This window comes from Coregonus clupeaformis, chromosome 30 (genome assembly GCF_020615455.1).
Source record: "Coregonus clupeaformis isolate EN_2021a chromosome 30, ASM2061545v1, whole genome shotgun sequence".
In the NCBI taxonomy this organism is placed as follows: domain Eukaryota; kingdom Metazoa; phylum Chordata; class Actinopteri; order Salmoniformes; family Salmonidae; genus Coregonus; species Coregonus clupeaformis.
The window spans coordinates 49,003,678-49,075,766 of NC_059221.1; the positions used below are offsets into that span (position 1 = coordinate 49,003,678).

Below are 72,089 nucleotides of genomic sequence, written 5' to 3' on the forward strand. Positions count from 1 at the left end.
AATATTGTGTTGTAGTGTAGGTAGTAATGATGTTACAAATGCTGTCATTACTTCCATTAATAGTAAACTTTTTTCTACAAGATGCTTTTTAATGAGAGAATGAATGCAGTTTATCAAGTTAATGCGAGATTTTTAGTTGAGAGTATGTGTGGTTTTATAAGTGTATTTAAAAGTGTAATAAACACAAAATGGGAATTTCATTAAGACATTGAACTCTCTTTAGTATAAAATTGGATTCACCCTGTTCTGCATACACCCAACAGAGCTTTGTAACCAATATACACTAAAAATATATAAACACATAATAAGTTATTACACTAACAAACACCTACTGATGATGACTTTTGATATCATAGCTGACTTATTTTTACCACAACATATATGTACATGATGGGTTTACACAATGAAGTAATTTTAACTACAGTATAGGACTCAAATTTAGTGGGGATGGGTAAAGACCGGATATTGAAAAAAAAAAATAAGAAGAATGGCCACTGATGAAGTTAGATAGGGTAAATGTGCAAGCTTATGTAATGGGAACAGCTAACAAGTAGCCTTGGTATGTTCAGTACATCAAGGACGTTATTTGGTGATGCTTAAACTTTACCCTTGAACAAATTTTTCTAAATGTTCGCAAGTATGGCCCCCACATGTTGAAAGTCTGTTTATTATACGGAGATGAAATGTCGAGGGGAGGGACAAACAGCAATGTGCCACACACATCATTCAAGGGTAGGTGTGTCAAACTTTTGGTTGGTAGTGTACACCCCTCAGTATGTAATTTTCTTTTTAATTGTAGAATAATAGTGAAGAATAAAATAGAAAAAAAAGGAATAGAGTAACCAGAAAAGTGTTAAACAAATAAAATATATGAGATTTTCAAATAGCCACTCTTTTGCCTTGATGACAGCTTTGCACACTTGGAATTCTCTCAACCAGCTTCATGAGGTAGTACCTGGAATGCATTTCAATTAACAGGGGTGCTTGTTAAAAGTTAATTTGTGGAATTTATTTTTTTAATGCGTTGAGCCAATCATTTGTGTAGTGACAAGGTAGGGGGGTTATACAGAAGATACCCTATTTGGTAAAAGACCAAGTCATATTATGGCAAGAACAGCTCAAATAAGCAAAGAGAACAATGACAATCCATCATTACTTTAAGACAAGTGAGTCAGTAAACGGAAAATCTCAAGAAAGTTTCTTCAAGTGCAGTCAAAAAACATCAAAGCGTATGATGAAACTGGCTCTCATGAGGAGCCACAGGAATGGAAGACCAGAGTTAACTCTGCTGCAGAGGATAAGTTCATTAGAGTTACCAGCCTCAGAAACTGTTGCAGCCCAAATAAATGTTAAAGAGTATGTACAGACACATCTCAACATCAACTGTTAGAGGGGACTGTGTGAATCAGGCCTTCATGGCTCTAATTGCTGCAAAGAAACCACCAATAAAGGACACCAATAAGAAGAAGAGACCTGCTTGGGCCAAGAAACAAGAGCAATGGACATTAGAGTCCAAATTGGCGATATCTCGGATGTGTAGTTTCACTCATAAAGCATGGAGGAGGGAGGTGTTATGGTGTGGGGGGTGCGTTGTTTGGTGAACTGGTGAATTAACTTAACCAGCATGGCTACCACAGATTCTACAGATAATATGGTTTGGGCTTAGGGATATCATTTGTTTTTTTCAACAGGACAACGATCCAACACACCTCCAGGCGTGTGTAAGGGCTATTTGACCAAGAAGGAGAGTGATGGAGTGCTGCATCAGATAACCTGGCCTCCACAACTCCCCCCGACCTCAAACCAATTGAGATGGTTGGGGATGATTCGGACGGCAGAGTAAAGGAAAAGCAGCCAACAAGTGCTAGCATATGTGGGAACTCCTTCAAGACTGTTGGAAAATTATTCCAGGTGAAGCTGGTTGAGAGAATGCCAAGAGTGTGCAAAGCGTAAGGAAAGGGTGGAATTAAAGAATGTCAAATATAAAATATATTTTGATTGTTTAAACTTTTTTGGTTGTAATGATTGGATATTCATAGTTGTGATGTCTTCACTATTATTCTAAAATGTAAAAAAAATAAAGAAAAACCAATGAGTAGGTGTGGAGGGTATCTGTATCACCGTCACTTCCAGGAGGAGGATGATCCAGAGGTGCTGCTGGTGAAGGAGGAGGGGTGTGAGGAGGGTTGGGGGAACCCTGAGGGGACCATGGTTATGGGAGGACAACCAGAATACACCTCCCCCTGAACCCACAGAGGAACCATGAGCAACACAGGACCACACACAGAATGAGGTGAGCCCACTGTGAACTATGTCTGAATGGTATTAGGTAGGCGCATCCACAAAGGCTAAGCAGGAGTGCAATTTTGGTATAAGAATAAGACTATGTAGACAGGTGGGGACCAGGGGCCCGAGTTATCTGAACAGCCCGAAAATCCGTGTGAAGGTCCTACTTTTTACGCATAGGAGTAACAGCATGTTATCAACACTTCCTATGACATAAAAGTATAGATCTCAAGTGTATTTATGAGTAAGAGAACTTACGAGTTGCCAGAAGATGGCTGCATTGAGACAATGGAGAGACGCATATTTAGGGAGAGGAGGGATTTTTACAAACATTGGTAATGACATTTTAATCAAAAGATAAGATAGGGATGGTATATTGGTGATACTTGTCGTGATGCTATTTCTCCATCTACGGATGATAATGTGCTTTCAGCAGAGATCAAAGTTATCGCCACTTTACACCTTGGCAACAGGAAAAATGAATGTAACAGTGATTTGGGTATAACAGACATCAACAGAGAAAGACAGTCAAACCCAGATGGCATTTACAGCACCTTAAATATCCAAAGGTATTGATTTTCACACTCAACGCCAGATTATTAAAAATAAATGCCCATCCAAATGCATTGATTGTGCCCACATCAAAACCATTGCCCCACACGGATGAGGACATTCATCAATCGAAAGTTGTACCACAGTATTAAAACCCAATTTTTTTTGAATGCAGACTATATGATTCTTGATGTTGTAGCCAACTGGCCTGGGTCTACACATGACCTCCAGAGTGCTCAGTGAGAGTGGCCTCAACATGCTGTTTGAGCACAATGTTGTTCCTCTGGATGTCACCTGCTTGGTGACAAGGGGTACCCCCAGATAAGGTGGGCTGCTGACCCCCCTCCTACAACTGGTACTCAATTATAACAGGTGAGGCAATAGGCAAACATTGATTATGGGGCAATATAGTGGATTTTATTTGAACATAATTACAATATTTTATCCACATAAAATGACATGTAAACATTTGTATCTGGAAGGTCACAAGATCACAAAGAGCGTGGTAGGAAAGGAATAGGCCAGTGGAAGAGGAGATTTATGTGCTCCATGGAGAGGGTACGTCACAGCCAAGCAAGGATGGTCCGCCGTATAATAATGGCTTGTGGAATATTGCACGACATCTACAAACTACGGCGATCTCACCCAGATGGAAACGAGGAAATGACGATGAACGGATGGAAAATGAAGAGCAGTGCCATAGGTGAACAGGGAACACTTTTTCCGCCAGCACGTTGCCAACCTTCCCTTTAGGTAGGCTCGCATAGCAATCTCCACACTTTGTTTTGGCGCTGTGTAGTCTCGTAGAACCCAATATCTAGCTACAGAACATCAAACATTAAGGAGTTGGAGAAAGAGATATCGAGATATGCAAGGATAAATTTAGATATAAGTGCATTCGGAAAGATTCAGACCGCTGACTTTTTTCCACATTTTGTTACGTTGCAGCCTTATTCTAAAATTGATTAAATACATTCCTCATCAATCTACACAGAATATTCCCATAATGACAAAGCAAAAACAGGTAGTAATTTTGGAAATGTATTAAAATGAAAAAAAATATTACATTTACATAAGATTAGGAACTTTACTCAGTATTTTGTTGAAGCACCTTTGACAGCGATTACAGCCTTGAGTCTTCTTGGGTATGACGCTAATTGGCACACCTGTATTTGGGGAGTTTTCCATCTCTTCCCTGCAGATCCTCTCAAGCTCTGTCAGGTTGGATGGGGAGCGTTGCTGCACATATTTGCAGGTTCTCAGAGATGTTAATGGCTGGGCCACTCAAGGACATTGAGACTTGTCCCCTAAGCTACTCCTGCGTTGTCCTGTTGGAAGGTGAACCTTCGCCCCGAGTCTGAGGTCCTGAGCAGATTTTCACTCAGATTGACATTGTGATCTCCTCGATCTTGACTAGCTCCCCAGACTTCGAAAAACAACAGCAGATGCTGCCACCACCATGCTTCACGTAGGGATGTGCAGGTTTCCTCCAGACGTGAGGAATTCAGGGAAAGAGTTAATCTTGGCTTCATCAGACCAGAGAATCTTGTTTCTGATGGTCTGAGAGTCTCAGGTGCCTTTGGCAAACTCCAAGCGGGAAGCTGTCATGTGCCTTTTTCTGAGGAGTGGCTTCGCATGGCCTCCCTTCTACCATAAAGGCCTGATTGGTAGAGTATGCAGGAGATGAGTTGTCTTTGGAAGGTTTCATCCACAGAGGAACTCTGGAGCTCAGTGACCATTGGGTTCTTGGTCATCTCCCTGACCATGGCCCCCCCCCGATTGCTCAGGTTGGCCGGGCAGGGGGCCTATGAAGAGTGGGGGACCTTCAACGCTGCAAAAATGTTTGTACCTTCCCCAGATCGTGCCCGACACAATCCGGAGCCTAGAAATCCTCGACCCTCATGGCTTGGTTTTTGAATGATGCAACTGGGGACAAATATAGACAGGTGTGTGTTCCAAATCAGTCAATCAATTGAATTTACCACAGGTGGATCAACTCAAGTTGCAGAAACCAAGGATGATCAATGGAAACAGGATGCACCTGAGAATCGATATAGAAAAGGGTTGAATATTATGTAAATAAGTATGTGTTTTTTGTTTACATTTGCATACATTTCTAAAAATGTTTTCGCTTTTGTCATTATGGGGTATTGGGAGTAGATTGATGAGTAAAAAATGTACTTTAATCCATTTTAGAATAAGGCTGTTAAATCCTAACAAAATGTGGAATAAGGGAAGGGGTTAATATCCGAATGCACTGTAGGCTAGATTACTGTGAACAATTAAACACACCATATTATGTCTTAAGCTTTATTGTAAATAAGTAATATTCCTCTGCAAACGCAAAATCGTGATAATTTTTTATTCCGGGGAGTGAGGATGGATGGCAGTCTGCAGCAACAGCGAGGTGAAGGTGAGGAAAAAGATGGAGGAAGTGGATGTGAGTTGAACAAGCAGCGGGTTGAGCAAAGTGGGAAGACGAATGTTTGAATAGACAACAGTAGTATCGAAAACTGGAACAAAAAGGAAATTGTTAAAATTGGGAGGGAGGATATGTGTATGAATGAAAATGAACATCTGGGATGCGTTTGTTGAGTAAGGATGGAAATGTGGGAGACCCATGGAGGAGTCAAATTGTGAATAGTCGGGAAAAGGGAGTTGTAGAGTGACCAGGAGTGGTTTTACTTTGATTAATTGTATTTCTGAAGAACAGAGGAAGATTGCAGTGAACCTCAAAAGAATCCGAAAACAGAAGTTTTTGTGTTTTGAAGAGAGCACCAAAGAGTATCTCAGGGGTGACGACGGATGTTAGGTTGAATACTGAAGAAAATCCCGGTGTGGTGGTGCCGCATCTGACCCGCTGGGCGAATGGAGAAAAATAAGAAAGTCTGTAGTCCTGTTGTTTTTTTATAAAGAGTAAATATTATATGTGAAGCTTGGTTATGTAAGATACGCTGTAAGAGCTTTGTCTCAAACCATTGCAGTGTAAGAATTGTAAAGGATTTGGCCATGTGTAATGTGTGCAGACGGGACAGAGGTATTGAAGAACGGTGTGTAGAAGGAAGAAGGGTTGAAATTGTGGTGGAGATATGATCTGAGTTCCTGGAGTGCCCTGTAAGGTGAAGGAGATTGAGGGAAAAGTTAGTGTTAATCAAATCTTTTATGAGGATGTGATTAAAATAATTGAGAAAACAAGTGATGCTTAGTGAAGATAGGGTAGTGGACGCACCACAGCCTGTTGTACATTTTTGCAGTCAGTCAAAATGTACCCTGTGTGTGGTAAAAAAGGTGGATTTGGGGCTCATTGCAAGATAGTAAACAGTAGGCACAGGTTAAAGAAGTTAAGAAACTAGACATTATTGTGGTGCGGCAGTGAAAGGTTTTGGGGACTTAAAGATTTTACATCTGAAGACTTGCAAAGGGTATGAAGACCCGCTTCCCAGGTTCCCCCTTGAGCCTGTGTAGGGATAGAACAGTGATTCTTTACAGAAAAGTGTGATTTTTTGCGTATTTTTTTTAGTTGGTTTTTTTGGGGGGGGGCGGGGGTATTTGTTCATTTTGGGGAATCTGTTTCATCCTGCACAGTAGGTGGGGATGCACATTAAATTGTGATGCAATATAAAAAGAAAGGAGGATACTTGTCAGGTGTAGAACTGAATGCATTCAACTGAAATGTGTCTTCCGCATTTAACCCAACCCCCTGAATCAGAGAGGTGCGTGGCGCTGCCTTAATCGACATCTAGTATTCGGCGCCCTGGGAACAGTGGATTAACTGCCGCCCCAATATACAATAGAAGAGGTGGAGGTCTAGACGCTGGAGCAAGAGATGCGCTGCAACAAGATAATTATTTTTCAGTTTAGCGTAATGTCAATAAAAATTATAATTTGTTATTAAAATATATGTGAATAAAAGTGTTCAACAGTAAGCTTAAATCCTGGTTATTGTGCTGCTCGGTGACCCTCAACAGCGCAGCGTTTGGACCTCTCCAATGCCTGAGATGGTCAAATTTGAGCGCCACAGGTAGTTAAACACATTCAACTATGGCACTGAGGGGGTTACGGGAGGAAATGCAGAGAATACCCATAGACAACAAAACAGTTACATAACATAGCAACTGAATTTAAGCCTACCCGTTTTTTTCGTTTCCCTGCAGAAGCGCTGGCAATCTCCAACCGAATTTTGATAGAGATGGGTACGTGTGTTCACATCTCTTCAGGAGTTTTTATAGAAAAATGACGTGTGCGCTTTTATTGTTTCGGAGATGGCCCTCCACGCGTCCTAGGTTGGCTGGTCAATGTAGGACGAAATTAGCTCTTGATAATACTTTTTGTATTTTCAACTTACTCAATAAAATATTTCCTCCTCCCCATTTGGTTTTATTTTTATTTTCATGATCGCATGCCGCATAATGACATGTGGGGTTTAAAAGGGAAGAAACCGAAAAAGGATTTGTATAGTAAAGAGGGGAATGTGAGCAGTGTTATAATGTTTCTCAAACTAATTGGGTGAGTTAGGATTAGCTTTCATGCGCCGGTGTGCGGGGAGTATTATTTAACATAAATTGGCCTCAATATCCAACGTTACACATGGCGACACCATTATGATTATATTTTTATGATGATTACGTTTGAATATAACAAAAACAAGATATCTAATAGCTATAAAAGAAACATAACGTTATGTTGCTAGGCCTATTATTGGTTTGATATTTGTTGGTTAAATGTATGTTTGGTTTTTGGAAATGTGGAATCACTCTACCTTTTCTAATAATAATTTTTAAAAATGTATCACTTTCACTTAAGGTTCTAATGTGGTAAAAACGTGCTGAGATCAACTCATTAGACTAACCCCCCTCATCGCTGAGAGTAGGGAGAGACGCTTAATAACTACCTTTTAGGTATTTGAGCAGTGAGTAAAATAGGTCACAGTGTACTTTAGGCGATTTTATGAGGAATTAGAGACGTTGATAACCGGGTTGATCTCGATTAGCACTCTACTCGACACTCTGGGCCATCACAAAAAAAAGAAGGAATCCTGTTAACCTAGAAAAAGAAGGTTTAGGATGATGTTAAAACACATCAGACAAACTCTGAGCCAGGAGTAAAATAACTCAGAAAAAGTTTTCAGCTGGTAATCATGACAGTTTGAGGTACTGCAAAGGAAAGATATTGATGACGCTCATTGATTGACATGTTGAAATGATGGGGAATAACCAACCGGATGAGGATCGCAGTTTGGAACTCTATAGCAGCTTCATACAACCAGGTGAATGTGACTGTAATCAAATGTTGGAGTGGTAAAAAGTTTGATATAATTTTCGACTGAGACAATCACTTTGCTTAATCTTAATTATTGGCTAATATGTTGGCATGCATAACAAAAAAAATCTGATATTTGTAGTAATGTGATAGACATATTAACTGAATCATGCAGTATAATGGTTGTTAAAAGCAGAATTTGTGATATTAAAATCACACACTGCACTCCCGCTTAACAACTCTACATCGCTTGGACAGTAGGATCAAGTTATTGCCGATAATGTTGCATAAAAATGTTGAAAGGTAATTTTACGAACACAATTCAAGTTAACATGTGACGCTTTCAATTGCTCAATATATAGCTATAACCAATTTTAGCATCTTTTTTTTAAAGGTTATTAGTTGAAATAACATGAACTAGTAGGTTAATGAAATAATGAATTAAAAAATATATGGAGTGTACAAAACATTAAGAACAACTTCCCTAATATTGAGTTTTGCCTTCAGAACAGCCTCAATTGTCAGGGCATGGACTCTACAAAGTGTGAAACATTCCACAGGGATGCTGGCCCATGTTGATTCAATGCTCCCTCAGATGTGTCAAGTGGTGGATGTTTTGGGTGGTGGACCATTCTTGATACACACAGGAAACTTTTTGAGGGAAAAACCAGCAGCATTGCAGTATTGACAAAATGTGGCTGCACCTACGAACATACCCCTTCAAAGGCACTAAATCTTTTGTTTGCCCATTCACCCTCTGAATGGCACACATACACAAACCATGTTCAATCTGTCTCCAGGCTTAAAAAAGGGCCTTCATCTACACTGATTGAAGTGGATTTAACAAGTGAATCAATAAGGGATCATAGCCACCTGGATTCACCTGGTAGTCTGTCATGGAAAGAACAAGTGTTCATAATGTTTTGTACACCTCAGTGTAGGATTATTTATTAGCCTAGTGGTTGTAGGTATTTAGGGGCATTATCATGTGAATTAGGCCTCGTGAAATCATTGTCAAAAGCGCAAGAGATATATTGCATGTAGTTAGATATTATTTATGGGTTGATCATATAGAAATATAGAAACATTCTTCAACAACTCCAAAGCAATTGCCTGTGATGGTGCAGGAGAACCACTGACTCGCTGCATTTTCCCTATCATCAAGACACCTGCTGGTAACTCTAACTGGTAAGGACAGGCATGAGGTAAATATATGCTCGACTAGGTGGGATTATGACTAAAGAGGTTCATGCATAGCTTTTATTTTACCATAAGAGTAGGAGTAAAATGAGCTTCTCAGCACTAATGACCAATTTTCTACCTCTGAGACTTGGTGGATATGGCCCCCAGGTCTTGATACATTTGTTTAAGTGGGATCATGTTTGAATTATCAAACATTAAAGAGTGTAGGTAGTAAATCAATTAACATGTTTGCATAGTACAAGAATCCCATTGCCAATCAGAAGATGCTCCGTAGTAGGGTGTCATATCAGATGTCTTGATCCAACATCCTCTCACTCTGTATCTCTTACAGTCAGTAGACATGGAGGATGGGAAGCCTGATCTGGCTGCTGGTCAAAGAGGAGACAAGAGAAGATGGACCAGAGAGCATTGACTCCTGCTGAGTGGACTAAAGATGTAGGGAGCAAGGTAAAGGGAGACATACATATAGCCTACATACAGTAATAGATCTAATGGGAATGGTGATGCACCTGGCATAATTTTATGTAAATGAAATCAATACAACTTATGTTTTACATACAAACACACACATATAATGTATGAACTTCACCAAACAAAGAAGAAGAAAGAAAACCATATGTAGACTTCTCTGCCAGTGTTTGTAAAGTTAGTTTGTAACCTCTTCCTGCAGGTGGTTTGCTGGAGGTAACAGAGGAGACTGGGTGGCAATTTGGAGCAGACCGGTGCACTAAGGGCCCAGGGGAAACATCACTGAGCAGGCCAGGACCAGAGGCGAATAGTGGAGGTAGTGGATGGGAGAGCGTGCTAACTCTGGGCTGGGGAACAACAAAAGTTAAACAACCAGAAACAACAGTCGAACACAAAACAACAACCGAACTTAGTCTCATGACAACAGACTAGCTGAGACCAGGGCGAGGTGTAGATTTGGTTTGCAGGGACGGGAGTTGTCATATGCGGCAGGAGAGAACAGACACAGACGCAGATGCATATGGGATTCAGAGAGACTGATGGCGCCTCAGGTTAACCCCCCCTAACAGATGCTGCCTTCAGCCTGCCCTCTATAGGATCTATCAACTGGAACATGGAAAAACAAGACCCTGGATCCTCCTCACAGTTTATGTTAAACCAGACCTCAGAAATGCCAGTGCCTAACACTAAATAGCTACACAAGCCCATGGGCAAATGACAGTAGTAGTAACGCTTATCAGCAGATCTAGGTTGTAAAGAGAAGCGCTTCCCGAAATGTTTGCTCTGTGGGAAAGCTTCAGTTTCCCCAAACAGGTGGAGATCCACCAGAGGATGCACACGGGGGAGAAACCGTTCGGCTGCAATCTTTGCCGGGCCAGTTTCTCCCAGTTGTCCAACCTGAAGAGGCACCAGAGGGTCCACACAGGGGAGAAACCTTACAGCTGCCCCCAGTGTGAGAAGAGGTTCTCCCACCAGCATCATCTGAAGATACACCTGAAGGTCCACACGGGGGAAAGGCCTGTACGCACTGCGGGAAGCGGTTCTCGGAGAGGAGCTACCTCAGGATACACCAGCAGAAAATGCACACGGCCCATGTATAGTGTATAGTGAGTGATAAGTAATAATAATAATATTTTTTAAATGTTACTTTTCATACAGAATCTGTCACTTTTTTTTTAAAACTGACTCAAACAAATAAAGTCTGTCTTCTCCTTCAGGATCTCGTCTGGTGACTGGGTTCATAGAAGGCCTGGGTCTAGCCTTCCTCAGTTACCTCAGGGTTACCCCACCAATACAGACAGGGTCAGGATGGGCGTTCACCACGAGAGGTACCTAGCCTATAACACAGTACACAATCCCAACAACACCCAAACAATGGCTAGAGGTCAAGGAGGGAGCTCAAAGACTAAACCACCTGAGGGTGGTGGCTCCTGCTTCTACCCCTCTGGTGTCATTTGGGTCACAACATGGGAGGCCGAGCATTGAGGACGGACGCCAATTAGGCAGTAAGCATGCCACGCTGTGGGAAGCGTTGCTAAGACAAAATATATGAAGCAGCACCAGACCGTTCACACCAAGGAGAGGCACTCCAAGTGCAAACTATGTTACAAGAGCTTCTCCTTCCTGACTTAACCTTACCAGACATAGGAGTGTCCACAATGGGGAAAAGATCGTAGCAGTGTGGCTTGGAGATGTACACAGAGAATATCTGGGAACCATTCTTCAGCTGACATATTATAGTTATCATGTGAAGTGACTTGGGGGTAAGAGGGTAATTAACCACATACCATTACATTAACCCTTTATTAACTTGTCATTTAAAATAGATTTGTGGACCTGTTTTTAGAGAGGCTAGAATAAGGACAGTTGAATATTTACCTTACTGAGGTGATGTAGATGGAATAAAGTAATTCTATACTTTTCTACTCTATTCTTGCTAACACACTGTTCTTTCTAAACAAATCTGCTCTGAGCTTGAAAGATGGTGATCATGAATAGGAGATTTGATGTGTAATGTAGTAAGCAGTACCTTATTTCAAAGAACAGCATGCATACCTTTTTCATTTAACCACACCCTTTGGACCTATGACGCCAACCAATAAGATACTCTCTTCAGTTTAAACGGAAGTGGGTGTGGCTTGGCGACATGATGGAAGCGGATGTTGAATTTGAATCAGATGGTGGTGGAAAAAAATGAGTTTGTCAGAAGAATGTCTCTGTTTGTATTTGTGCCAATTATGGATCCCCACTAGCTGCTGCCAAGGCATCACCTACTCTTCCTGTATGGGAAAGGGAGCAAAATTGCTGTGGGAAAATATTCGTCTAGTTCTGATCATAACCCATCGTATCTGGTAGGACTGCGGTTTTTTGAAAAACAATGTATGCCAGACTTTGTGAATCCGCTTTGAAGCATCTAAAATGGTGGAGAAAGCTTTGGGTAAAGTGAAATATGTGAAGATCACAAGAATTGGGCTTGTTTTCATTTTGTGTGTTTCTGCGATCAGAAAAGGCGTGTTGGGTCCACCAAATTGATGATTTTATTGTGTCTTGCTTTGATCTGCCACCTGTCAAAGGAGTCATTTCTGGAGTCTTGGAAGAAGTCAACATTGCTCTACTGAAGAATGTTCCTGGAGTGGTCGATGCACCGAAGGATGAATCGCGTGGTAAATGGCATGAAGGAGAAGAGTTTGTCTGTTCTTGTGTTATTTGATGTGGAGTGTCTCCCTACCTAAGTGCAGCTGGATATGTGTACTATCTTGTGAGAGCCTTTATATACAGACTTATCAATAAACTGAAAAGGAGAAATTGCTTTTAAATTCAAATCACTTCCTGAATTGCATTAGGCGGTGCGTGGGTAAAATCACTGGGGAAGCCAAGCCAGGGATAAAAGCCATATTACAACCTATGTGTTGTGATAATTGTGTTGTTTGCTCTATAACTTGTTAGTTCATATGCCTTGACACCGTGATATATAGGCTAAGGCCGAGACAAGAAGACACAGTGGCAGAATAAATTCAACCACACCTTTGTTTCATCACAAAACCGAGAGGAACATCTGTCTGGTAAAAGTCAACAAAACATACATCCCCTACAGCAGGGGTACTCAACTCTTACCCTTCAAGGTCCGGAGCCTGCTGGTTTTCTGTTCTACCTGATCATTAATTGCACATTCCTGGTGTCACAGGTCTAAATCAGTTCCTGATTAGAGGGATCAATGAAAACATGCTGTGGAACTAGCTTCAAGGTCCAGAGTTGAGTTTGAGGGACCTACAGCATGGTCAAGCAAGTAAATGTTTCTGACATTATCGGACTATAAACAACTCTTGATTTAGAACCAACGGAGTTACTTCAAGTCGCAAAGAAAACAGGTGCTGCCTCCACTATTCCAGCATCATTGAAACTTACATTTTAAACTTCAACATCATCTAATCACCTATGCTTAGTCTTATACAGAGCCAACTAAAAGATACCAAAAACTATTTAGTCCAATCAACGTAAGCTAAATATGATGTAGCTGTCCATGGTACTGATTTCTATGTGTGCGTGCAAGTAGAAAAAACATGTTGACTCACCCTACTTGTAGAGAAACACCAATGCCATCCTCCTCTTTCATGTTGCCTAAACAGTCTATGACTCTGTCATACAGTACAAGGTTTTAGTTTTTGTTGTCCTAGGCTACCTGGCTAAAAATGCTTGCTAACTAGCCTAACTTCCCTTTCATGGGAGACGATTCACTAGGCCAGCTAGTTAACATTAGCCTACTACATCTAGCTACAGTTGAAGTCGGAAGTTTACATACACTTAGGTTGGAGTCATTAAAAACTCGTTTTTCAACCACTCCACAAATTTCTTGTTAACAAACTATAGTTTTGGCAAGTCGGTTTGGACATCTACTTTGTGAATGACACAAGTAATTTTTCCAACAATTGTTTACAGACAGATTATTTCACTTATAATTCACTGTATCACAATTCCAGTGGGTCAGAAGTTTACATACACTAAGTTGACTGTGACTTTAAACAGCTTGGAAAATTCCAGAAAATGTTATGGCTTTAGAAGCTTCTGATAGGCTAATTGACATAATTTGAGTCAATTGGAGGTGTACCTGTGGATGTATTTCAAGGCCTACCCCTTCAAACTCAGTGCCTCTTTGCTTGACATCATGGGAAAAATCAAAACAAATCAGCCAAGACCTCAGAAAAAAAAATTGTAGACCTCCACAAGTTCATCTGTAGACCTCCACTGGTTCATCCTTGAGAGCAATTTCCAAACGCCTGAAGGTACCACGTTCATCTGTACAAACAATAGAATGCAAGTATAAACACCATGGGACCACGCAGCCATCATACCGCTCAGGAAGGAGACGCTGTTCTGTCTCCTTGAGATGAACGTACTTTGCAAATCAATCCCAGAACAACAGCAAAAGACCTTGTGAAGATGCTGGAGGAAATAGGTACAAAAGTATCTATATCCACAGTAAAAACGAGTCCCATATCAACATAACCTGAAAGGCCGCTCAGCAAGGAAGAAGCCACTGCTCCAAAACTGCCATAAAAAAAGCCAGACTATGGTTTGCAACTGCACATGGGGACAAAGATCTTACTTTTTGGAGAAATGTCCTCTGGTCTGATGAAACAAAAATAGAACTATTTGGCCATAATGACCATCGTTATGTTTGGAGGGAAAAGGGGTGGCTTGCAAGCCGAAGAACACCATCCCAACCGTGAAGCACGGGGGTGGCAGCATCATGCTGTGGGGTTGCTTTGCTGCAGGAGGGACTGGTGCATTTCACAAAATAGATGGCATCATGAGGAAGGAAAATTATGTGGATATATTGGAAGCAACATCTCAAGACATCAGTCAGGGAAGTTAAAGCTTGGTCGCAAATGGGTCTTCCAAATGGACAATGACCCCAAGCATAATTCCAAAGTTGTGGCAAAATGGCTTTAGTACAACAGAGTCAAGGTATTGGAGTGGCCATCACAAAGCCCTGACCTCAATCCTATAGAAAATGTGTGGGCAGAACTGAAAAAGCGTGTGCGAGCAAGGAGGCCTACAAACCTGACTCAGTTACACCAGCTCTGTCAGGAGGAACGGGCCAACATTCACCCAACTTATTGTGGGAAGCTTGTGGAAGGCTACCCGAAACGTTTGACCCAAGTTAAACAATTTAAAGGCAATGCTACCAAATACTAATTGAGTGTATGTAAACTTCTGACCCACTGGGAATGTGATGAAAGAAATAAAAGCTGAAATAAATCATTCTCTCTACTATTATTCTGACATTTCACATTCTTAAAATAGGGTGGTGATCCTAACTGACCTAAAACAGGGAATTTTTACTAGGATTAAATGTCAGGAATTGTGAAAAACTGAGTTTAAAAGTATTTGGCTAAGGTATACGTAAACTTCCGACTTCAACTGTACATGTTGAACTTCCATCCAAACGTAGTTGGAAGAGAGCAGAGTTGGAGAGACTTAAAATGTCTCTTGAGGTACGTTTTATAGCATAACTTTTAGGAGTGGGACGGATTTCAAACGGAGACATATGGGTAATCAATATTAATTTCTAGGCAATGTAGTAAACTATAGCCTAATCATATTTAGGAAGTACATTTCCTTAGAAAGATAGCTGCTCCGCCAATAGGCTATAGACCTCTCTATTTAATTACATGCACACCTGATCTCGCATGTATGGCTACTGAACTTCAAGCAGCAGCAAGAATGATGACAGCGGACACTTGCACTTTCTCTGAGCTAGGTTTTGCATATAGGTTATAGCCTACCTTTTAGGAGGACGATTTGCAGGCAGAGACAAATAAATGGGCAGCCTAATAAATATTTATTGAAAACTAAAAGGTGCAACACTCACTCACCATGGTAGCCTGTGCTCGTGTTGCGTCTTTTCCTTTTCAATTAAGATGACGTTTTTTGATTGCACCTCGACTCACGTTGGTTGAACGCCCTCCACTTATTTCCCATTATCAATATTTATTTACAGACACCGTAGTAAACTATAGTCTAATCATATTTAAGTTAATTTCCTTGGAAAGATGACTGCCACATAATTCCCCTGCCCATGCATAGGCAGCCTACTCTATTTCAATGAGACTACATCTATACTGAACAAAAACGCAACAATTTCAAAGATTTTACGGTTCATAGAAGGAAATCAGTCAATTGAAATAAATAAATTAGGCCTTAATCTATGGATTTCACATTATTGGGCAGGGGCGCAGCCATGGGCGGGCCTGGGAGGGCATAGGCCCACCCACTGGGGAGCCAGGCCCAACCAATCAGAATTTGTTTTTCCGCACGAAAGGGCTTTATTACAGACAGAAATACTCCTAACCCCCGGCTGGCACAGTTACACGTGGTCTGGGGTTGAGGCACATTGGACATACTGCCAAATTCTCTAAAATGATGTTGGATGCGGCTTATGGTAGAGAAAGGATCATTCGATTCTCTGGCAACAGCTCTGTTGGACATTCCAGCAGTCAGCATGCCAATTGCACGCTCCCTCAAAACTTGAGACATCTGTGGCATTGTGTTGCATGACAACTGCACATTTTAGAGTGGCCTTTTTATTGTCCCCAGCACAAGGTGCACCTGTGTAATGATCATGCTGTTTAATCAGTTTCTTGGTATGCCACACCTGTCAGGTGGATGGATTATATTGGCAAAGGAGAAATGCTCACTAACAGGGATGTAAACAAATTTGTGCACAATATTTGAGAAAAATAAGCTTTTTGTGCATATGGAATATTTGGGACAACACATTACATTTTGTATTTATATTTTTGTTCAGTATACTAGGCACACCTTATCTCGCACGCCCAACTAGGACAGGTAGGCTATTGAACTTGAAGCAGCGAATTCCGAGTGTGAATAATGCGACACAGATGGTGCTTTTAATACAATAGGTAGGACTAGGCTAACGCATTGCAAAGCAGAAAGACGACTGTTCACAAAATAATCTGCGGGACAAAAACATTTTTCCATCCCAAAGTTGATTTATGACCACCGGCTCCCACCCGCAGCATGAAAAATGCCGACCGCGCCACAATGATCTCTGTCGGGACCCGCAGGCAGGCGCTCTCTCTACCCTGATGCACACACACAATATATTTCAGTTTGGAAACAGCCAAACCGATGTTAGCAAAGCTGCACTGCTAGCCGCAACTTCTTCTAACACTTCAAAATAAGTTTGGTAGCGTCAATACTTGAAGGTAGTTATTTTTTGCAATAAAAATTCTAATTGTGGAATGCTCTGATACTTCCTATGTTTACCGGTCAGTTTTGCTGACATCTGGAAAGCAATGCGCGCCGTAATGCCTGCCGAATGTGGATGACGTCATCACTGGAAAATAGAGATGCTGTGGCCAGATAAGGAAATAGCTCCAGTTCTAACAATTCCAGCAGTATGCACGTAAAACAAAAATCCCTGCTAACTCCACCAACTACCGAATTTAGTTTGAAGTGTTTTCGTGAAGCTTTGCTAACATTGGTTCGGCTGTTTCCACTCATGAAAACTGACGATGCTGGTGTCCAATCAAAAACGCATATTTTGACCAATTGTGTAGATTCTCCTCTAAGAAAACCTAACGTCTCTATCGTAATCCGTTTAAAAGTTATTGGAGTTTTTACCTTGTAGGATGGCCAAGATTAGGGTGACTAAATCAAGAGGCCAGAGAAAAAAAAGTGCTAAAAAGATATTGGAAATAGCATTGTGTGAGCGAGGCTGGATGCAGTGCAAGAATTAAGACAAAATGACAGGCTCTCCTGTTGAACTCATCTTTCTTTTTCGAATCCGGAGGACATAAAACAATAGAGGTGAAGGCGATTTTCAGACATCACATTTTCATATTTTAGTATAAGCCTTTCATATGAATGCGAAATTCCTGTTATTCTTCCGTAGATTGCTCAGAAAAACCAGCGTATCTCTGTGAAATGTCAACGGAGCACACCGCAACCATTTTATTTTCAAAAGCCTTTTACATTCAATTCTGCTCGTGTCATGTTAATTTAGCTTTTTACGACCGGCAGAAACAACTTTGCAGAAGATGTAAAATCCTCAAAAGTCACTGCAAGAAGGGGCACTGCTCTGTCAACAGAGCGCGCTGCGTATTATCGGATGTATTAGGTTACGAAATCTGACTTTTTGGATATATGTTAATGATATGTTAGAGACCCCACTGAGCGAGTTAGAATATGAAGAATCATATTTGTCTTGGTAAAACGTATTTTATAACATAAGGACTATAACTCCAGGCTGTAGCCATATGTTAATAATGGATTATTGTTGACTCTGTCACCATGGGCCTTCAGACAACTCAAGGTATTTAAGGGTAATGTGACCCAAATATAGATTTGGCATTTACTATCCCTTTAAAATCTCCCAGTTTTGACCCCACCCAGTAGGTGGCGGCTTTTTGGTGTAGTCCGTCGATAAAACCTCAAAGAAGAAGACGTAAACAGAAGTGAACCGTGACCAAAAACTATTTCCACGTTTGCGTTTTTATTGTTGTCATTTAGACGTTTATTAACACCCTGGAACTCAAAATATGACTAATTTAACGACACAGCATCACACACTTACCCCAGGTATTCTTTAATTCGCGTTGGAGACTTGGTTGATAAATGTTATCAAGGTAATGCTAGCTAGCTAGCTGCTAAAGTTACCTAACAATGGACATGGTTTTTCACACTCAAATAGCCTCCATTATGGAGGTATTAGCGAATGCAGCCGTGGCAGAGATTTGTAAACTCGTAGACGACGACTATGCAGTGTTTCGTTTGGAAATTTCTCAAAGCAAGAAAGAAAACTGGGCATTGCGGAGGAAACTACAGCTACTGGAACTGAAGAAGGTGGCACGGGAGCGCGCAGAGAGGACAATGCGAGAGCGCGCCATCGCCAGTCGTCCCAGTAGTGTCAAGATCCTCGACCGATACAGAGGAATGGCAAGAGGTACATTTGCAGAAGGCTGCGGGGCCTGTCATCCTCTGCACATGTGACTTTAGATGTGTTAACCAGAATTGGGTCTTGGTCAGTTTTTTGGATAGTATGCAATAGCCTAATTCCCTTGATTACTTAGGCTATCTTGGACAGTAGTTAACCTAACCACCTTATTTTCCCCCAATCACTCTCTTGGATGAATTACATCTCACTGGAGGTCAAGGTAGCTTTGTGAAGCCGGCGGGACACAATACATGGAGAGATGACCAACCAATCACTGTTGATGAGGAGAGTGGAACCTCAACCCAGCACATTATCGTGATAGAGGTTAGTGTAATAGTATTACATCAAAATTACAGTACATAAAATGTGGCCAGTTTATTTCAGAAAGGCTCTCCTCAGCTATTCACTTACTTACATGTACATCCTCATGTATCTGCCATAGGGGAGCTTGTGTGACTTCTTTATGACATCGTTACCCAATTATACTCAATACCGTCAATAACCTCCCCTCTTCTTGTCAGTCTGTAGATGCAGAGGTTGCAGGTCCTGGGGTCAAGCTGGAGAGGTCTGAAGGAGAGGAGGACCCCACCACCGCCCCAGCGCGCCCAGGACCCGACGCAGCATCACGGAGGTCGGTGGAACGCTGAATGCCGTCCTCAAGTCAGAGACAGACACCAATAATTTAACGGGTCTGGGGCGACTGGGCTATCCACCTGCTCCCACTCAGAATATTTACTTTATGGTAACCCAAGCCCAAAGACGGATCTGTCCCATCAGGACTCAGGTGACATGTTAAAGACTGGCAATGATCCGTCCTGTTCATACACTATAGAGATGATACCTGGTGACAAGCCTGTCGGATTAGATACACAGACTGGATCTGTCTAGAGGGGGACTGGAACCAGTACAGTAGTAGTGTATACTCTGAAGGGTGCATAGATAAGAAAGGGGAGGTTATAGTGGTAGATGAGTTGACTGTGAAACTGGAGGGTGACGCTCCTCTGACATGGAATGCAGACGAGACTCACTTAGGAGAAGGACACTCTCAGGGCAACACCAGTGACTTCTTAGACTACAGGGAAAGCTTAAAGACCAATCTAACTGTCGCAACCCACTCCCCTTCACACACGCTCAGGGATCGCAACCCACTGTCCACGCCGATGGCACCTTCGGATTCACAATACCTTTTCGATCAGGTATTGAACTCAAAGGATCAAAGGGCCAAGGCACAGGGAGGGGGGAGCCACATCAGGAAATACTAAAGAGAAACGGTTCCTCTGCATGTTCTGTAACAAAGGCTTCAGCAGCTCCCAGAAGGTGGAGATCCACCAGAGGGTCCACACAGGGGTGAAACCCTTCAGCTGTACCCAGTGTCATATGCGCTTCACCCAGGCTGGTGACCTGAAGAGGCACCAGAGGGTCCACACAGGAGTGAAACCCTTCAGCTGTACCCAGTGTCACATGAGCTTTGCCCAGGCTGGCAACCTGAAGAGGCACCAGAGGGTCCACACAGGGGAGAAATCCTACAGCAACCCCCCAGTGTGAGAAGAAGTTCTCCCACTTGCACCAACTGAACATGCACCTGAAAGTCCATATGGGAGAAAGGCCGTCGCCTGTACGCACTACGGGAAGAGGTTCTCAGAGGATACACCAGCAGAAAAAACATTCCACGCAATGACCTATAAATTAACCATTCCACTCGATTGCTTCTGGCGTTTAAATCAAACCCTGCATTAAAGACAAAGATACATGTTAATTGTTGTCAGCAGAAAAGATCCACAGATGCTTTTGGAATAACGAGAGTAACAGATTAGTGTTGAATATTCCTGGGTAGAATATTGCATTCAGACGTGTGCTATATAAGCCTAAAAGTCTGTTACATATTGTGTTTGTACTGTGTAGGCTATATGATGTTGACAAATACCTATTTCTTTAATTTTTTCATGCAGATATTTTGTTGACGTGTGTGTGGGTTTTATATGGTGTATTTAAAACATAAAAAAAAAAAAAAAAATCACCTTTATTTAACCAGGTAAGCCAGTTGAGAACAAGTTCTCATTTACAACTGCGACCTGGCCAAGATAAAGCAAAGCAGTGTGATAAAAACAACAACGCAGTTACATATAGGGTAAACCAAACAAAGTCAAAAATAGAAAATATATATACAGTGTGTGCGAATGTAGTAAGTTATGGAGGTAGTAAGTTATATTTGTAAGTCGCTCTGGATAAGAGCGTCTGCTAAATGACGTAAATGTAAATGTAAGGCAATAAATAGGCCATAGTGCAAAATAGTTACAATTTCGTATTAACACTGGAATGATAGATGTGCAAAAGATGATGTGCAAATAGAGATACTGGGGTGCAAATTAGCAAAAATAAATAACGATATGGGGATGAGGTAGTTGGGTGGGCTAATTTCAGAATGGATGTGTACAGGTGCAGTGATCGGTAAGATGCTCTGACAACTGACGCTTAAAGTTAGTGAGGGAGATAAGTCTCCAGCTTCAGAGATTTTTGCAGTTCGTTTCAGTCATTGGCAGCAGAGAACTGGAAGGAATGGCGGCCAAAGGTGGTGTTGGCTTTGGGGATGACCAGTGAGATATACCTGCTGGAGCGCAGACTACGGGTGGGTGTTGCTATGGTGACCAGTGAGCTAAGGTAAGACTGGGATTTGCATAGCAGTGATTTATAGATGACCTGGAGCCAGTGGGTTTGGCAACGAATATGTAGTGAGGGCCAGCCAACAAGAGTGTACAGGTCACAATGGTGGGTAGTATATGGGGCTTTGGTGGCAAAACGGATGGCACTGTGATAGAGTACATCCAATTTGCTGAGTAGAGTGTTGGAGGCTATTTTGTAAATGACATCGCCGAAGTCAAGGATCGGTAGGATAGTCAGTTTTACGAGGGCATGTTTGGCAGCATGAGTGAAGGAGGCTTTGTTGCGAAATAGGAAGCCGATTCTAGATGTAACTTTTGATTGGAGATGCTTAATGTGAGTCTGGAAGGAGAGTTTACAGTCTAACCAGACACCTAGGTATTTGTAGTTGTCCACATACTCTAGGTCAGACCTGCCGAGAGTAGTGATTCTAGTCGGGTGGGCGGGTGCAAGCAGCGTTCGGTTGAAGAGCATGCATTTAGTTTTACTAGTGTTTAAGAGCCGTTGGTGGCTACGGAAGGAGTGTTGTATGGCGTTGAAGCTCGTTTGGAGGTTTGTTAACACAGTGTCCAATGAAGGGCCAGATGTATACAAAATGGTGTCGTCCGCATAGAGGTGGATCCAAGCTTCACCAGCAGCAAGAGCAACATCATTGATATACACAGAGAATAGAGTCGGCCCGAGAATTGAACCCTGTGGCACCCCCATAGAGACGGCCATAGGTCCAGACAACAGGCCCTCCGATTTGACACATTGAACTCTATCTGAGAAGTAGTTGGTGAACCAGGTGAGGCAGTCATTAGTGAAACCAAGGCTATTTAGTCTGCCAATAAGAATGCGGTGGTTGACAGAGTCGAAAGCCTTGGCCAGGTCGATGAAGACGGGCTGCGCAGTATTGTCTTTTTATCGATCGCGGTTATAATATCGTTTAGGACCTTGAGCGTGGCTGAGGTGCACCCATGACCAGCTCGGAAACCGGATTGCATAGCGGAGAAGGTACGGTGGGATTCGAAATGGTCGGTGATCTGTTTGTTAACTTGGCTTTCAAATACTTTGAAAGGCAGGGCAGGATGGATATAGGTCTGTAACAGTTTGGATCTAGAGTGTCACCCCCTTTGAAGAGGGCATGGGCAAGTTGCAGCGGAGGGTGCAGAGCTGGTGGCCGGGGTAGTGGTAGCCAGGTGGAAAGCATGGCCAGCCGTAGCAAATTGCTTGTTGAAATTCTCGATTATTGTAGATTTATCGGTGGTGACAGTGTTTCCTAGCCTCAGTGCAGTTGGGAGGAGGTGCTCTTATTTTCAAAGGACTTTAGTGTCCCAAAACTTTTTGGAGTTAGTGCTACAGGATGCACATTTCTGTTTGAAAAAGCTAGCCATTGCTTTCCTAACTGATTGTGTATATTGGTTCCTGACTTCCCTGAAAAGTTGCATATCGTGGGGGCTGTTCGATGCTAATGCAGTACGCCACAGGATGTTTTTGTGCTGGTCAAGGGCAGTCAAGTCTGAGGAGAACCAGGGGCTATATCTGTTCTTAGTTCTGAATTTTTTGAATGGTGCATGCTTATTTAAGATTGAGAGGAAAGCACTTTTGAAGAACATCCAGGCATCCTCTACTGACGGAATGAAGTCAATATCCATCCAGGATACCCGGGCCAGGTCAATTAGAAAAGCCTGCTCGCTAAGTGTTTTAGGGAGCATTTGACAGTGATGAGGGGTGGTCGTTTTGACCACGGACCCATTACAGACGCAGGCAATAAGGCAGTGATCGCTGAGATCCTGGTTGAAGACAGCGGAGGTGTATTTAGAGGGTAAATTTGTCAGGATGATATGAGGGTGCCCATGTTTACAGATTTAGGGTTGTACCTGGTAGGTTCGTTGATAATTTGTGTGAGATTGAGGGCATCTAGTTAAGATTGTAGGTTGGCCGGGGTGTTAAGCATATCCCAGTTTAGGTCACCAAGCAGTACGAACTCTGAGGATAGATGGGGGGCAATCAGCTCAAACTGTTTGGGCACAGACCTGGATAGTATGAAAGAGCTCTGCAGGCTCTCTCTACAGTAGATTGCAACCCCACCCCCTTTGGCAGTTCTATCGAGACGGAAAATGTTGTAGTTGGGGATGGACATTTCTGAATTTTTGGCAGCCTTCCTAAGCCAGGATTCAGACACTGCTAGGACATCAGGGTTGGCGAGTGTGCTAACGCAGTGAATAACTCAAATTTAGGGAGGAGGCTTCGGATGTTAACGTGCAAGAAACCAATGCTTTTACGGTTACAGAAGTAAACAAATGATAACGCCTGGGGAGTAGGAGTGATACTGGGGGCTACAGGGGTTAACCCTCTACATCACCAGAGGAACAGAGGAGGAGTAGAATAAGGATACGGCTAAAGGCTTTAAGTACTGGTCTTCTAGTGCGTTGGGTACAGAGAAAAAAAGGGGCAGGTTTCCGGGCGTTGTAGAATACATTCAGGGCATTATATACAGAAAAGGATATGGAAGGATATGAGTACAGTGGAGGTAAACCTAAGCGTTGGGTAACGATGAAAGAGATGGCACCACTGGAGGCACCGATCGAGTCGGTCTCCGCGTGTATGGGGGGTGGGACAAAGGAGCCATCTATGCAGGTTGAGCTGGGCTGGGGGATCTACAGTGAAATAGTACAATAAGAAATAACCAAAACAGCAATAAGCAAGGCATATTGAAATGGGAGAGAGGCATAAAGCAATCATGTGTTATTCGAGAGCTAAGACAACAGCTGGTAATGGCGACAAAGTTTGGGTTGAGGCTAAACATAAACAGGATGCGGTACTGTATAAAGGAACAGTCCAGCAGGCATCAGCTGTATAGCTGAGTTATCATAAGGTCCGGTGAACAGCAATAGGAGAGTTCGGAGGTAGTTTGGGGGCTGCTATAGCACTAGCGAGCAAGAGACCACGGCTAGTGTGTGCTAGCGGGCCGGGGCTAGCAGATGGATCTTCGTGGTCGACGTCGTAACGGAAAACCTGTTGTAATCAAATCAGACGATTTCGTCGGCAGACCAGTCGTGTTGGATCGGCGGGGCTCCGTGTCAACACTAGGAGGTCCCGTCCAGTTGACAGAGAGGTAGATAGCCGGGAGAAGGGCCTGGCTCGTGGCTAGCTCGAGGCTGATTAGCCAACAACAACGTCCATTTGATTGCAGCTATCTAGCTACGATAATCCAGTGTTAAAGGTCCAGTGAATCAGTGATTCCGGCAGAAAAACCTATATGTTCTGGGTCGATAACGCGCTGTGCAGACAGTGCAGATTGCGGATAATAGTCCAGGCTAGAGCTGGCTGGTAGGTAGTGCAGGACAATGGTGAGAAACCGCTAGCGGTGGCTAATGGCAAGTAGCTAGTTAGCTGGCTACTCCCGTCCGGTAGACAGAGAGGTAGATAGCCGGGATATGGCCCTGGCTCAAGGCTAACTGGTGCTTGCTTCCAGGGGGCAGTGGTGATTAGCCAAACAGCAACATCCAATTCGGTTGCGGCTAGCTAGTTGCGATCCGGTGTTAATGTCCAGTGATTCAGTTATTCCGGCAGAAAATCCGATGTTCTGGGTGAAAACTGCTAACGGTGGCTAATAGCAAGTAGCTAGTTAGCTGGCTAGCTGGTATCAACTGGAGATTCTAGATAAAAGGTAAGTCAATAATATAATCCGTTCCACATTGAGTGAGGCGGGTTGCAGGAAAGTATATTTTGTAGAAGGATGAAAAGTGTGATAGGGAAATATGTACAAAAAATACAGAGAACTGGCTATTTACACAGACACACAACAAAGAACACGACCGCACTGCTATGCCATCTTGGATTCAATGTTTGTTTACTAAACACAAAATAGGACTTTTCATTAATTGAGATTATGTTTAGTGTATCACATCTGATCTCACCCTATTCTGAAAACACCAGGCAGTGCTTTATAACCAATATGCCTTCCAGCCAATTAGAGTGCTTGAGTGGACATTTGGACTCTGGCTCCACCCACTCTAGCTCAGTGTTTTAGTCGTTGACAGAAGACCAAGTTTTCAGTGTTTATTCTAAAAGTGTTGTGCGTTCATCTGCAATAAACCACAAGATCACATCTGATGTAAAATGTGTGTGGGTTTAACGTGTGGTGGTAAGCAAGAGAATAAAACACTGGATATGGACATGTCTGCCTGGTTGTTGCCGGACCGCCTGTAGGGGACAGACCTAAGTAGAGTCAGCATTAAGTTACTAGCGGATGAGGCAGCTAGCAGTTTTTACAATACACACACTAAATATACCTACACATACCCACACACTAACAAACACCTAATGTACACGTCAAAATAGTTTAGTCAGGTTTGCCCGATAATTACTTTTGACTTATCATACCTGACTTGTTTTTTACCCATATCATATTAATGTCCACCATGATGGGTTTAACAACAATTAAGTAATTCTGTAACTACAGTATAGGACTCAAACGTAGTGGGGATGGGTAAACACTCCATGTTGATAGTGTGTTTAGTATCTGTGTGTGTACGTACCTGAGGGAGTGTATGTCTGTGTAATCTGTATCACCTCTCTCTTCCAGGAGGAGGGTCCAGAGGTGCTGCTGGTAAAGGAGGAGGGGTGTGAGGAGGGTCTGGGAACCCTGAGGAGACAATGGTCATGGAGAACAACCAGACTACACCTCCTCCTGAACCTACAGAGGAACCAGCTGAACAGCACAGGACCACACACAGTCTCACTGAGGTGAGCCCACTGTGAACTACTGTCTGAATGGTATTAGGTCAGGGCCCGTATCCACAAAGCCTCTCAGAGTAGGAGTGCTGATCTAGGATCAGTTTAGCCTTTAAAATCATAATGAATAAGATTATTTGGAAAGATCCTAGATTAGCACTCCTACTCTGAAAGGCCTTGTGGATACGGGCCCAGATCTTGATGAATTTTGTCTTAAGTGTATGAATTATCAAACCATTAAAGTGTCAAGTAAGCATTGACCTACTGAGTGGACTAAAGATGGCGGAGCAAGGTAAGGGAGACATACATATACAGAACATAATAGATATACTTCAATGGGAATAGTGATGCACCTGGCTATTTTCTCTTCATTCATCAAATCAATACAACTTATGTTTACATACTAAAACACACGTTATAATGTATGAACTTGACCAGGTAATTGACCAAAAACTCCATATGTAGAGTTTTCTCTGCCATGTTTGTAAAGTCTATTTTGTAACCTCTTCCTGCAGGTGGTTGGCTGGAGGCTAACAGATGAGGGGACGTCGTCACTGAGCAGGCCAGCACCAGAAACAGACAGTGGAACACAAAACAACATCCGAACTTAGTCTCCATGACAACAGACTGGCTGAGACCAGGGGTAGGTGTAGATTTGTCCGCGGGGACGGGGTATGTGGCGGGAGAGAACAACAGACACAGATTCGGCTAGCAATGCTCTGTCCTGCTCCTATAGTTGGGATTCAGAGAGACTGACGGCGCCTCAGGTTAACCTCCCCCTAACAGGTACTGCCTTCAGCCTGCCTTCTATAGGATCTATCAACTGGAACATGGACCCTGCCACAACAAACTCCCCTGGCCTTCGTCCTCCTCACATTCTCTTTATGTTAAACTAGACCTCAGACAGTGACAGTGTCAACACTAAATGTCAACACAAGCCCATTGTCAAATGAGAGTAGTAGAGATGGAATCAGTGGCAGTGCTTGTTCTGGGGGAAAGCCTTCAGTTTCCCCAAAAGGTGGAGATCCACCAGAGAGTGCACACAGGGGTGAAATCCCTAAAGCTGTACCCAGGGTCACATGTGCTTTGCCCAGTCTGGGCACCTGAAGAGGCACCACAGGGTCCACAAAGAGGTTCTCCCACCAGCACCAGCTGAAGATGCACCTGAAGGTCCAAATGGGAGAGAGGCCGTTCGCCTGTACGGCAAGAGGTTCTCAGAGAGGAGCTACCTCAGGATACACCAGCAGAAAAATGCACAAAGTCCATGTATAGAGTGTAGTGATATGTAATGTAGGACTAGTTAGTTTGTAGTTAAGTCTGTTAGTTTTAGATGTTCTAGGGAACTGGATGAGGTGAACTGAGGAAAGAATGAGTATGTTGAGGCAGAGTAGATGATATCGTGATGGTTGGTGTGATGGCGTCTGTGAAAATGCTTAATTGATGGGTCCAACCTTAACCTGACTGCATGTCCCTTTAGGTTGATGCTGATGTTTTATAATGAGGAAATGATAGTGCCTTAATTAATGTTTCCTTGGCATGAAGTAGTGAAGCTGTGTGTAATTTAATGTTAAACCTTAAATTCATTTTATCAAAGTGATGGTACCAGATTGACAGAAAAAGTGTTACCATAGTGAGAAATGTTATTCTACTTGTCACATCATTTTGTGCAATAAAATGTCATTGTAATGCCATTTTGTTTTAATTAAATACGAGATTGACTCTGTGCTGACTGACTTGGTTATTTTTTTATCATTGCAGGGACAGAGTTTTGACATTTAAAAAAAAATCCAATGGCTCCATATTGTTAGGTACTTCAATCAGTGTTAGAGATGGGCTTGACTATGGTTGACATTTTATAATATGTCATGTTTCTGCGTACCGTAAAGAGTTTCTTATATAAACCTTTATGCTTTTCTGTACAATCTTTGTTTGCAGTCTGCAGTCAATGAAGACCTGCTGGTGGGAGAGACTGGACCTCAGAAGCAGCTAGTCGCAAACCCTGGCCCTGGATCAGAACTGTGGATCATGAGCCATCGCTCTTCCTTCCCGAGTCGGAACCAGGACCCAACCGCGAGGGACAACGACTTCACCACAACCACTACATAGAACACAACCAGCGGACAGAACAACCTCAGTCCTGGTGGTCATCAGAGAGACAGAGGCTCCAGTCAGGGATCCAGTCTGCAGCCCAGACCCTTCTCTTCACAGTCTCAGTGCAGGGATGGAGCAGGGCCTGGGGCTGATAGGAACAGGAGGGTCTATCGCTATGATACAAACACCACAGTATCCATGATGGACAGAGCAGGTCACACTGGGCTTCAGCCTTCACAGAGAGTGGTGGAGAGCCTCCTGGTGGTAGTCTTTCAGGAAGTCTGTCTTCTCCTTCAGGATCCAGTCACCTACTGAGAGTTCATAGAAGGGCCTGGACCTGGGTCTAACCTTCCTCAGCTGCCTCAAGGAGAGGCTTTTCAAGTGCAAACTATGTTTAAAAGAGTCTCTCCTTCCTGAGTAGCCTTATCAGACATAGGAGTGTCCACAATGGGAATAAATCGTAGCAGTGTGGCTTGAGATGTACGCAGGGGATATCTGGGAACCATTCTTTAGCTGTTATATATATATAGTTATCATGTGAAGTGTTTTGGGGTAACCCTTTGTTAACTTGTCATTTGTAAATAACTGTTTTTATAGAGACAGTAAACATAGGCTATAACAAGTAAGTAGCCTTGCACAAACCTCATCTCCTGTTTCTGTAGCTTGAGGCAGCTTGATGTACAAGTACACCCACTGGACAAGACGCTAGTCTATTGCAGGGCCTTACCCCAAATCTATCTCCTTAATGCTGAGTGCCAAGCGGAGACGCATCAGGGCCCATTTTTACAGTCTTTGGTATGACTCGGCCAGGGATTGACTCACAACCTTCTAATCTCAGGGCAGACACTAACCACAAGGCCACTGAGTCGGTCAGACTATAACAAGGACAGTTGAATATTTACCTTACTGAGGTAAAGTGATGTTATTTTCTACTCTATTCTTGCTAACACACTGTTCTTTATAAACACGTCTGCTCAGCTTAAAATATACTGATCATAGGGTATTTGATGTGTTATGTAATAAGCAGTACCATATTTCAAAGAACAGCACGCACACCTTTTTCATTTAACTAACGTTACACCCTTCCATCTATGACGCCAACCAATAAGATCCTTTCTCTTAGGTAAACGGAAGGGAACGGGGACCAAGAACGAGTTCGACGTTAGCGTTTTATTATCTAGACGTTTATTAACACACTGGAACTCAAAATATGACTCATTTAACTGCACAGCATCACATACTTACCTCAGGTAGTCTTTAATTCGCGCTGGAGACAGGAATTGGTTGATTTATGTTATCTTGGTAGATAACGCTAGCTAGTTAACTGCTAACAATGGCTAACGAAATGGGTTTTCACACTCAAATAGCCTCTGTCATGGAGGTGCTAGCGAATGCAGCCGTGGCAGAGCTCTGTAAACTCGTAGACGACGACTATGCAGTGTTTCGTTTGGAAATAACTCAAAGCCAGAAAGAAAACAGGGCATTGCGGAGGAAACTACAGCTACTGGAACTGAAGGTGGCACGGGAGCGCGCAGAGAGGACAACGCGAGAACGCGTTCTCGCCAGTCGTTCTAGTAGTGTCAACATCCAGGACCGATACAGAGGAATGACAAGAGGTACATTTTTCAGAAGGCTACGGGGCCTGTCGCCCCATTCCCCTCTGCGCATTTGTTCAGATGTGTTACAAAATTGGGTCTTAGTCAGTTTTTGGATAGTATATCATACTTCTCCTGATTACTTGGCTATCTTGCACATATTTTTTCATTTAACCAGCCAGGTCAATTAAGAACAAATTAATCTTGCACAAAGATTATTTACCGAATTTCCCATTGTCATACTCAATTAAAAAAAAGTAATGCATGGAACATAATCAAAAAAATGTAAATAATCAATTAATAAATATCAACAAGCTATGAGAAGTGTTACCTTACATCCAGGGCTGGATTACCTAACTGGCACGCAAGAGCTCTATTTTCATTTTATCTGACCAAAGCACAGGTTCCAATCCAAGTGCCAATGCCATTAAGCAAACTCCAGGCATTTACATTTGTTGGTAGTCAGATTAATCAGGCTGTAATACACAATTAATTGGTATATACAGCCTGAAACTAACAGGGATGGGCATTGACATTTGACTGTTGGAGTGTTCCCATGATTTTTTTCTGAGTACCGGTACTCAAATGAGGGGGAAAAAAATATATGTTTAGAACATAAGGCCCGCACTGGAAAAAAATTGTGCATTTATCTATATGCCAACAGATCGCAACAATGCCTAATTTATCATAACCATTACAGATAACAAATCCTAATTGCTCACATTCAGTCATTTAAAAAGCAAGCGCCATTTAAGATTAATTTATTGAAACCGTAATATCAACGGGTAGTAACTGGATTGTTCTCCACCCTCCCCTGATTCAGAATATACAATTTTCATTGTCCTGGCATATTTGGTTCAAATGCTATTGACGATGAAAATGAATATCCAATATAAAACTAATTTTACCTCGGTGCCAAACTGAACCATATACCTACCAGCTCTCTAGAAAGTAGTGTAAACAATACTTTAATGCCTATATTTTGTCTCAAATTTCGAGCAGCTGACGGACAAACTGCACAAACAGCTGCTAGAGTAAGTTTAAATGTATAGTATGTACATTTACACAATTGTGCAGGCATTAGTTTCAGGCTGTATATACCAATTAATTGTGAATTACAGCCTAATTAATCAGACTAATTTGTTGGATGACATGAAATAGAGCTCTATGGCCACGCACACCAGTGGTGGGTTTGGCGTCGAAATGACAATGCATGACCAGAAAAGAACCACATACCCTACTGTAAAATATGGTGGTGGATCTTTGGTTCTGGGGGCCCTTTAAGGTCAACGGCATCATGGACTTTACCCAGTACCAGGATATTTGAGCCAAAAACCTGATTGCCTCTGCCAGGAGGCTGAAACTTGGCCGCAAGTGGATCTTCCAGGAAGACAATAACTCCAAGCCCACATCAAAATACACAAAGAAATGGTTAATTGGCTACAAAATCAAGTCTCTGGACTTGAAACACATTGAAAACCTGTGGTTTGAATTGAAGAGGGCAGTCCATAAGCACAGACAAAGGATATCAAGGATCTGGAAGGATTCTGTATGGAAGAACAGTCTAAGGTCCCTCCCAATGTGTTCCTCAACTCATAAAACATTTTTTTAAAGGCTCCGTGCTGTTATCCTTGCAAGGTGAGGTATTGAAAACAGGGGTGTCAATAATTTAGACCCTTACCTTTTTTAGATTTTTTAAAAACTTGTTAAACAAAATCTCTTACTCTGAGCAATTGTATTAGTATAAAATAATATAATGTATACCTTTATATTTTAGCTCATCTTTATCAAGGGTGTGAATAATTACGGATCCCACTGTAGGTGCCCCAGGTCCCCAGATGTGGTAGTCCGGTTACATCCTTGCCAATTGTAGACGGTGTCAATAGTGTACAATATTGTGTTGAGCTTTGACAGTAGTACCTAACTTAACCACCCCCTTTTCCCCAAATCACTCTCTTAGGTGAAGGACATCTCACTGGAGGCCACAGGAGTTTTGTGAAGCCAGCGGGACACAACGCGTGGAGAGATGACCAACCCATAGCTATAGATGAGGGGAGTGGAACCTCAACCCAGCATGTTATCGTGATAGAGGTTAGTGTCATAGTGTAACAAAGTAAATTATAGTACATCAAATGTGGCCCGTTTATTTCAGAAAGGCTCCCCTCAGCTATTCACTCATGTACATCCTTATTTATCTGCCATAGGGGAGTTTGTGAGACTTCCCTACGACATTGTTGTACAATTTAACTCATGTACCGATAATAACCTTGTCTCTTCTTGTGTCAGTCTGCAGATGCCGAGGCTAGAGGTCCTGGGGTCAAGCAAGAGAGGTCTGAAGGAGAGGACCTACGACACAGCAGAGACATCCAGACTGGAGCAGCGGCTGGAATGGCGCCCTCTTCAGTCACGGGGGACCTCGCCACCTCGCCCCAGCCCCGATGCAGCATCACGGAGGTCAGTGGAACGCCGAACACCGTCTTCAAGTCAGAGACAGACACAGAGACTTTAACTGTAACACAAAGGCTTTTACACACAGGATCTGACCAAATATCAGACCCAGAGAGACTGGGGCTGGGGGCCACTGGGCTGTCCTCCTGCTCCCCAGCTCAGAGTGTTTACTTTACGTTAACCCGAGCCTGAGGGCGATTCAATCCCATCGGGACCCGGCAACTTGCCCTTGGTTTTAGAGACACAGACTGATCTGTCTGGAGAGGACTGGAACCAGTATAGTAGTAGTGTATAGGATCCACACAGGGGTAAAATCCTTCAGCTGTACCCAGTGTCTTATGCGCTTTGCCCAAACTGGCCACCTGCAGAGGCATCAGGGGTCCACACAGAGGAGAAACCTTACAGCTGCCCCCAGTGTGAGAAGAGGTTCTTCCACCAGCACCATCTGAATATGTACCTCTAGCTCCACACGGGAGAAAGGCCATTCTCCTGTACGGGAAGAGGATCTCAGAGAGGAGCTAGCTCAGGATACACCAGCAGAAAAACCATTCCACTCTATAACATAAACCACGTTTCCATCCACAGTTTTAATGTGAGTAAAGTCATACTGAATAAATAAAAAAATCACGGCAGCTGTGATGGAAACAAGAAGTTTCGGTACAATTTATAAATGCCGACAGATAATTTGTTAGTACGACATGGTGGGGATCTTTTTGCATCTGTAAAATTAATTATGCGAGAAAGGGTGGTGGAAACGCCTTTATGTGCAAATGTTGATATAGTAACCATCATATCGAAGTAAACTTGGAGTCACGCGATGACATGGTGTGTGGTCCTCCCAGTACGACTGGGGAAACCATGCAGTTTATTAGGGTACAGATTAAATAACTTATAAACTTCACAGGGTGGTGAAAGTGCACAGTGATCTTGATGCTCATTTTTAAAGAAATATTAAAAGGTCTTATTCTGGTGACATGATGATCGATGCTTGACTGCTGTTTGACAAATAAAAAATATTCTCGCTCTTATCCATAATAATCTCATTAAGTAGACTAGCCTCCTGCACTGTATCTGCAAACTGTTGGCTAGAGCGCAGGTGCCAAGACCAGAGTAGGCACATTTGAAAATGTGATGGAAACACATTGAACTTTAGATTTTTATTCGGTACATGAAAACGTAAGCGAAAATGTACATTTCGTGTGCACTACCTCATCACACACAGATTTGTATCTGCAACAAGTCAGTTTGGTGGAAACACACCACTGGTGGGAAAATGCGCATATTTACTTTATGTAGATTTTTGAATATTCGATTGAAAATCTGTCGTCAATTAAATGGAAACCTAGCTATAGAAAGTAACCATTCCACTCGATAGCTTCTTATGTTTAGATCAAACCCTGCATTAAAGACTAAGATTTATTTTCATTGTTGTCAGCAGAAAAGATCCACCGATACATTTGGAATAACGGAGTAACATATTTCAGTGTTGAAAATTCCTGGGTAGAATATTGCATCCAGACATTGTGTGATATAAACTCAGCAAAAAAGAAACGTCCCTTTTTCAGGACCCTGTCTTTCAAAGATAATTCATAAAAATCCAAATAACTTCACAGATCTTCATTGTAAAGGGTTTAAACACTGTTTCCCATGCTTGTTCAATTAACCATAAACAATTAATGAACATCCACCTGTGGAATGGTCGTTAAGACACTAACATCTTACAGACGGTAGGCATTTAAGTTATGAAAACTTAGGACACTAAAGAGGCCTTTCTACTGACTCTGAAAAACACCAAAAGAAAGATGCCCAGGGTCCCTGCTCATCTGCATGAACGTGCATTAGATGTGGCCAGGGCAATACATTGCAATGTCCGTACTGTGAGATGCCTAAGACTGCGCTACAGGGAGACAGGACGGACAGCTGATCGGCCCTCGCAGTGGCAGACCACGTGTAACAACACCTGCACAGGATCGGTACATCCGAACATCACACCTGCGGGACAGGTACAGGATGGCAACAACAACTGCCCGAGTTACACCAGGAACGCACAATCCCTCCATCAGTGCTCAGACTGTCCGCAATAGGCTGAGAGAGGCTGGACTGAGGGCTTGTATGCCTGTTGTAAGGCAGGTCCTCACCAGACATCACCGGCAACAACGTCGCCTATGGGCACAAACCCACCGTTGATGGACCAGACAGGACTGGCAAAAAGTGCTCTTCACTGACGAGTCGCGGTTTTGTCTCACCAGGGGTGATGGTCGGATTCGTTTATCGTCGATGGAATGAGCGTTACACTGAGGCCTGTACTCTGGAGCGGGATCGATTTGGAGGTGGAGGGTCCGTCATGGTCTGGGGCGGTGTGTCACAGCATCATCGGACTGAGCTTGTTGTCATTGCAGGCAATCTCAATGCTGTGCATTACAGGGAAGACATCCTCCCTCCCTCATGTGGTACCCTTCCTGCAGGCTCATCCTGACATGACCCTCCAGCATGACAATGCCACCAGCCATACTGCTCGTTCTGTGCGTGATTTCCGCAAGACAGGGAATGTCAGTGTTCTGCCATGGCCACGCGAAGAGCCCGGATCTCAATCCCATTGAGCAACGTCTGGGACCTGTAGGATCGGAGGGTGAGGCCTAGGGCCATTCCCCCCCAGAAATGTCAGGGAACTTGCAGGTGCCTTGGTGGAAGAGTGGGGTAACATCTCACAGCAAGAACTGGCAAATCTGGTGCAGTCCATGAGGAGGAGATGCACTGCAGTACTTAATGCAGCTGGTGGCCACACCAGATACTGACTGTTACTGTTACTTTTGATTTTGACCCCCCTTTGTTCAGGGACACATTATTAAATTTCTGTTAGTCACATGTCTGTGGAACTTGTTCAGTTTATGTCTCAGTTGTTGAATCTGGTTATGTTCATACAAATATTTACACATGTTAAGTTTGCTGAAAATAAACGCAGTTGACAGTGAGAGGACGTTTCTTTTTTTGCTGAGTTTATAAGGCATATAGAAGCCTAAAAAGTATTACATAGTGTTTGTACTGTATGTAGGATGTATGATGCGTTTAACTACTTCCATTCAACTACTTAATTATATATACTGTATATAAGGCATATACAATGCGGTCCTAAATTAGACACACTTGATAAAGATGAACAATAATGATTTTTTGTTCAGTATAGTATTTTTCCCTGATCTTTATCAAGGTTGCCAATGATTTTGCAGTTACATTTGCATGTACAGGAATTTGACTCTGTGAAATCGTATATTTACATTTAAGTCATTTAGCAGACGCTCTTATCCAGAGCGACTTACAAATTGTATAGGACTCAGACATAGTGGGATGGGTAAAGACTATGTTAAAAGTGTGTTTATTATCTGTGTGTGCATACTTGAGGGAGTGTATGTCTGTGTAATCTGCATCACCTGTCTCTTCCAGGAGGAGGAGGAGGGTCCAGAGGTGCTGCTGATGAAGGTGGAGGGGTGTGAGGAGGGTCTGGAGAACCCTGAGGGGACCATGGTCATGGAGGACAACCAGACTACACCACCTCCTGAACCCACAGAGGAACCAGCTGAGCAACACAGGACCACACACAGTCTCACTGAGGTGAGCCCACTGTGAACTACTGTCTGAATGGTAGTAGGTCAGGTCCCGTATCCACAAAGCCTCTCAGAGTATCAGTGATGATCTAGGATATCATCTTATTCATTACTATCTAAAAGGGAAAACTGATCCTAGATCAGCACTCCTGCTCTGAGACTCTTTGTGGATACTGACCCAGGTCTTGATTCGTTTTGTCTTAAGTGTGGGACCATGCCTTTCGAATGATCAAACCATTAAAGAGTGTCAATTAATCAAATCGACTAACATGTTTGCATAGTACTCATAGCAATCCCTCTTTGCCCAATCAGAATATGCTCCAAAGCAGGGTGCTCATATCAAATTTCCTGATCCAACATCCTCTCTCTCTGTATCTCTTACAGTCAGTAGACATGGAGGATGGGAAGCCTGATCTGCTGCTAGTCAAAGAGGAGACAATAGAAGATGGACCAGAGAGCATTGATCTGCTGAGTGGACTAAAGATGGGGGAGCAAGGTAAGGGAGAAATACATATAGCCTACATACAGGAATAGATATTCAATGGGAATAGTGATGCACCTGGCTATTATTATTTATTTATTTTCTTCATTCATAAAATGAAATCAATACAACGTATGTTTAGTTACATTATAATGTGTGTGTTTTAGTATGAACTTGACCAGGTAATTGACTCAACTCTAGATATGGAGTTTTTTCTCTGCCATGTTTGTTGTCTTTTTTGCAGGTGGTTGGCTAGAGGCTAACAGAGGAGACTGGGCAGCCATCTTAGATTTCCAGACCCAGACCGGTGTAGCCAAGGGCCCAGGGGATATCATCACTGAGCAGGTCAGGACCAGAGGCGACATAGTGGAGGTCAGTGGATGGGACAGTGCCCTCAACTCTGGGCTGGGGAACAACACTGTTAACCACAACCAGAAACAGACAGTCGAACACAAAACAACAAACAAACGTAGTCTCCATGACAACAGACTTGCTGAGACCAGGGCGAGGTGTAGATTTGCTCCGCGGGGACAGGAAGGTGTCCGTATGCAGCGGGAGAGAACAGACACAGACTCGGCTAGCGATGCTCCGTCCTGCTCCTATAGTTGTGATTCAGAGGGGCTGATGGCGCCTCAGGTTAACCCCCTAACAGGTGCTGCCTTCAGCCTGCCTTCTATAGGATCTATCAACTGGAACATGGACCCTGCGACAACACAGACACTCCCTGGCCTTCATCCTCCTCACACTCTCCTAATGTTAAACCAGACCTCAGACAATGCCAGTGCCTCAACACTAAATGGCAACACAAGCCCATTGACAAATGACAGTAGTAGAGACAGAATCAGTAAAGGTGGCAGCGCCAAAGAGAAGCGCTTCCCGTGTTCATTCTGTGGGAAGGCCTTCAGTTTCCCCAAACAGGTGGAGATCCACCAGAGGATGCACACGGGGGAGAAACCGTTCGGCTGCCACCTGTGCCGGGCCACTTTCTCTGACTCTTCTAACCTGAAGAGGCACCAGAGGATGCACACGGGGGAGAAACCATTCAGCTGCCACCTGTGCCAGGCCAATTTCTCCCACTCGTTCAACCTGAAAAGGCACCAGAGGGTCCACACAGAGGAGAAATCCTACAGCTTCCCCAGTGTCAGAAGAAGTTCTCCCACCAGCACCAGCAGAAGATGTACCTGAAGGTCCACACGGGAGAGAGGCCGTTCACCTGCACACACCGCGGGATGAGGTTCTCAGAGAGGAGCAACCTCAGGATACACCAACAGAAAATGCACACGGCCCATGAATAGAGTATAGCGATATGTAATGTAGTACTAGTTAGTTAGTTTGTTTGTAGTTAATTCTGTTGGTTTTGGATGTAGTAGGGAACTGGATGAGGTGAACTGAGGAAAGAATGAGTATGATGAGGCAGAGTAGATGATATGGTGATGGTTGGTGTGATGGCGTCTGTAAAAATGCTTAATTGATGGGTCCAACCTTAACCTGACTGCATGTCCCTTTAGGTTGATACTGGTGTTTTATAGTGAGATAATGATAGTGCCTTAATTCATGTTTACTTGACAAGAAGTAGTGAAGATGTGTGTAATGTAATGTTGTACCTTTTCTAAAGTATTCAAACCTATTTTATCAAAGCGAGGGTACCAGATTTACAGAAAATGTAAAGTGTTACCATAGTGAGAAGTTATTCTACATGTCATGTATCGTTTTAAATAAATAAAAGTACTGTACTTCACGTTATGTGAGTGTATGACCATTTTGTTGAAATTAAATACAAAATTGACTCTGTGCTGACTGACTTGGTTATTTTTGTATCATTGCAGGGACTGAGTTTCCCTTATCTCAGTCGAACCAAAACATTATACTCAATTCTTGAATCAACACATATGGCCAATGGCGCCATAATGTTAGGTACTTCAATCAGTGTTGGGCTTGACCGTGGTAAAATTTTTATGATATCATGTTTCTGTGTGTACAGCAAAGAATTTCGAACATACCCCAACCAAAAGCTAGGGATAGATGGCAGTATTTGCGCAAAACTGAAACCGCGAACAACCGCATTCAACCACAGCAAGGTGACCAGGAACATGGAGAAGTACAAACAGACCAGCTACGACCTCCGTATGACCTCAAAGAGGCAAAGAGTCAGTACAGGGACAAAGTGGAGTCCCAATTCAACGGCTCAGACACAAGACGCACGTGGCAGGGACTGTTAACTCTTAAATGGCTGCCGGCCCGGACGGCATCCCAAGCCGCATCTTCAGAGTATGAGCAGACCATCTGGCTGGAGTCTTTACGGACATATCCAATCTTTTTATGCTAGTCTGCCGTCCCCACATGCTTCAAGATGTCCACCATTGTTCCTGTACCAAAGCAAGCTAAGGTAACTGAAGTAAATGACTATCGCCCCATAGCACTCACTTCTGTCACCATGAAGTGCTTAGAGAGGCTAGTCAAGGGCCATTTCACCTCCACCTTACCGCCCCAACAGATCCACGGATGACGCAATCGCCATCGCACTAGAAAAACCACCCTATCCCACCTGAACAAGAGGAATACCGACTACAGCTCAGCTTTCAACACCATAGTGCCCTCCAAGCTCGTCACTAAGCTCAGGGTCTTGAACTCATCCCTTTGCAACTGGGTCCTGGACTTCCTGACGGGCCGCCTCCAGATGGTAAGGGTAGGTAACATCTGCCACGCTGACCCTCAACACAGGGCAGCTCAGGGGTGTGTGCTTAGTCTACTCCCTGTTCACCCACGACTGTGGCCAAGCACGACTCCAATGCCATCATCAAGTTTGCTGACGACAGGACGGTGGTAGGCCTGATCACCGACGACGATGAGACAGCCTACAGGGAGGAGGACAGAGACCTGGCAGTGTGGTGCCAGGACAACAACCGCTCCCTCAACATCAGCAAGACAAAGGAGCTGATGGTGGACTACAGGCGATGGCGGGGCGAGCACGCCCGATCCACTGGGCTTTAGTGGAGCAGGTCGAGAGCTTCAAGTTCCTCTGTGTCCACATCACCAAGGACTTAACATGGTCCTCTCACAACAGCACAGTTATGAAGAAGGTGCGACAGCGCCTCTTCCCCCTCAGGAGGTTAAAAAGATTTGGCGTGGCCCTTCAGATCCTCAAAAAGTTGACAGCATCTTGACTGGCTGCATCACCGCTTGGTAAGGCAACTGCACCGATCGCAAGGCGCTACAGAGGGTGGTGTGGACGCCCCAGTACATCACTGGGTCCGAGCTCCCTGCCATCCAGGACCTCTATACCAGGCGGCGTCAGAGGAGACCCCAGCCACAGACTGTTCACTCTGCTATCGCCCGGCAAGCGGTACCGGAGCGCCAATTCTGGGACCAAAACGCACCTGAACAGCTTCTACCCCCAAGTCATAAGACTGCTAAATATAGTGAGGGAAAAAAGTATTTGATCCCCTGCTGATTTTGTACGTTTTCCCACTGACAAAGAAATGATCAGTCTATAATTTTAATGGTAGGTTTATTTGAACAGTGAGAGACAGAATAACAAAAAAATCCAGAAAAACGCATGTCAAAAATGTTATAAATTGATTTGCATTTTAAGGAGGGAAATAAGTATTTGACCCCCTCTCAATCAGAAAGATTTCTGGCTGCCAGGTGTCTTTTATACAGGTAACGAGATGAGAGTAGGAGCACACTCTTAAAGGGAGTGCTCCTAATCTCAGCTTGTTACCTGTATAAAAAGACACCTGTCCACAGAAGCAATCAATCAATCAGATTCCAAAATCTCCACCATGGCAAATGGAAGAAACACAAAATAACTGTCAATCTCCCTCGGCCTGGGGCTCCATGCAAGATCTCACCTCGTGGAGTTGCAATGATCATGAGAACGGTGAGGAATCAGCCCAGAACTACACGGGAGGATCTTGTCAATGATCTCAAGGCAGCTGGGACCATAGTCACCAAGAAAACAATTGGTAACACACTACGCCGTGAAGAACTGAAATCCTGCAGCGCCCGCAAGGTCCCCCTGCTCAAGAAAGCACATATACATGCCCGCCTGAAGTTTGCCAATGAACATCTGAATGATTCAGAGGAGAACTGGGTGAAAGTGTTGTGGTCAGATGAGACCAAAATTGAGCTCTTTGGCATCAACTCAACTCGCCGTGTTTGGAGGAGGAGGAATGCTGCCTATGACCCCAAGAACACCATCCCCACCGTCAAACATGGAGGTGGAAACATTATGCTTTGGGGCTGTTTTTCTGCTAATGGGACAGGACAACTTCACTGCATCAAAGGGACGATGGACGGGGCCATGTACCGTCAAATCTTGGGTGAGAACCTCCTTCCCTCAACCAGGGCATTGAAAATGGGTTGTGGATGGGTATTCCAGCATGGCAATGACCCAAAACACACAGCCAAGGCAACAAATGAGTGGCTCAAGAAGAAGCACATTATGGTCCTGGAGTGGCCTAGCCAGTCTCCAGACCTTAATCCCATAGAAAATCTGTGGAGGGAGCTGAAGGTTCGAGTTGCCAAACGTCAGCCTCGAAACCTTAATGACTTGGAGAAGATCTGCAAAGAGGAGTGGGACAAAATCCCTCCTGAGATGTGTGCAAACCTGGTGGCCAACTACAAGAAACGTCTGACCTCTGATTGCCAACAAGGGTTTTGCCACCAAGTACTAAGTCATGTTTTGCAGAGGGGTCAAATACTTATTTCCCTCATTAAAATGCTAATCAATTTATAACATTTTTGACATGCGTTTTTTCTGGATTTTGTTGTTGTTATTCTGTCTCTCACTGTTTAAATAAACCTACCATTAAAATTATAGACTGATCATTTCTTTGGGCAAACATACAAAATCAGCAGGGGATCAAATACTTTTTTCCCTCACTGTAGCTAATCAAATGGCTACCCGGACTATTGCATTGACCCTTTATTGCATCAACTCTTACACTGACTCTATGCACACTCGCTGGACTCTACCCACACACATACTTACACTGACACTCCGCAACACACACACACATTACATACGCTCCCACCCACATGCATATTGACGCCACACACACTGATGCTACTCTGTTTATTATCTATCCTGATTGCCTAGTCACTTTTACCCCTACCTACATGTACATATTACCGCAACTATACTGAACAAACATATAAATGCAACAAACAACAATTTCAAAGATTTTACAGTTCATAAAAGGAAGTCAGTCAATTGAAATAAATGAATTAGGCCCTAATCTATGGATTTCACATGACTGGGCAGGGGCACAGCCATGGGTGGGCCTGGGAGAGCATAGACCCACCCACTGGGGAGCTAGGCCCAGCCAATCAGAATGATTTTTTCCCCAGAAAAGGGCTTTATTACAGATATAAATACTATTCAGTTTCATCAGTTGTGCAGGTGGCTGGTCTCAGACGATCCCACCGGCGATCTTATGATCACTCAGCTCAGCTACACATCTGATGCCCGCTGGACTGTTCCTTTACACGGTCCCCCATCCTGTTTATCTGTTTAGCCTCAGCCCAAACTTTCGTCGCCATTACCAGTTGTTGTCTTAGCCCTCTCGAATAACACCTGTGATTGCGTTATGCCTCTCTCCCATGTCAATATGCCTAGCCTATTGCTGTTTGGGTTAGTTGTTAATGTACTATTTCACTGTAAAGCCCCCAGTCCCGCTCAACCTGCCTCAGATAGCTTCTTTGTCCCACCCCCCATACACGCGGAGACCGGCTCAATCGGTACCTCCAGTGATGCTCTCTCTTTCATCGTTATCCAATGCTCAGGTGTACCTCCACTGTACTCATATCCTTCCATATCCTTGTCTGTACATAATACCCTGAATCTATTCTACAATGCCCGGAAATCTGCCCCGTTTATTCTCTGTACCCAACGCACTAGAAGACCAGTTCTTAAAGCCTTTAGCCGTATCCTTATTCTACTCCTCTGGTGATGTAGAGGTTAACCCAGGCCCTGTAGCCCCCAGTATCACTCCTACTCCCTAGGCGCTATCATTTGTTGACTTCTGTAACCATAAAGCCTTGGTTTCTTGCATGTTAACATCAGAAGCCTCCTCCCCAAGTTTGAGTTATTCACTGCGTTAGCACACTCTGCCAACCCTGATGTTCTAGCAGTGTCTGAATCCTGGCTTAGGAAGGCCACCAAAAACTCTGAAATGTCCATCCCCAACTACAACATTTTCCATTTAGATAGAACTGCCAAAGGGGGCGGAGTTGCAATCTACTGTAGAGATAGCCTGCAGAGCTCTTTCATACTATCCAGGTCTGTGCCCAAACAGTTTGAGCTTCTACTTCTAAAAATCCACCTTTCCAGAAATAAGTATCTCACTGTTGCCGCTTGCTACAGACCCCCCTCAGCCCCCAGTTGTGCCCTGGACACCATACGTGAATTGCTTGCCCCCCATCTATCCTCAGAGTTTGTACTGCTTGGTGACCTAAACTGGGATATGCTTAACACCCCGGCCGTCCTACAATCTAAACTAGATGCCCTCAATCTCACACAAATTATCAAGGAACCTACCAGGTACAACCCTAAATCCGTAAACATGGGCACCCTCATAGATGTCATCCTGACTCATTTACCCTCTAAATACACCTCCGCTGTCTTCAACCAGGATCTCAGCGATCACTGCCTCATTGCCTGCGTCCGTAATGGGTCTGCGGTCAAACGACAACCCCTCATCACTGTCAAACGCTCCCTAAAACACGTCAGCGAGCAGGCCTTTCTAATTGACCTGGCCTGGGTATCCTGGATGGACATTGACCTCATTCCGTCAGTAGAGGATGCCTGGATGTTCTTCAAAAGTGCTTTCCTCTCCATCTTAAATAAGCATGCCCCATTCAAAAAATTCAGAACTAAAGAACAGATATAGCCCCTGGTTCACCCCAGACTTGACTGCCCTTGACCAGCGCAAAAACATCCTGTGGCGTACTGCATTAGCATCAAACAGCCCCCGCGATATGCAACTTTTCATGGAAGTCAGGAACCAATATACACAATCAGTTAGGAAAGCAAAGACTAGCTTTTTCAAACAGAAATTTGCTTCCTGTAGCACTAACTCCAAAAAGTTTTGGGACACTGTAAAGTCCATGGAGAATAAAAGCACCTCCTGCCAGCTACCCACTGCACTGAGGCTAGGAAACACTGTCACCACCGATAAATCTACGATAATCGAGAATTTCAATAAGCATTTTGCTACGGCTGGCCATGCTTTCCACCTGGCTACCCCTACCCCGGCCACCAGCTCTGTACCCTCCGCTGCAACTTGCCCATGCCCCCCCTACAAATCCCCTACAAATCAGCTGGGCTAGACAATCTGGACCCTTTCTTTCTAAAATTAGCTGCCGAAATTGTCGCAACCCCTATTACTAGCCTGTTCAACCTCTCTTTCGTATCGTCTGAGATTGGAAAGCTGCCACGGTCATCCCCCCTCTTCAAAGGGGGTGACACTCTAGATCCAAACTGTTACAGACCTATATCCATCCTACCCTGCCTTTCAAAGTATTTGAAGGCCAAGTTAACAAACAGATCACCGACCACTTCGAATCCCACCATACCTTCTCCGCTATGCAATCTGGTTTCGAGCTGGTCATGGGTGCACCTCAGCCCCGCTCAAGGTCCTAAACAATATAATAACCGCGATTGATAAAAGACAGTACTGTGCAGCCGTCTTCATCGACTTGGCCAAGGCTTTTGACTCTGTCAATCACCGCATTCTTATTGGCAGACTAAATAGCATTGGTTTCTCTACTGACTGCCTCGCCTGGTTCACCAACTACTTTTCAGATAGAGTTCAATGTGTCAAATCGGATGGCCTGTTGTCTGGACCTCTGGCAGTCTGTATGGGGGTGCCACAGGGTTCAAATCTCGGGCCGACTCTATTCTCTGTGTATATCAATGATGTCGCTCTTGCTGCTGGTGACTCAGATCCACCTCTACGCAGACGACACCATTTTGTATACATCTGGCCCTTCATTGGACACTGTGTTAACAAACCTCCAAACGAGCTTCAATGTCATACAACACTCCTTCTGTGGCCTCCAATTCCTCTTAAACGCTAGTAAAACTAAATGCATGCTCTTCAATCGAACGCTGCTTGCACCCGCCCGCCCGACTTGAATCATTACTCTCGGCGGCTCTGACTTAGAATATGTGGACAACTACAAATACCTAGGTGTCTGGTTAGACCGTAAACTCTCCTTCCAGACTCACATTAAGCATCTCCAATCCAAAGTTACATCTAGAATCGGCTTCCTGTTTCGCAAACAAAGCCTCCTTCACTCATGCTGCTAAACATGCCCTCGTAAAACCGACTATCCTACCGATCCTTGACTTCGGCGATGTCATTTACAAAATAGCTTCCAACACTCAACTCAGAAAATTGGATGTAGTCTATCACAGTGCCATCCGTTTTGTCACCAAAGCCCCATATACTACCCACCATTGTGACCTGTACACTCTTGTTGGCTGGCCCTCACTACATATTCGTCGCCAAACCCACTGGCTCCAGGTCATCTATAAATCACTGCTAGGCAAATCCCAGCCTTATCTTAGCTCATTGGTCACCATAGCAAAACCCACCCGTAGTATGCGCTCCAGCAGGTATATCTCACTGGTCATCCCCAAAGCCAACACCTCCTTTGGCCGCCATTCCTTCCAGTTCTCTGCTGCAAATGACTGGAACGAACTACAAAATCTCTGAAGCTTGAGACACTTATCTCCCTCATTAACTTTAAGCATCAGTTGTCAGAGCAGCTTACCGATCACTGCACCTGTACACAGCCCATCTGTAATTAGCCCACCCAACTGCCTCATCACCATATTGTTATTTACATTGTTATTTATTTTGCTAATTTGCACCCCAGTATCTCTATTTGCACATCATCTTCTGCACATCTATCACTCCAGTGTTAATACTAAATTGTAATTATTTTGCACTATGGCCTATTTATTGCCTTACCTCCATAACTTACTACATTTGCACACACTGTATATAGATTTTCTATTTTCTATTGTGTTGACTGTATGTTTTTGTTTATTCCATATGTAACTCTGTGTTGTTGTTGTTTTTATCTTACTGCTTTGCTTTATCTTGGCCAGGTCACAGTTGTAAATGAGAACTTGTTCTCAACTGGCTTACCTGGTTAAATAAAGGTGAAATAAATAAATAAATAAAAAAATAAGACAGATGTGGAGGTCCTGGGCTGGCGTGGTTACACATGGTCTGCGGTTGTGAGGCCATATGAACGTACTGCCAAATTCTCTAAAACAATAATTAAATGTTAATTTTTCTACCATAAGCCGCTGTGTTGTGTGACAAAACTGCACATTTTAGAGTGGTCTTTTATTGTCTCCAGCACAAGGTGCAACTGTGTAATGATCACGCTGTTTAATCAGCTTCTTGATATGCCACACCTGTTAGGTGGATGGATTATCTTGGAAAAGGAGACATGCTCACTAACAGGGATATAAACAAATTTGTGCACAAATTTCTCTCCAATTAAGCCTTTTGTGCATATGGAACATTTCTGGGATATTTTATTTCAGCTCATGAAACATGGGACCAACACTTTACATGTTGTGTTTATATTTTGGTTCAGTATGAATGGAATAATGTCATTACATTTTTCTCTACTAATGTTAACACAGTGTCCTTGTACGAATACACATACTAGTATTACATACTCATTTCAGCGATCTAGTATAATTCACTCATCTTTTCCGACTCACGTGTTTGACAACAGCTGATAAATCAGATAAATTAAAGCCTGTACCAAAATGAACGAATGGCGGGAGTCAACGCAATCACGCATTAGGTGAAACTTTCAGCGTACTAATGCTGCATTTACGTATTAGTCGGAACTAGAAAACTCGGACAATTCCGACTGGCTAACTGGTTGTAGTTAGAAACGTTCAAATAATCAGCAGGTCGGAAATTTCGTAGTTTCCTAGTGAACGCGGCATATTTTCGAAATTTCTAAAACGATGAAACTTTATTTTTTCGCATACGGTTACTGTATTGTTATTTCTAAACAAGTCTGCTTTCAGCTCGAAAGATAATGATCATAGGATATTTTATGTGTAACGTAATTAGCAGTACCGTATTTAAAACAACAGCGCGCATAACTTTTCCATTTAACCAAACCCTTTGAGAAACAGTATGACCCCCAACAAATAAGATCCTTTCTCTTCAGTGTAAACGGAAGTGAACAGTGACCAAGAACGATTTCCCCGTTAGCGTTTTTGTTATTTAAACGTTTATGAACACTATAGAACTCAAAATATGACTATTTTACCTGCACAGCATCACATACTTACCCAAGGTAGTGTTTAATTCGCGTTGGAGACAGGACTTGGTTGATATATGTTATCTAGGTAACGCTAGCTGGCTGCTAACTGGTTAGCTAAAAATGGCTAACGTGAACTGTATGGTTTTTCACACTCAAATAGCCTCCATCATGGAAGTACTAGCGAATGCAGCCGTGGCAGAGATCTGTAAAGTCGTAGACGACGACTATGCAGTGTTTCGTTTGGAAATAACTCAAAGCCAGAAAGAAAACAGGGCTTTGCGGAGGAAACTACAGCTACTGGAACTGAAGGTGTCACGGGAGCGCGCAGAGAGGACATTGCGAGAGCGCGTCTTCGCCAGTCCCAGTAGTGTCAAGATCCTCGACCGATACAGAGGAATGGCAAGAGGTACATTTGCAGAAGGCGGTGGCTGCGTGGCCTGTCTGTGTTCATATATAGCTCAGTGCCTGTCACCCCGTTCCGTTCTGCACATGTGTTCAGATGTGTTACACAGAATTTAGCCTTAGTCAGTTTTTTGATAGTATGCAATAATTCCACAAAGACATAATATCATATTATAACCAGATTCTTGATTTACTGCATTTCCTATTATTTACTCAATGAAAACAATTTGATGCATGGACATTATACGTCAATCAATAAATAGTATGAAGTTATGAGAAGTGTTACCTTACACCTTTGCCAATTCTAGACATTGTCAATAGTGTACAATATAGCCTTGAACATTAACAGTACCTAACCACGTCTTTCCCCCAATCACTCTCTCAGGTGAAGGACATCTCACTGGAGGCCACAGGACCGTTGTGAAGCCAGCCGGAGACAATACATGGAGAGAAAACCAACCAATCAGTGTTGATGAGGGGAGTGGAACCTCAACCGAACACATTATCGTGATAGAGGTTATTTTAATAATGTTGCATAAAAAATTACAGTTACTTTGTAAATCAAATGTGGCCCGTTTTATTTCAGAAAGGCTCCCCTCATCCTTCATATGATGTGGGAGTGCCCTGCAGTTAAATGCTTCTGGGACAAAGTTCATTTCGAAGTGCATGAATGTAAATATTCAATGCATTGCATCTACTTTGTTACTTCAAGATGATAGCTCCTTGAATCTCTTAATCAATAAGAGACTGGCAGGCAGCACTGCCGCAAAAAAATAATAAAGAGAAAAAAAATATATATATATATATATATATACATACAGTACCAGTCAAAAGTTTGGACACACCTACTCATTCAAGGCTTTTTCTTTATTTTTACTATTTTCTACATTGTATAATAATAGTGAATATATCAAAACTATGAAATAACACATATGGAATCATGTAGTAACCAAAAAAGTGTTAAACAAATCAAAATATAGATGGAGATTCTTCAAATAGCCACCCTTTGCCTTGATGACAGCTTTGCACACTCTTGGCAGGCATTCTCTCAACCAGCTTTCTCTGGAATTATTTTCGAACAGTCCTGAAGGAGTTCCCACATATGCTGAGCACTTGTTGGCTGCTTTTCCTTCACTCTGCCGTCCGACTCATCTCAAACCATCTCAATTGGTTTGAGGTCGGGGAATTATGGAGGCCAGGTCATCTGATGCAGCACTCCATCACTCTCCTTCTTGGTAAAATAGAGGATTAGAAAGCACACGCACTGCAGCCTCAACTAGCCTAACTAGCTAACGTTAGCGGGCTAACTAGCTTCTCCTGGTTTGATGCAGTCAATACAGGTACAACGTAATCATATTGAATAATAAATAACCTAGCTATGGCAGCTAGCGGCAGGTAACCTAGCGGTTAAGAGCATATGGCCGGTAACCGAAAGTTTGCTGATTTGAATCCCCGAGCCGACTTGCTGAAAAATCTGTCTGTGTCCTTGAACAAGGCACTCAACCCTAATTGCTCCAGGGTCGTCGTCAATAATGGCTGATCCCTGGCCGTGACCTGCAAAAAAACAAATGTCCAATTCACATTTGTATAATACACATGTGTACATGTGTGAAATAGGACAAATGGAAGCACCCACCTAATTATTATTATTATTATTATATTGGTCTACTATAGTATAGTGTGAGTCTGCTTTGTTGGTTGCTCTCCCTCTCTGCTCCCCTTGTCACTCCCCCTCTCTGCTCCCCTTATCACTCCCTCTTCCTCCTCCCCTTGTCACTGTAGCTTAAAAAATGAATGCTGCTTCCCTCACTCGGATCGGACCGGGTCTGGTTCCGACCAGGTCTATACAGAACTGGTCTAGTTGTCCGCGGGTCCGTTCGGAATGGGTCTCTATATTTTTATTTATTTATGCATATCGGGTCTGAGTGGGAAAGCCCCAGGTCCATTTCGGAACGGGGTCCAACTTTATGGACCCATGAAGACCTCTGAATGGGCTGGGGAGTTGGGGGTGAAGGCCCACCTCTTATGTTACTCTTTTCTTTACATTCCAATTTTATTATTACGAAATTCTGTGTGATCAATATGATCATTTCTTTGTATGTATTTCTTTGGCAGCCTATGGATAAACTGTGTAATTTGAAATTAATATTGTAGAAAGGCTCCCCTCAGCTATTCACTTGCTTACATGTACATCCTAATTTATCTGCCATAGGGGATGTGAGACTTCCCTACGACATTGTTATCCAATTCTACTCATGTACCGTTAATAACCTCCACTCTTCTTGTGTCAGTCTGCAGATGCAGAGGCTGCATGTCCTGGGGTCAAGCAGGAGAAGACTGAAGGAGAGGAGGAACCATGGCACAGTGGAGACATCCAGACTGGAGCAGCTGGAGCGCCCCCTGTAGCCACGGAGGACCCCACCACCGCCCCAGCGCAGCCCAGGATCAGACGCAGCATCACGGAGGTCAGTGGAAGGCCAGATGCCGTCCTCAAGTCAGAGACAGACACCAAGACTTTAATGGGGCTGGGCTGTCCTGCTCCCCGCCCAGACTATTTCCATTATGGTAACCCGAGGACGGTTCTGTCCCATCGGGACTCAGGTGACGCGTTACAGACTGTCAATGATCCATCGTGTTCATACGCTACAGAGACAGAGATGATACCTGGTGACATGCCTGTGGGCTTAGATACACAGACTAATCCAATGAGAGGGGACTGGAACCAGTACAGTAGTAGCTGTATACTCTGAAGGTTGCCTAGATAAGAAAGGGGGAGGTTATAGTGGTAGATGAGATGACTGTGAAAGTGGAGGGCGACGCTCCTGTGACATGGAATGCAGACGAGACTCACTTAGGAGAAGGACACTCGCAGGGCAACTCCAGTGACTTCTTAGACTACAGGGAAAGCTTAGAGACTAATCTAAATGTCGCAACCCACTCCCCTTTACACCCAGTGTCCATGTCGATGGCACCTTCCGATTCACAAGGCTGCATCCTTTTCGATCAGGTATTGAACTCAAACGACCAAAGGGCCAAGGCGTGGGGAGAGGGAGCAACAACGGACGGTAAAGAGAAGCAGTTCTTCTGCATGTTCTGTAACAAAGGCTTCAGCTGCCCCCAGAAGGTGGAGATCCACCAGAGGGTCCACACAGGGGTGAAACCCTTCATCTGTACCCAGTGTCACATGCGCTTCGCCCATGCTGGCAACCTGAAGAGGCACCAGCGGTTCCACACAGGGGTGAAACCCTTCAGCTGTACCCAGTGTCACATGCGCTTCACCCAGGCTGGTGACCTGAAGAGGCACGAAAGGGTCCACACAGGGGAGAAACCCTACAGCTGTCCCCAGTGTGAGAAGAGATTCTCTCGCCAGGACCAGCTGAAGTTGCACCTGAAGGTCCACACGGGAGAGAGGCCGTTCGCCTGTACGCACTGCGGGAAGAGGTTCTCAGAGAGGAGCTACCTCAGGATACACCAGCAGAAACACCATTCCACTTTATAACATTGTAAGTAACCATTCCACTCGATAGCTTCTGACGTTAGATCAAACCCTGCATTAAAGACTAAGATTAATGTTCATTGTTGTCAGCAGAAAATATCCACAAATTCATTTGGAATAAGGACAGTAACAGATTTCAGTGTTGAATATTCATGTCTGGAATATTGCATCCAGACATTGTGGGATATATAAGGCATAAATAAGCCTACAAAAGTATGTTACATATTGTGTTTGTACTGTGTAGGCTATATGATGTTCACACATTTTCCCAAGACACTTTTTTTTAATGAGAAAATAAAATTACGTGAATTAAGTTCATGCAGATTTGTAGTTGAGACATGTGTATGTGTGGTTTTCATATGGTGTATTTAAAACTTGTTTATGTTTAATAAACACAAAATGGGACTTTTCATTCTAAGACTTTCATTGACTCTCTTTAGTCTACATCACATCTGATCTCACCCTATTCTGCATACACCCAACAACACGTTATAACCATTATACACGTACTAAATATACCTACATACCCACACACTAACAAACACCTACTGTACACCTCAACATAGTTTAGTCAGGTTTGTCTGATGACTTTTGACTTATCATAGCTGACTCGGATGTAGTGGGGATGGGTAAACACTCCATGTTGAAAGTGTGTTTATTATCTGTGTGTACGTACCTGAGGGAGTGTATGTGTGTGTAATCTGTATCACCTGTCTCTTCCAGGAGGAGGAGGGTCCAGAGGTTCTGCTGGTGAAGGTGGAGGGGTGTGAGGAGGGTCTGGGGAACCCTGAGGGGACCATGGTCATGGAGGACAACCAGACTACACCTCCTCCTGAACCCACAGAGGAACCAGCTGAGCAGCACAGGACCACACACAGTCTCACTGAGGTGAGCCCACTGTGAACTACTGTCTGAATGGTATTAGGTCAGGGCCCGTATCCACAAAGCAGCTCAGTGCAGGAGTGCTGATCTAGGATCAGATTAGCCTTTTAGATCATAATGAATAAGATTATATGTAAAGATCCTAGATCAACACTCCTACTCTGATATGCTTTGTGGATACGGGCCCAGGTCTTGATTTAATTTAGTCTTAAATGAAATGGGTTTCCATTGCATGTTCAACTCTACTGATGATTTTGTCACAACAAATGTTGCGTTATAGCGAATGTCCCCACTGTGGTCTTGGCTCATGAACTCTAGCCAACAGCTCGCAAATACAGTGCGGGGAGGCTACCTACATGATGAGATTATTATGGATAAGATTATTTTTATTTGTCAAACAGCAGCCAAGCGTCGATCATCATTTCACCAGAATAAGATCTTCGATATTTAATTGAAAGGAGCATCAAGCTCATCACTGTCCACTTTCACCACCTTGTGAAGTTCATCATAACTTATTTCATCTGTAGCCAATAAACTGCATGCTTTCTCGAGTCGTAGTGAGAATACCACACAACATATCATGTTTATCGTGTTCTCCAAGTTTACTTTGATATGATGGTTATTATATCAATATTTGGGGTTCCACCACCATTTCTCGCATAATTAATTTTGACAACACAAAAATATCCCACCTTGTCTAGCCTATTTTGTTATGTCGACATTTGGAAAGTTTACTGACAAATTTGCTGTTTCCATCAGGCCTGTCTTGACATTTCTTATCCGACGTACTTTGCTCGCATAGCAAGGTTGGATGGAAACCTGGTTACACACGCAAAATTGGCTGTATTCCAACTGATGTACGTCACCATATCACTGTGTTCATCAATGCAATAACGACCAAAACATGCTCAAGCCAAGTCCCTCTTAACTGTTTCAGTTATGAAAAATCCCAGAGCTCACAAGCTTATCTATCATCTATGGTATGGGATCTTTACAAGCAGTCCTTGACCTCAAGCTGTTTGTAGTAAATGGCCTGAAGGCTTCAGGTCTTGTGATGACTGGGGTGAAATAATAAACATGAATGAATGTGAACCTGTACTTCATATTCCTGACTGACTGGTCTCTACAAACTGAAGAGTGTATGTCCTTTTAACTTCTGTTTAGGAGGGTAATTATTGCAAGAGATGTAGACCCGGACACTGTCCAAAAAGAGGAATAAATCCAAAACTGAGGCTTAAATGCAAAAAACATCATGGTGCAGAATTAAAAGGTGTAAACTAGATGATTCGGCATCAAGCCATCATCAGTGTAAATCAGGGGTGTCAAACTCATTCCATTGGGGGCCTAGTGCCATCAATTTCAACTCTGGACCTCGAAGCTAGTTCCACTGCATTTTTTGAGCAGGCTCCGGACCTCGTAGGCTACCCATGGCCTAGTGAATGCTGGTTTTTGTTTTTTCCTTTACATTAGGTGTGGGGAGTTCCTTACTAATTAGTGACCTTAATTCATCGTTCAAGTACAAGGGAGGAGCAAAAACCTGCAATCACTCGGCCCTCCGTTGAATGAGTTTGACACGCGACGTAAATGATCGGCACACACACCTGGCTTCTATTTCAAGGATAATTGCATACGTCAAATGATCAAGAAAGAAAATACATCAAATCTATAAATCAGTACCTAATACAATAGAATGCGTGATCTACTACATTGTATACATAAGCAGACAGAAATATAATCAATTATTGCTTTTACATATACCATGAGAACATTTCCTCAGAATAAATCACATAGGATTGTAGAAAAACAGAATATAGAGGAGGGAGATTGAAAGAAAACACTAGATGGGGGTATCAAGCATCAGTAAAACTTACAGAAAACACTTAAATAACAATTCTTCATTCATGCCTGATAGATGGAGAGTTTTCAGATAGAACATCCACCTGCACTCTGTCTGGAGAACACTAAGTTCAAGATGACCACCCCTATGTGAACGTTTTATCTGCCGTACAGCACAGAAGGACATGGAGGAGACAGGGTGACCGGCCTTTGAGAAATGACATGCAATTGGGGATTTAGGGTCATTTCTCCTTCCAGCACTCCTGTATTCTATAATATGTGTAATCTGTTTACTGCTTTTGCCCATGTATTGCTTATTGCATGGGCAAGAGATAAGGGGAATGACGTTAGAAGGGCTGCATGTGAGGAACTGTTTCATAGTGTATTGTTTACCAGTGGCAGAGCTACTGAATTCGCTCACTTTTATACAGGAGTCCCTACCTGCCGCACACCTACGGCAGGGGTAGAAACTGGTAACCTCGTCAAGTCGTCCGTTATTTATTTTTTGGGGGGACATAAGTGTCAGCCCGAACAATGAAGTCCCTGATATTCCTGGCCCTGTAGTGAGAAGAGAGAAAATATTTTGGCAAACAGGATCAGCCATGAGGACATTCCAATGTTACTTAATGTTTCCCTTGATGTGATGTCATCACTCAAAGGATAATATGTAGTGGTAAAGACGCATTCATGTTTATTTTATTTTGTATAATCTTAAAACAAATATACAGTGGGGAGAACAAGTATTTGATACACTGCCGATTTTGCAGGTTTTCCTACTTACAAAGCATGTAGAGGTCTGTAATTTTTATCATAGGTACACTTCAACTGTGAGAGACGGAATCTAAAACAAAAATCCAGAAAATCACATTGTATGATTTTTAAGTAATTAATTTGCTTTTTATTGCATGACATAAGTATTTGATACATCAGAAAAGCAGAACTTAATATTTGGTACAGAAACCTTTGTTTGCAATTACAGAGATCATACGTTTCCTGTAGGTCTTGACCAGGTTTGCACACACTGCAGCAGGGATTTTGGCCCACTCCTCCATACAGACCTTCTCCAGATCCTTCAGGTTTTGGGCCTGTCGCTGGGCAATACGGACTTTCAGCTCCCTCCAAAGATTTTCTATTGGGTTCAGGTCTGGAGACTGGCTAGGCCACTCCAGGACCTTGAGATGCTTCTTACGGAGCCACTCCTTAGTTGCCCTCGCTGTGTGTTTCAGGTCGTTGTCATGCTGGAAGACCCAGCCACGACCCATCTTCAATGCTCTTACTGAGGGAAGGAGGTTGTTGGCCAAGATCTCGTGATACATGGCCCCTTCCATCCTCCCCTCAATACGGTGCAGTCGTCCTGTCCCCTTTGCAGAAAAGCATCCCCAAATAATGATTTTTCCACCTCCATGCTTCACGGTTGGGATGGTGTTCTTGGGGTTGTACTCATCCTTCTTCTTCCTCCAAACACGGCGAGTGGAGTTTAGACCAAAAAGCTCTATTTTTGTCTCATCAGACCACATGACCTTCTCCCATTCCTCCTCTGGATCATCCAGATGGTCATTGGCAAACTTCAGACGGGCCTGGACATGCGCTGGCTTGAGCAGGGGGGACCTTGCGTGCGCTGCAGGATTTTAATCCATGACGGCGTAGTGTGTTACTAATGGTTTTCTTTGAGACTGTGGTCCCAGCTCTCTTCAGGTCATTGACCAGGTCCTTCCGTGTAGTTCTGGGCTGATCCCTCACCTTCCTCATGATCATTGATGCCCCACGAGGTGAGATCTTGCATGGAGCCCCAGACCGAGAGTGATTGACCGTCATCTTGAACTTCTTCCATTTTCTAATAATTGCGCCAACAGTTGTTGCCTTCTCACCAAGCTGCTTGCCTATTGTCCTGTAGCCCATCCCAGATTTGTGCAGGTCTACAATTTTAACCCTGATGTCCTTACACAGCGCTCTGGTCTTGGCCATTGTGGAGAGGTTGGAGTCTGTTTGATTGAGTGTGTGGACAGGTGTCTTTTATACAGGTAACGAGTTCAAACAGGTGCAGTTAATACAGGTAATGAGTGGAGAACAGGAGGGCTTCTTAAAGAAAAACTAACAGGTCTGTGAGAGCCGAATTCTTACTGGTTGGTAGGTGATCAAATACTTATGTCATGCAATAAAATGTAAATTCATTACTTAAAAATCATACAATGTGATTTTCTGGATTTTTGTTTTAGATTCCGTCTCTCACAGTTGAAGTGTACCTATGATAAAAATTACAGACCTCTACATGCTTTGTAAGTAGGAAAACCTGCAAAATCGGCAGTGTATCAAATACTTGTTCTCCCCACTGTATATATATATATATTTTTAAAACATTTTTTATCTCTTCTGGTTGAGGTCTCATCATGGTTATGTACTCTACTGAGAGCATCATCTCATCAAGGTTATGTACTCTACTGAGAGCATCATCAAACCATTCTTTAGGGTATGGACGTGCCTCAAGCTGTCGACATTTTCATAACCTAATTTTCAACATCTGTTTTACTAGTACGACTGCACTTCAGTCTCAGCAATTGTGTGTATGGTAATCCCTTCTTCAGAAATGTGGGATGTGCACTAGAGGCATGTAGAAAAAGAGTTCAGACGGCCTCCTATCATTTCTAGGAAGGTAATGAACCACACACTCCTCATTAACTTGACATTTGAAACAGGCTTGTGTAAATACCTGTTTTTAGAGAGACAGTAAACCTAGGCTAGAACAAGGACAGTTGAATATTTACCTTACTGAGGTGATGTAGATGGAATAAAGTCATTATATTCTCTTCTACTCTATTGTTGCTAACACACTGTTCTTTCTAAACAAGTCTGCCCTCAGCTTGAAATATACTGATCATAGGAGATTTGATGTGTAATGTAATAAGCAGTATCGTTTTTCAAAGAACAGTGTGCATAACTTTTTCATTTAACCACATCCTTTGAGCTATGACACCAACCAATAAGATCCTTTCTCTTCAGTAAAGCAGAGACCAAGGGATTAATAAGAACAGTGGTAAAAAAATAATATGATAAGAGTTGTGGAACAGGAAGGGAAGACACCTGTATAAGATCCAGGAAAAGGTTGGGGCAGGGAGGTCCTCAGGTCAAGAGAGAAGGGAGGAAAACGTAATCACAAGGCTGAGACTCATAAGGCTCAACAGCACTTTGAAATTAGTAGGGAAATATCCAACTGGGAAGTTAGATCACTGCCAGGAGGAGATGGAGACAGTGGAACACATTCTATTTCAGTGCCAGCGATATAGAAAAGGACAGTTTCTTATTAGGATTAGGGAATAATGGTATTGAGGAGCCAGGTTTAATTGAACTGTTAAGAAAACCTTAAGGTGATATTGTATTTAATTGTATATTCCGTTTCCTTAGGGAGAAGGGTTTTAATTGGGTAGGGTTAAACTTTAGACCTTCCCTGTCTCTGGTCCACTCTCCAGTCCAGTTGGTGGCGGAAATGCATCACTAAAGTTGGTTGCCAACCGCCATTTAAGAACCACTGAAGAAGAAGCGTAAACGGAAGTGAATAGGGACAATTTCCACGTTATCGTTTTTGTTGTTATTTATACGTTTATTAACACCCTGGAATTCAATATGCCTCATTGAACTGCACAGCATCACTTACTTACCCCATATAGTGTTTAATTCGCGTTTGAGACAGGACTTGGTTGATAGATGGTAACGCGGACGTTAACTAGATAGCTGCTAACAATGGCTAACTGTATTGCTTTTCACACTCAAATAGCCTCCATTATGGAGGTGCTAGCGAATGCAGCCGTGGCAGAAGTCTGTAAACTCGTAGACGACGACTACGCAGTGTTTCGTTTGGAAATAACTCAAAGCCAGAAAGAAAACAGGGCATTGCGGAGGAAACTACAGCTACTGGAACTTAAAGTGGCACGGGACCGCGTCCTCACCAGTCGTCCCAGTAGTGTCAAGATCCTCGACCGATACAGAGGAATGGCAAGAGGTACATTTTGCGGAGGCTGCGGGCATGTCTCCCCGTTCACATCTGCGCATGTGTAACTGTAGATCCGTTAACCAGAATTGGGTCTTGATCATTATTTGGATAGTAGACACTAACTCGGATTACTTAGCTAACTTGCAGATATACACTATCATATTCTAACAAGATTCTTGATTTACTGCATTTCCTATTATTTACTCATTGATTATGTTCTATGCATTATATTGTTTTCAATCTATAAATAGTATATCAAGAATTTATGCAAAGTGTTACCTTACATCCTTGCCAATTCTAAACAGTGTCAAAACTGTGGATAGTGTACAATATACAGTTGAGCATTGACAGTAGCTAACCAGTACCTCTTTTACCCAAATCACTCTCTCAGGTGAAGGACATCTCACTGGAGGCTACAGGAGCTTTGAGAAGCCAGCGGGGCACAATACATGGAAAGATGACCAACCAATCACTGTTGATGAGGGGAGTGGAACCTCAACCCAGCACGCTATTGTGATAGAGGTTAGTGTAATAGTGTTGCATTAAAAATTACAGTTACTTTGTCAATAAAATGTGTCCCATTTATTTCAGAAAGGCTCCCCTCAGCTATTCACTTGATTACATGTACCTCCTCATTTATCTGTCATAGGGGGAGCTTGTGAGACTTCCCTACGACATTGTTATCCAATTCTACTCATGTACCGGTATTAACCTCCCCTCGTCTTATGTCAGTCTGCAGATGCTGCAGGTTCTGGGGTCATGCAGGAGAGGTCTGAAGGGGAGGACCCAAGACACAGCAGAGACATCCAGACTGGAGCGGCTGGAGAGCACCTTGTAGCCACCGAGGACTTCGCCACCACTGCTGCGCCCCAGGCCTGGACCCAACGCAGCATCACAGAGGTCAGTGGAATGCCGAAGGCCGTCCTCAAGTCAGAGATGGACACCGAGATATTAACTATAACACAAAGGCTCTTACACACAGGATCTGATCACAGATCAGACCCAGAGAGACTGGGGCTGGGGATACTGGGCTGTCCTCCTGCTCCTGGCTCAGAGTATTTACCGGTATTTCACCAGAGCCAGAAGACCGTTCATTCCCGTGGAGATGGTGATGGTGACGTGTTAGACACTGGTGTTGATGATCCATCTTGTTCTTACACTACAGAGATTAACCCTGGCAATATGCCCTTGGGTTTAGAGACACAGACTGATCTGTCAAGAGGAGACTGGAACCGGTACAGTAGCAGTGTATACTCTGAAGGGTGCCTAGATAAGAAAGGGGCGGTTATAGTGGTAGATGAGGTGACTGTAAAAGTGGAGGGCTACGCTTCTCCCATATGGAATGCAGATAGTCACCTAGGAGACGGACACTCACAGGGCAGAAATATCTTAGATTACAGGGGAAGCTTAGAGACAAATCTAAATGTTGCCACCCACTCTCCTTTACACACGTTCAGGGATCGCGATCCAGTGTCCACGTCGATGGCACCTTCCGCATCACCCAGCCATGTCCTTTTCGATCAGGAATTGAACTCAAACGACAGGGCTAGAGCCCAAGCTCAGGGACGGGGAACCACATCAGGCAATAGTAAAGAAAAACGGTTCCTCTGCATGTTCTGTAACAAAGGATTCAGCTGCCGCCAGAAGCTGGAGATCCACCAGAGGGTCCACACAGGGTTGAAACCCTTCAGCTGTACCCAGTGTCATATGCGCTTTTCCGTGGCTGGCAACCTGAAGAGGCACCAGAGGGTCCACACAGGGGTGAAACCCTTCAGCTGTACTCATTGTCAAATGCACTTCCCCAGGCTGGTGACCTGAAGAGGCACCAGAGGGTCCACACAGGGGAGAAACCCTACAGTTGCCCCCAGTGTGAGAAGACGTTCTCACGCCAGCACCAGCTGAAGATGCACCTGAAGGTCCACACGGGAGAGCGGCCGTTCGCTTGTACACACTGCAGGAAGAGGTTCTCAGAGAGGAACAACCTCAGGATACACAAGCAGAAAAACCATTCCATTCAATAACTTCTGACATTTATATCAAACCATGCAAGACAAAGATTCAAATGTTCATTGTTGTCAACCCGATCGAACATCTCTGGAAAGACCTGAAAATAGCTGTGCAGCGTCGCTCCCCATCCAACCTGACAGAGCTTGAGAGGATCTTCAGAGCAGAATGGGAGAAACTCCCCAAATACAGGTGTGACAAGCTTGTAGCGTCATACCCAAGAAGACTCGAGGCTGTAATCGCTGCCAAAGGTGCTTCAACAATGTACTGAGTAAAGGGTCTGAATACTTATGTAAATGTGATATTTCCGTTTTTGCTTTGTCGTTATGGGATATTGTGTGTGGATTGATGAGGGAAAAAAACGATTCAATCCATTTTAGAATAAGGCTATAACGTAACAAAGTGGAAAAAGTGAAGGTCTGAATACTTTCTGAATGCACTGTAAGCTTAAAGTCTGTTACATAGTGTTTGTACTGTGTAGGCTATATGATGTTCACAAATGCCTGTTTCATTACTTCCATGCAACTGCTGAATGTTTTTCCCAAGACACTTTTAATGAGAAAATGTAATGCAGTTCAAATTCATGCAGATATGTTGTGTATGTGTGGTTTTCACATGGTGTATTTAAAACGTGTTTGTTTAATAAACACAAAATGGGACTTTTCATTCTAAGATTTCCATTGAGACTCAGATCTGATCTCACCCTATTCTGCATGCACACTACAGCGCTTCAAAACCAATAATACATGGTTGTCACTAGTTAACACAGTCACAAAGTCATAATTAAACCATTTTTTACTCATTTAGCAGACGCTCTTATCCAGAGCGACTTACAGTTTAGTAAGTAACCCACCTATTTCTACAATTTATCTTCTTAAAATTTGATTTTAAACCTAATCTTAACCCTAACCTTAATCATAATGCTAACCTTAAATTAGGAAATGCAAATGTTTTATTTTAATACACTTTTATGATATAGCCAATTTTGACTTTTTGGCTGTGTTAACGAGTGACGACCAATATACACTTACTAAATAGACTCACACATATCCACACACTAACAAACACCTACTGTACACGTCACAATAGTTTAGTCAGGTTTGTCTGATGATGACTTAGAACTTATCGTAGCTGACTTATTTTTACCCACAACATATTTATGTCCACCATGATGGGTTTAACAACCATGAAGACATTATGTAACTACAGTATAGGACTCAGACGTAGTGGGGATGGGTAAACACTCCATGTTTAAAGTGTTTTTATTTTCTGTGTGTGCTTGTGTGCGTACCTGAGTATACAAAACATTAAGAACACCTTCCTAATATTGAGTTGCCCCCCCCTTTGCCCTCAGAACAGCCTCAATTCGTCGGGGCATGGACGCTATAAGGTGTTGAAAGCGTTCTACAGGGATGCTGGCCCATGTTGACTCCAATGCTTCCCACGGTTGTCAATTTGGCGGAATACCCTTTGGGTGGTGTACCATTCTTGATTCACACGGGAAACTGTGGAGCGTGACAAACCCAGCAACGCTGCAGTTCTTGACACAAACTGGTGCGCCTGGCACCTACTACCATACCCCGTTCAAAGGCACTTAAATATTTTGTCTTGCCCGTTCATCCTCTGAATGGCACACATACACAATCCATGTCTCAAGGCTTAAAAAGTCCTTCTTTAACCCCTCTCCTCCCCAATCATCTACACGGATTAAAGTGGATTTAACAAGTGACATCAGTAAGGGATCATAGCTTTCACCTGGTCAGTCTGTAATTGAAAGAGCAGGTGTTCTTAATGTTTTGTACACTCAGTGTATGTGTGTGATCTGTATCACCCCTCTGTTCCAGGAGGAGGAGGGTCCAGATGTGCTGCTGGTGAAGGAGGAGGGGTGTGAGGAGGGTCTGGGGAACCCTGAGGGGACCATGGTCATGGAGGACAACCAGACTACACCTCCTCCTGAACCCACAGAGGAAACAGCTGAGCAGCACAGGACCACACACAGTCTCACTGAGGTGAGCCATCTGTGAACTACTGTGTGAATAGTATTAGGCCAGGGCCCGTATCCACAAAGTCTATTTTGATTTTTTATGTGGGAAAAAAAATAATTACATCAGGATTTCCGTTAGGAAAATGTGCCGCCGGACAATGTGACTGGGAAGATTTTAATTTACCGTCCATTTCAGAAATTTACCGGACTCATATGCATTGGGTGCATAACCAATTAGGCCATCCACCCACGGTGCTCATAATGACAGAAATGACATTTAGATTATGGTAATGGATCTTAACAAAACATGCAACTCATGTAATGAAGCAGCCAATATACGGTAATAATTTTTTTAAACATTTGCCAAAATGCAATTTGTGGGAAAACACCATTTTAAAGAGCGCACCTGGGAAAAAACCATTCTAAACAGTGCACCTGATAGCGGTTCCATATGTGACAGCGATGAAAATCTCTATTAGAAACTTAGAAAGAGGGGGAATCTAAAGCTGCAACAACTAGGATGGGTTGCTAATATGGCTAGGATCGTGCCTTTGGCGTCTGGACAATAAAATAACGTTTATATGAAAGCCAATAGAACAGGAGAGAGATGGCATACAATAAGAAAAGAAAATGGAAATACATTTGCCAAAATGATATATACTTAACAAAAATATAAACGCAACATGTTAAGTGTTGGTCCCATGTTTCATGAGCTGAAATAAAAGATCCTAGAAATGTTCCATACGCACAAAAAGTATGTTTACTTCCCTGTTAGTGAGCATTCCTCCTTTGCAAATATAATCCATCCACCTGACAGGTGTGGCATATCAAGAAGCTGATTTAAACAGCATGATCATTACACAGGTGCACCTTGTGCTGGGATCAATAAAAGGCCACTAAAATGTGCAGTTTTGTCACACAACACAATGCCACAGATGTTTTGAGGGAGCGTGCAATTGGCATGCTGACTCCAGGAATGTCCACCAGAGCTGTTGCCAGAGAATTTAATGTTAATTTCTCTACCATAAGCCATAATGTTGTTTTAGAGAATTTGGCAGTACATCCAACCGGCCTCACAACCGCAGACCACGTGTAACCACGCCCGCCCAGGACCTCCACATCCGGCTTATTTACCTGTGGGATCGTCTGAGACCAGCTACCTGGACAGCAGATGAAACTGTGGGTTTATACAATCATAGAATTTCTGCATAAACTGTCAGAAACCGTCTCAGGGAAGCACATCTGCGTGCTCGTCGTTCTCACCAGGGTCTTGACCTGACTGCAGTCTGGCAGCGTGACCAACTTCAGTGGGAAAATGCACACCTTCAATGGCCACTGGCACGCTGGAGAGGTGTGCTCTTCACGGATGAATCCCAGTTTCAACTGTACCGGGCAGATGGCAGACAGCGTGTATGGCGTCATGTGGGCGAGCGGTTTGCTGATGTCAACGTTGTGAACAGAGTGCCCCATGGACGCGGTGGGGTCATGTTATGGGCAGGCATGAGCTACGGACAACGAACACAATTGCATTTTATCGATGGCAATTTGAACGCACAGATATACTGTGGCGAGATCCTGAGGCCCATTGTTGTGCCATTCATCTGCCATCACCTCATGTTTCAGCACGATAATGCATGGCCCCATGTCGCAAGGATCTGTACACAATTACTGGAAGCTGAAAATGTCCCAGTTCTTCCATGGCCTGCATACTCACCAGACGTCACCCACTGAGCATGTTTGGGACGTGTACGACAGCGTGTTCCAGTTCCTCCAATATCCAGCCATTGAAGAGAAGTGGGACAACATTCCACAGGTCACAATCGACTCCCTGATCAACTCTATGCGAAGGAGATATGTCGCGCTGCATGAGGCAAATGGTGGTCACACCAGATACTGACTGGTTTTCTGATCCACACCCCTACCTTTTTTTAAGGTATCTGTGACAAAGAGATGCATATCTGTATTCCCAGTCATGTGAAATCCCTAGATTAGGGCCTAATGAATTTATTTCAAATTGACTGATTTCCTCATATGAACTGTAACTCAGTATAATCTTTGAAGTTGTTGCATTTATATTTTTGTTCAGTGTATTTTTTTTTTATTTTTTTTTATTTTTTAATCTTTATTTTAACAGGGAAAAACAGACTGAGACCTGGATCTCTTTTACGGCTGTGCCCTGTGTAAACATGTTGACATGTACAGTTTTAGACATACAGACAAGAACATTTCAAACATACAAAACAAAAACACAATTCAACAGAAACAATCACAGACAACATCATATTGATCCTCCATAACATTTTTAAAATGGGCAAGGGACACCAGAGTGTCTAACTTAAGTTGGATCTGCAGTTTGTTCCATAAATAAGGTGCAAAGGAACTGAATGCAGTCCTACCCAACTCTGTGGAGACCACAGGAGTCTCTAATGTAATCCACATTTGTGATCTGGTTTTAAAATTAGTATATCTAGTGGAAAATAATGATGATATACATGGAGGTAGTTTTAAAAGAAGTGCTTTATAAATAAACAAGAGAGCATGTTGCTCTCGCCTCACAGATAGAGAGGCCCAACCCACATGTTGATATAGAATACAGTGATGAGTTTTGTAACTATCACCCGTGATAAACCTGAATGCACAATGGTAAATAGCATCCAGTGGTTTTAATGTGTTTGCCGATGCATGCATATAGATAATATCACCATAATCTAAAACGGACATAAAAGTAGCCTGCACAATTTGTTTTCTATTTACGGAGGACAGACAAGCCCTGTTTCTGTAAAGGAACCCAATCTTGAATTTGAGCTTTTTTCCCAATTCAGTAACATGTTTTTTAAAAGAAAGCCTATCGTCTAACCATACCCCTAAGTATTTACACTGCTCAAAAAAATTAAGAGAACACTAAAATAACACATCCTAGATCTGAATGAATGAAATAATCTTATTAAATACTTTTTTCTTTACATAGTTGAATGTGCTGACAACAAAATCACACAAAAATGATCAATGGAAATCAAATGTATCAACCCATGGAGGTCTGGATTTGGAGTCACACTCAAAACTAAAGTGGAAAACCACACTACAGGCTGATCCAACTTTGATGTAATGTCCTTAAAACAAGTCAAAATGAGGCTCAGTAGTGTGTGTGGCCTCCATGTGCCTGTATGACCTCCCTACAACGCCTGGGCATGCTCCTGATGAGGTGGCGGATGGTCTCCTGAGGGATCTCCTCCCAGACCTGGACTAAAGCATCCGCCAACTCCTGGACAGTCTGTGGTGCAACGTGGCGTTGGTGGATGGAGCGAGACATGATGTCCCAGATGTGCTCAATTGGATTCAGGTCTGGGGAACGGGCGGTCCATAGCATCAATGCCTTCCTCTTGCAGGAACTGCTGACACACTCCAGCCACATGAGGTCTAGCATTGTCTTGCATTAGGAGGAACCCAGGGCCAACCGCACCAGCATATGGTCTCACAAGGGGTCTGAGGATCTCATCTCGGTACCTAATGGCAGTCAGACTACCTCTGGCGAGCACATGGAGGGCTGTGCGGCCCCCCAAAGAAATGCCACCCCACACCATGACTGACCCACCGCCAAACCGGTCATGCTGGAGGATGTTGCAGGCAGCAGAACGGTCTCCACGGCGTCTCCAGACTCGGTCACGTCTGTCACATGTGCTCAGTGTGAACCTGCTTTCATTTTTTTACATTTACATTTTAGTCATTTAGCAGACGCTCTTATCCAGAGCGACTTACAGTTAGTGAATACATATATATATATTTTTATACTGGCCCCCCGTGGGAATCGAACCCACAACCCTGGCGTTGCAAACGCCATGCTCTATCAACTGAGCTACATCCCTGCCGGCCATTCCCTCCCCTACCCTGGACGACGCTGGGCCAATTGTGCGCCGCCCATGAGTCTCCCGGTCGCGGCCGGCTGCGACAGAGCCTGGATTCGAACCAGGATCTCTAGTGACACAGTTAGCACTGCTATGCAGTGCCTTAGACCACTGCGCCACTCAGGAGTACTTCATCTGTGAAGAGCACAGGGCGCCAGTGGCGAATTTGCCAATCTTGGTGTTCTCTGGCAAATGCCAAACGTCCTGCACGGTGTTGGGCTGTAAGCACAACCCCCACCTGTGGACGTCGGGCCCTCATACCACCCTCATGGAGTCTGTTTCTGACCGTTTGAGCAGACACATGCACATTTGTGGCCTGCTGGAGGTCATTTTGCAGGGCTCTGGCAGTGCTCCTCCTGCTCCTCCTTGCACAAAGGCGGAGGTAGCGGTCCTGCTGCTGGGTTGTTGCCCTCCTACGGCCTCCTCCACGTCTCCTGATGTACTGGCCTGTCTCCTGGTAGCGCCTCCATGCTCTGGACACTACGCTGACAGACACAGCAAACCTTCTTGCCACAGCTCGCATTGATGTGCCATCCTGGATGAGCTGCACTACCTGAGCCACTTGTGTGGGTTGTAGACTCCGTCTCATGCTACCACTAGAGTGAAAGCACCGCCAGCATTCAAGTGACCAAAACATCAGCCAGGAAGCATAGGAACTGAGAAGTGGTCTGTGGTCACCACCTCCAGAACCACTCCTTTATTGGGGGTGTCTTGCTAATTGCCTATAATTTCCACCTGTTGTCTATTCCATTTGCACAAAAGCATGTGAAATGTATTGTCAATCAGTGTTACTTCCTAAGTGGACAGTTTGATTTCACAGAAGTGTGATTGACTTGGAGTTACATTGTGTTGTTTAAGTGTTCCCTTTATTTTTTTGAGCAGTGTATATGCAGATACCTGTTTCATTTGAGTACCATCCAAGCTAGTGATTACAAAAGTGTTTATAATTGAGAGTTTAGACCTAGAAAAAAACATGACATTTGTTTTCTTAGCGTTTAAAACAAGTTTAAGCTGTAAAAGAGACCCCTGTAGTATCCTAAAATCAGACTCCAACTGCATTGTAGCTTGGTCCGCTGTTGGAGCAATAGAGTACATCACTGTGTCATCTGCATATAAATGGAATTTACAATATCTGACATCATCACCAATGTTGTTTATATAAAGTGAGAACAATAGTGGGCCAATTATTGAACCCTGAGGGACCCCTTTAAGTAACTGTAAGGGGTCAGACTTGACCCCGTCGACCATGACGGCCTGAGTTCTATCTTTAAGATAGTCATAAAACCATCGACAGGCATCAGTGCCCAGTCCTGTAGATGACAGCTTACTCAAAAGGATAGCATGGTCTACAGTGTCAAAAGCTTTTGACAAATCTACAAACAACGCAGCACAGTGCTTTCTATCATCTAAGGCATTTGCAATATCATTTACAACAAGCATAGTGGCCGATGTGGTACTGTGTTTAGATCTAAAACCAGATTGATTGGTGCTAAAAATACTGTTAACAGAAAGAAAAGATTGTAACTGTTTGTTGACTATAGATTCTAGGATCTTTGCCAGACAAGGGAGCCTAGAGATGGGTCGATAGTTATCCAAATCACTACCGTCACCTCCCTTATGTAATGGCAGAACAAAAGCTGCTTTCCACACCTTAGGGATATTTCCTGTGCTTAATGTTAGATTAAAAATGTGTGTCACTGAACCAGCAATGATAGGTGCAGCACACTTAAGTAAGTACGGGTCTAAATTGTCAGCGCCTAAGGATTTCTTAGGATCAATGGCACACAGGGCAGCTAGAACCTCTGCTTCAGTTATTTTCTGGAAACTAAAAACAGGGTTACCATTTTTCAGAGTAACGGTTGAAAAGCAAGACGAAAAATCAACTATCTGGCCAGTACCACAATGGCCACTTTTCCTTTCAAATAAAAAACCAGCAGAGATTAAATGCTTATTAAAAGCATCACAAATATCATTTTTTTCACTTAGAATACAGGAGTCTGAGATAATTTGCTTAGGAAGAGAAACAGCAGAATTCCCCCGTTTCAGTGAATTAACGGTTTTCCAGAATTTTGCAGGATCCCCTGCAGAATCTGTCATAGCATTAAGGAAGTAATTTGATTTTGCCATTTTGACAGCTGCAGTACATTTATTTCTCAATTGCCTAAAAAACAGCCAATCAGCTGGAGTACCTGTTTTCCTCGCCAAGGCCCAGGCCAAATTCTTTTGCAGAAAAAGACCTGACAATTCAGGAGAGAACCAAGAACTGGTTCGGTTTCTTACTCTGTGATTCTTAAACGGGGCATGTTTATCAGACAGAGGTAACAATAGAAGAGAAAAAAGCAAGGGCTAAAACCGGGTCCAGAAAGCAGCAAGTGGATAAAAGCTCAGAGTGGTATAAGTCAAGGATAAAAGCTTGCTGTGAGAAATGTTTATAATTTCTCTTAGAGATTATACAGGGATCAGAGTGTTTCAGCCTGGTATCTCTAATACAAGCAATAGAGCAATGGTCACTGATATCATTTGAAAAAACCCCACTGGCTGTGTATTTATGGGGGGTATTTGTTAGAATAATGTCTAGTAGAGTAGATTTTACTGGATTCTTAAAGTTGGGACGGGTTGGTTTAGTTATCAGCTGAGTTAGATTTAGCTCAGTCATGTCTTTTAATTTATCGGATACTGGTGAAAGCCAATCCAGGTTAAAATCTCCCAAAATCAGTAATTCAGAGTTTGCATAATTAGACAGTATATCAGATAATTTGCATAGAGTACAAGGAGGAGCTGAGGTATACCCCTGCTAGAGTTAAATGAGCATTATTACCAAGTACCACATTTTAAAACTAGACATTCATATTGCTTTGGGACAGAGGTTGATATGGACACAGAAACATTTAAGCAGCATTTTACATAAATCGCGATACCACCTCTACCAACTCTATCAGCTCTATAAATATTGTACCCAATCAACTGAACATCTGAATCAGGCACAGAATCACACAGCCACGATTCAGATACAATCAGTACGTCAACATTTGATTGTGAGACCAACATTTCAATAAAGTCCAACTTTTGGATCAGGCTTCTAGCATTCAAATGAATTATTCCAATGCCATTGCTACGGGAATTCATATCAGATGGAGTATCCAAGGTAGCACCTGAAGCTGCACTGAATGAGCAATAAACAATTTTCAGGCTATTGACAGAGCTCCATTTTATGGGGACAAGGTTACTACTAACAATACCTCTCTGCATGTAAGTAGTATTCGCAATACGGTGATTGGACAATAATCTAGGAATTGCAGAAAGGTTGTTAGCTGTAGTTTGTTCCATATTTGCAATTGAGGGACTAATTAATGAAACTGGGAGAGGAGCATTGAACATAGTCTGATAGGGGAGCGTACAATCCCAAAAGTCAACCCCGAAAATACACAACGTCAGGTATCAAAGGCTCTACATGAGGCAAGAGTAAGAGACATGTTGGTGGAGAGGATGCTGGAGCCATACCTGTTAAGATGTAAATTGTCCCGAAGAAATAGACCTGGTCGGTCTGTAAAAGCTACAAAGTTATCCACAAAAGGAATTCCCATCGTGCAGCAGTATCCCTTAAGCCAGGTGTGTAATTGGCGTATACGACTAAAAACCATAGCCGTGTAGCGTGGGGATGGAAAAGGACCGGAAACAACGCACTGCTTCCCAGATTCCAGCAGCGTATTTATCAATGTTTTAAAATCGTCTCTCAATTTCTCTGACTGCTGGTGTTTAATGTCATTTGACCCAACATGAACAATGACAGTTGAAGCGGCGGAGTGCGTGCTAATAAGTAGCGGTAGCATGGAATTTAGGTCAGGGATCCTAGCGCCAGGGTAGCAGAAAGTCTCAGCTTTCGGATTGAAACGTTTCGGACCATGGATGAACCCACCACGAGAACGGAAGGACTACAGATGGGTTTATTGGGTAAATGACGGGGCCTCTCCCGATTGATCTGCCTCCTAGCAGGTTGAGGGGGGCTAGCAGCTGAGACTGACGACCTAGCGGTAGGCAAGGAGCGCAGATGAGTGTGCTTGGGCACTTCCACCTGAGAATGAGACGGCAGCAGTAGAGATGTAGCGCAGGGACCCTGTACAGCAGGGTTCTTCAATTCCGGTCCTGGAGGGCCGAAACACCTCTGTTTTTCATCCTCTCCTTCTAATCAGGGGCTAATTCAGACCTGGGACACCAGGTGAGTGCAATTAACTACCAGGTAGAAATAAAAAACAGAAATGTTTCGGCCCTCCAGGACCGGAATTGAAGAACCCTGCTGTACAGTATGATTGGAATGCACTTCCAGGTCTTCCAGGACCTTGAATCTCCTCCCCAATTGTAGCACTTCCGAAACATTTGATGGATTCCGTTTCCTGGAGTGCTTTACTCCCCGGACAGCAATCCAGGCATCCTGAGGCGGAGCAGAAGGGGTGGAACAGACCGGGCCCTTCGGTTTAGCTCCTAGCCTGGGCCATGGCTCATTTAAGGGAACCGAATGGAGTTTCTCCGTTACAGGCTCCGCAGAAGTGGAGGTGCCGAGCCAGGGGCAGGTGATGTCGTCGATTTTGGAGGTGGTTTGTGCAACCATGGAGTTCAGGAGTTCTTCGTCCTCCTTGATCTGGCGCAAGACAGATACTCTTCCCCTCCAGCTCAGCGACTCTCTGGCTCAGGTACTGGCAGGTGGTACATCCAGGGGTGAGCGAAGCCATGAGCGACACGTCACCTCCGAGTATAAAAATAACTAAGACGTTGGTAAAATGTGTTAAATGAAAATGTAATAAACGGTTTTTAAAAAGTAAAAGCCGTCAAGTTTGGCAGGTAGCAGCAACAAACAGCACAGCAGCACGGAGACAAGTGACGCGCTCACTTGAAATATATACAGAAATAAATACAATAATTCAAAATACTTCAACAGAAAGCATGACTTCGCCACAGAGGAATCGAGGATCATTACCTTCTTTGAAAAAACAGCTGTCGATTGTTTCAAATCACAAGCTCGTAGGCCTATGCCTATTTGGGAAGCCCGCAATTTGGGCGGAGTGGGTGGCAATAGGCCTAGCTGATTATTGAGTGAAAATCATCTAAAATATTTGTGAATATAATGTCTCTTAAGTATAATTTAAAATGTTGAGACAAGAAGGGGAGGGGTGTGTGGCAAAGATAAAGGGAAGTCTCTCTCCAGAATGGCGCAGCTGTCTCCCGCCAATTATTGCACATTCATTGTTTCATTGTGTGAATTGTTTGCCCTTTGATTAGAGATTTTTATCAATTCCCCATTACATACACTATATATACAAAAGTATGTGGACCCCCCTTCAAATTAGTGGATTCGGCTATTTCAGCCCGTTGCTGACAGCTGTATAAAATCGAGCAAATAGCCATGCAATCTCATTTTACATTTACATTTTAGTCATTTAGCAGACGCTCTTATCCAGAGCGACTTACAGTTAGAGTGCATACATTTTCATACTGTCCCCCCGTGGGACATACCATGGAAATAACATTAGATGGAAATAACATTAGATGGAAATAACGTTAGATGGAAATAACGTTAGATGGAAATAACGTTAGAAATAAATAACATTAGATGGAAATGACAGTAGATGGACATAACATTAGATGGAAATGACGTTAGATGGAAATGACGTTAGATGGAAATGACGTTAGATGGAAATGACGTTAGATGGAAATGACGTTAGATGGAAATAACATTAGATATAAATAACATTAGATGGAAATAATGCTCTTGTAGCTGAATGGAAGCAAGTCCCCACAGCAATGTTCTAACATCTAGTGGAAAGCCTTACCAGAAGAGTGGAGACTGTTATAGCAGCAAAGGGGGGACCAGCTCCATATTAATGCCCAGGATTTTGGAGTGAGATGTTCGACGAGCAGGTGTCCACATACTTTTAGTCATGTAGTGTATGTCACCAGTAGTTAATGTACCGTTAATCCCCATAATTTGGTTACATATATTTCTGTTAATGCATGTACTAATTACAGTCATTTACCGTTTTCATTCTCAGTGTGGAAACGTTGTTTGTGGAGTTCACAGCCTGCTACACTTGTGAGAAACAAATGTTGGTTTATTTCATAACCATCATTTACAACATTTGTAAATGTCTTCATTGTCTTTTGTTTGGAGTGCTCCATGTGAGCAATGAGCATGTCTGGTTTGCTATTGTTGTGGGAGCACGTGCGCCAGAGCACGCATAGAAATACCTGGCCTGCTGCGCAGAAAATTAGGAAAGTGTTTTTTGAACATTCATTACGAATGATAATATATTAAACTATAGTTTCTCACAGTAAGCAAGTTGAAAAATCTTTACAACCATCTCCCCCTCAATTATCACCAATCCTCGGTGTGAAAGAGCAATAAAGGTTATAGGCCTACTGCTGCATTGGCAAATTTTGTCATCAAAGTCTGGCATTCTCTGGATTTATGGTGCTTTCAAGACAACTGGGAACTCTGAAAAAAAACAAGATCAAATCATGATGACGTCATTGATCTTCAGGTCGTAGTTCTAGAAAGAGGCCCGAGTTCCAGATTTACAATTCCGAATTGGATGACCGTTCAAAACGTATTTTCCCAGTTGGAGCTAGTTTTTTACCGACTTCCCAGTTGTCTTGAACTCACTGAAGTCAAGTTTTCGCAGTTCCGAGTTAACAGTTGTTTTGAGCGCACCACAAATCATGCTTCATTGACAGCATGGCCAATGTTGAATGTTTATCATTTTAAACTTGGAAAAGAGACCCGTAATCCCAGATTTGGGACCACACAGCCACTCCACTGAATAGCAGGCTAGTGATTGCTTTGCAATGCTTGCAGTTAGCCACTGTCACTGATTCCTTCCAAACAACTCATTGTTGAATTTGCGATTTCCAACTTACATTTTAGTCATTTAGCAGACGCTCTTATCCAGAGCGACTTACAGTTGGTGAGTG

The 72,089-nt window shown here is 43.3% G+C and overlaps 2 protein-coding genes, 2 long non-coding RNA genes and 2 pseudogenes across 5 annotated transcripts in view; all 6 read left to right on the forward strand.

Moving 5' to 3' along the window:
- The first annotated feature begins 18,492 nt into the window (after positions 1 to 18,492).
- LOC123481359 lies at positions 18,493 to 38,181 on the forward strand (annotated as a pseudogene).
- On the forward strand, positions 19,966 to 20,331 carry LOC123482312 (protein krueppel-like). Its single transcript, XM_045209622.1, has one exon. The coding sequence runs from the start codon at positions 20,009 to 20,011 to the stop codon at positions 20,270 to 20,272; it is 264 nt and encodes an 87-aa protein (XP_045065557.1). The 5' UTR covers positions 19,966 to 20,008; the 3' UTR covers positions 20,273 to 20,331.
- Positions 26,078 to 28,327, forward strand: LOC123482314. Its single transcript, XR_006657667.1, has 3 exons — positions 26,078 to 26,119; positions 26,623 to 26,750; positions 28,043 to 28,327. It is a non-coding gene; the product is annotated as an uncharacterized LOC123482314 (long non-coding RNA).
- An 8,681-nt stretch (positions 38,182 to 46,862) lies between the features above and the next one.
- Positions 46,863 to 50,536, forward strand: LOC121534516 (gastrula zinc finger protein XlCGF49.1). Of its 2 annotated transcripts, XM_045209619.1 has the most exons (3): positions 46,863 to 47,041; positions 47,423 to 47,553; positions 49,329 to 50,536. In XM_045209619.1, the coding sequence occupies exon 3, from the start codon at positions 49,832 to 49,834 to the stop codon at positions 50,534 to 50,536; it is 705 nt and encodes a 234-aa protein (XP_045065554.1). In that variant the 5' UTR covers positions 46,863 to 47,041; positions 47,423 to 47,553; positions 49,329 to 49,831. The 2 variants fall into 2 exon arrangements, with proteins under 2 accessions (XP_045065554.1, XP_045065556.1); XM_045209621.1 differs by lacking the exons at positions 46,863 to 47,041; positions 47,423 to 47,553 and adding an exon at positions 47,560 to 47,709.
- A 7,630-nt stretch (positions 50,537 to 58,166) lies between these two features.
- LOC123482311 lies at positions 58,167 to 59,317 on the forward strand (annotated as a pseudogene).
- Positions 59,318 to 61,207: 1,890 nt separating this feature from the next.
- LOC121534746 overlaps positions 61,208 to 72,089 on the forward strand; it is a 19,514-nt gene continuing 8,632 nt past the window's right edge. Inside the window, exon 1 of the long non-coding RNA XR_005994676.2 lies at positions 61,208 to 61,249. This is a non-coding gene — a long non-coding RNA (uncharacterized LOC121534746). The remainder of the gene's footprint in view (positions 61,250 to 72,089) is intronic.

What these genes read in the sequence shown, in the direction of transcription:
- LOC123482312 (XM_045209622.1), top strand. Translation starts at nt 20,009, where the DNA reads ATGTTCTGTAACAAAGGCTTCAGCAGCTCCCAGAAGGTGGAGATCCAC.
- LOC121534516 (XM_045209619.1), top strand. Translation starts at nt 49,832, where the DNA reads ATGACTGTGAAAGTGGAGGGCGACGCTCCTGTGACATGGAATGCAGAC.